General features: G+C 56.2%; 3 protein-coding genes and 1 long non-coding RNA gene across 5 annotated transcripts; all 4 read left to right on the top strand.

Moving 5' to 3' along the window:
* Window positions 1–22,409: 22,409 nt before the first annotated feature.
* Window positions 22,410–47,283, top strand: Man2b2 (mannosidase alpha class 2B member 2). The gene is made up of 19 exons (XM_042670311.1): window positions 22,410–22,603; window positions 24,656–24,802; window positions 26,302–26,407; window positions 30,146–30,318; window positions 30,740–30,855; window positions 31,441–31,618; window positions 32,567–32,765; window positions 33,809–33,999; window positions 34,851–35,022; window positions 36,436–36,569; window positions 37,785–38,059; window positions 39,081–39,272; window positions 39,854–40,106; window positions 40,687–40,797; window positions 40,895–41,108; window positions 44,077–44,214; window positions 45,412–45,524; window positions 46,295–46,412; window positions 46,980–47,283. The coding sequence occupies exons 1-19, from the start codon at window positions 22,475–22,477 to the stop codon at window positions 47,078–47,080; spliced, it is 3,060 nt and encodes a 1,019-aa protein (XP_042526245.1). The 5' UTR covers window positions 22,410–22,474; the 3' UTR covers window positions 47,081–47,283.
* A 5,670-nt stretch (window positions 47,284–52,953) lies between these two features.
* On the top strand, window positions 52,954–55,160 carry Mrfap1 (Morf4 family associated protein 1). Of its 2 annotated transcripts, none has more exons than XM_042670293.1 (2): window positions 52,954–53,552; window positions 54,966–55,160. In XM_042670293.1, the coding sequence occupies exon 1, from the start codon at window positions 53,170–53,172 to the stop codon at window positions 53,536–53,538; it is 369 nt and encodes a 122-aa protein (XP_042526227.1). In that variant the 5' UTR covers window positions 52,954–53,169; the 3' UTR covers window positions 53,539–53,552; window positions 54,966–55,160. The 2 variants fall into 2 exon arrangements, with proteins under 2 accessions (XP_042526227.1, XP_042526226.1); XM_042670292.1 differs by having other exon boundaries at window positions 52,956–53,561.
* A 4,671-nt stretch (window positions 55,161–59,831) lies between these two features.
* LOC122099747 lies at window positions 59,832–66,958 on the top strand. The gene is made up of 4 exons (XR_006145998.1): window positions 59,832–59,992; window positions 63,082–63,159; window positions 65,773–65,904; window positions 66,570–66,958. It is a non-coding gene; the product is annotated as an uncharacterized LOC122099747 (long non-coding RNA).
* Window positions 60,144–61,120, top strand: Bloc1s4 (biogenesis of lysosomal organelles complex 1 subunit 4). Its single transcript, XM_042670278.1, has one exon. The coding sequence runs from the start codon at window positions 60,157–60,159 to the stop codon at window positions 60,790–60,792; it is 636 nt and encodes a 211-aa protein (XP_042526212.1). The 5' UTR covers window positions 60,144–60,156; the 3' UTR covers window positions 60,793–61,120.
* Window positions 66,959–68,616: the final 1,658 nt, after the last annotated feature.

Here is a 68,616-nt window from a genome sequence, read left to right as displayed (position 1 = left end):
AGGGAAGATGGGCTCCGTCCTACTCACCTCTCTCCAGGCTTGGTTGCCATCCTTCCAGACAAAGGTGCTCTTGGAATTCTGAGACAGGCCAAGACTCGGTGAACAGAGATGGCATCTGCCCATAGGGGTCCTGAGTCACCATCCAGCTCGGTGCCCACGAGGTGAGGGAGATCCTCCCACTGCACAGGTAACACCCCCTGCTACTAGGACACTGGCAGAGAAAGGAACATTTCGGAAGATGGTTCTGGATCCAGACATAGTTTATACCAATGCATTGAGTGTCGTTCCAGGGCTCTCCAGGGTCGAATGTCTACTTTGGGGTTTTTCTTGTTGTATTTTTCATTGTTTTGGTTTTGTGTTAATGATGTATTCAAACAAATGGAGGTATGCATGATTGCAATCCTGATCTTCTGAATATTGACCGAAGAATGAGTCTTGGCATCCTGACATATCCGCTTCAGCTCTTTTCATTTATGAAATAAAGTGAGAGAGAGTGGGAGAGAGAGGGAGGGAGGAAGGACCTCCTACCCTGTGCATACTCTTCCCTTTCTCTTTCTCAAAACAGACATTGTCCCCAGACCCATCTTTTCTCCTACTCACATTCTATTCTGTTCTATTCTTTAACACATACACATACATTATATCATTTTGTATAATTTTAAAATGTATGTAAACATTGTTGCATTGATTGCTCCTTGTTACAAATTGCCCTTTTTTCCCTCCCCTGAGCAGTGTTTCTTTCCAGCTCTACATAGTTTCCTCATTGATTTCGAATGCTGGCAGAACACAATCAATGCCCTGCTGGGGCTGGCTCAGAGAATCTTCTCTCCAGAGCTGATTGTGTGCATCTTTCCCCAACTCTGCACTCAGTGATGTCATTGGGGTGGCAAGAAATCAGCTAGGGTGGAGAATTTATATCCCAGAAATTGCCAAGTGGCTGGGTGCCGGTGGCTCACATCCATAATCCTAGCTACTCGGGAGGCTGAGATCTGAGGATCAAGGTCCAAGGCCAGCCTGGGCAAGAAAGTGTGTAAGACTCTCCTCTCCAATCAAACACCAGAAAATTGGGTGTGGCATCGTGGCTCAAAGTGGTAGAGTGTTAGGCTTGAGAGAAAAGCTCAGGGACAGAGCCCAGGCCCTGAGTTCAAGCCCCATGATCACCACCAGCAACAACAAAAAGAAATTGGCAAGAGCTGCAAATTTAGGCTCCCTTTCCCTTCCACCAGAAAGCAGGTTGTTAAACATCTCCCAGCTTTCTGGTGACTGGTGATTGATCATCTATCTCCCTCTTCCCAACTTTCCTACACCTTGATGGGTGTTCAGGAGGTTACTAACCTTTCTGAGTTTCAAACCACACCACAGTGACATCTTTTACCCACCTTTCCAAAACCCAAAGGCAAGGGCTTCATGGAGAATGGAGAGGGGAGCACGGGATGGCACTAGTGTCACGTTCAAGGACCGTGCATCCGGTGAATGTGTGCATGTAACCTCCACTTACACCCCCACAGCAGGGCACTGCACCCTGGGTGACACTGGCAGTGTGGCAGTTCACGTGATGTTGAAGGTGAGCTGATTGGTGATGATTGTCTGGTTTGCATTTCCAGATGAGGAGCGTGGCTGGGAATCTTCTCCAGTACTTCCTCTCCCCTGAGCTGCCAGTTCTCAACTTCTGCCCATTGTGTGGACTGAGGACTGGCTTCTTCCTGGCTTCCTGGAGCGTCTCCTGCAGTGGATCTCCCCATGTGCAGTCTGCTCACGTGCATTGAATTCCCTTCTGATCAGTGGCTTGGCTTTTAATGATGCATGCAGGGCTTCTGTCCTACAGAAGTGGCTCAGGTTAATGCGAGGAAATGGGTCGATGTCGTCTTGTAAACACGTTGTCATTCTGTGTCCTGTTTGAAGAATGCTTCCCTTCCTCTGGGTTCTCTGGCACATGCTGCCCTCACATTTCCACGTGGAGTTGTTTCTCTGGGGAATCAGCCCCTCAAGAGCCTGTTGTTGACAGGGGAAAAAAGTATCTCATGATGTCCTCTTTCCTTATGAAGAACCTAATATCCAGCCATTCATCGAACAGCCCATCCTTCCCCTGCGTTGTATAAAGCACCTGTCTTCTGCCCAGCTCCTGCCTGGTGTAAGTGTGGGGTACTGTTCTGTCTCATTCATCCATTTGTCTGGCTTCTGTGACAGCATTGCCCTGTCTTAGATAGAATAGTTTTATAGCAAGTCAATATCAAGTAGATCAGATGGCATTGTCTTGGCTTGTCATCAAAATGTTCTTGGCTATTCTTGGACTTTTGCTCTTCTGTACAAATTTGCAGGCTATCAAATCCCATTAAAATACTGTTGGTAGAAAGAAAAAAGAAAATATTATTGGGATTTTCATTAAAATTACAATGAATTTATAATCAACCAGGAGAAAAGAAACACCTTCTATTAAAGGATTACCCCATCCATGAACATGGTCTACTTCTACATTCATTCAGCCCTTCTTACCTTTGCTCCAATTACATCTCGTGATTTTCTTCATAACAATGACCATTTCTACAGAATTTTATGTGCCAGCACCTGTCTTAAATACTTTGCAGTATTTTCAATTCATTATCCCAATTCACTGAGAGGTAGTTATTATACTCTCTCATTTACAAATAAGGAAACTGAGGCATAGAATGGCTTAATAGTACATGCAGTCCAGTAGAGCTGTGACCTGAATCTAGACATCTAGGTTGGTAAGCTCTGTTCTGAACCACTTAACCACTGTCCTGCACTGCTTTCTGCAAAGGCCTCGTTCAAACCTTGTTAAATTTCATCCTAAGTCCCTTACAGACTTACCACCACTGTACAAGGAATGTACCCCATCTTACAAGTTACCTGTGCTGCCCTGGTCGGGAGGAGTGCTGTTGATTGTACTACCTTGTATACAAAATAATTTTGTGGCTCGTGCCGGTGGCTCATGCCTATAATCCTAGCTGCTGAGGAGGCTGAGATCTGAGGATCACAGTTCAAAGCCAGGCTGGGAAGGAAAGTCCATGAGACTCTTATCTCCAATTAACCACCAGAAAACCAGAAGTGGTGCTGTGGCTCAAAGTGGTAGAGAGCTAGTCTTGAGTAATACAAAGCTCAGGGCAGCGCCCAGGCCGAGTTCAAGCCCCACGACCAACAAAACAACAACTTTGTAGAGAGCACAGTCTACTGGATCTTTCTATGTAGACAATCCCATTATCCTCAAGACAAATTCAACATTTCCCCACCATTCTTCAACAGTTGGCTGTCCTGTCCAATTGGCTCCACAAGTTAGTATTGAATAGTGGTGGTCAGAAGGCATCTTTGTCTTAGGTACAGAAATGCTTTCAACGTTTCACCATGAAGATGCTGTTGGCTGTTGGGTTCTGACCACTTCCTTCCTCAGGTAAGGAATTCCCTCCCTCGTTTTCTGTTGGCCAAGAACAGGTATTACATATTATACCTACAGTAAGTGCTTTTGTTTGGTGGGTTGCCTTCTTGCTGAATCCATCTATGTGATCCTGTGACTCTTTGTCTTTAGTCTATAAACAGAATATGTCAAATAAGCAGCCTTTAGCCATCCTTGCATTCCTAAGGTAGAGGTTATGTGGTCAAGACACAGATATATGTATGTCTGAAATTGTTTTGCTAATATTCTAATTGGGCTTTTTGCATCTATGTTTATAAATAGCTTGGCTAGTGATATGCCTAGCAGGTCCATACTAACACCATGAAATGAATAACAGAACTTTGTTTTCATCTGTCTTCTCATGTGATGCAAGGTATGGATGGATGGTCTCTTTTCTTTGCATATATATAATTGTTTTAGCAACCATTTTTTAGATAGTCTCCATAGAGTAACTCGTATTTGTTTCCTGAAAATGAGTTGAATGTGCTTCAGTAAATGCATGAGTCTATTTCTGGACTCCATATTCCTTTCCATTGATCTACTTCATATCAATTATTAAGTCCTCGTAATAAATTTTAAAATCAGGGTTCTTCTACTCCAAAGTTGTCTAGGCTGCCCTATGTCTTTCCATTTGCATTTCAATTCTAGAATCAGTTTGCCAACTTCTAAACAAATAAGTAAAGCCTGCTCAAATTTCATTTGGATCGTGTTAACAATACAGATGGTTTGGGCCAAAAGACATCTTATATTCAGTCTGCCATCCACTTGCACAGTATGTCACCTTACTGGGATCCTGTTCAACTTAATTCCTATCAGCAATGTCATGTGGTTCCAGGTGCACAGGTCCCTTGTGCATTGTTGGACTTGCTCCCCCACGCCTCAGTTTGTGATTTCTATGAGTATAATCATGTATTTTGTGAACAGAGACAGTTTCACATCTCCCTTTCTAATACAAGCATCTTTTATTAGCGCTCTGGCTATGACTTCTAGAATAGGATGAATGCCCAGGTGCAGTGGCTCAAGCCTGTAGTTCTAGTGACTTGGAAGGTAGAGATTGAGGGACTACAATTGGAGGCCACCCTGGGAAGAAAGTTCATGAGACCCTACCTCAGTCAATGGCTGGTACAATGGCACTTACCTGCCATCCCTAGTAACATGAGAATATACAAGTAGGAGAATCACAGCCCAGACAAGAAAGTAAGACCCTATCTCAAAAATAACCAACATAAAAACCATCTGGAGATGCGGCTAAAGTGTTAGAGCAAGAATAAGGCCTTGAGTTTAATCCCTAGCACTCTACACACACACACACACACACACACACACACACACACACACAATGGTGTAAGTAGACATTCTTGCTTTGTCCCTGATCTTAGAAAGTATTCAGGCTTTCACTACTAAGTGATGATTGTATGCAAATGCTTAGAGTGTTGTTTAGTTAATCATGTTCAAGTATAGTTAATTGTCTTTCATTATCATTGGATTAATTTGTAGATTTATAGACAAATTCTAATTCTTACAAATGAAGAAACCATGCAGTCTATGCTTCTTTGGGTCTGGCTTGCTTTGCTTAATATAATTTTTTTCCATTTCCTTACGAACAGTACAATATCATTCTTTCCATTGTGTATATATACCCATTTCTTGATCCACTCATCTACTGAGGGGCATCTGGGTTAGTTCTCTCTCTTAGCTATGGTAAAAATGCTGCAGTGAACATGGTTGTGCTGGTAGCTTTAGTACAGCCTTGTTTGTGGTCATTTGGGTAACTGCTCAGGAGTGGGATTGCTGGGTCATAGGGGAGTTCTATGTGTAGTCTTTTGAGGAACCTCCATACTGCATTCCCGAGTGGTTTAACAAGTTTACACTCCCACCAACAATGCAGTAGTGTTCCCTTTAGCCACATCCCCACCAGCATCTGTTATTATTTGTTTTCTTGATAATGGCCATTCTAACTGGGGTGAGGTAGAATCTCAATGTGGTTTTGATTTGCATTTCTTTTATGACCAGAGAAGTTGAGCATTTCTTCAATGTGTCTATTGGCCATTCTTAGTTCTTCTTCGGAGAAGCTTCTAAGTTTCTAGCCCACTTATTAATGGGGTTGTTGTTTCTTTGAGGATTTGTTTTTGTAGGGTTTAATTTTTTTGAACTCTACATATATTTTAGATATGAGGCCCTTGTCTCTTGCATAACTAGTAAAGATCTTTTCCCATTCTGTGGGCTTTCTATTGCTCTTACTAGCTATGTGCTTTGCCATGCAGAAACTCTTCATTTGATGCAATTACATTTATCCAGCCTTTCTTTGATTCGTTGTGTTTCTGGATCTTTACTTAGGAAATCTCAACCTGTGCCAAGGAGCCCTTAGTTCTAGTTTCTTGAGAGATTTGATCAAGAAGGAAGTTGGCTTTTGTCAATGTTTTTATCGAGATGACTGTATAACTTTTCTCTTTGAGTGACAGATATATATCAGTCTGCTTTTGGTACTAAAACAATATACCTGAAGCTGTGAGTTTTATTTTTAAAAAAAGTTTATTTAGCTCAGAGTTCTAAAGCATGAGCACCAGCAGCTATGGTGAGAATCCCACATTGAGCAACACCAGTGTGTGTGATAGGGAGAGAGCATGTGGCTAGCCAGGAAGCCAGAGAGGAGGAACGGGCAGGGGCCAGGGACAGGCTCTTTAACAACGCAATGCCATGAGAACTAGCTCAGAACCCCACAAAAAACTGAATCCCTTGCACAGGCTGAGTCCCAGTGGTCTAGCGACCTGCCACAAGGTCTCGCTTCTTTATGATCTCACTTGTTACCCTGCCACACCGATGACCAAACCTGTGTGGGCTCTGTACAGGGTTCCTGCCACCCCTGCCCATGGCGGTCAGTACCTGGCTGGGACCTCAGCTGTCTCCAGGTCTCGCGCCCTGCAGCTACCTCAGCCTGGCCCCCAGTCAGCTCCACTCCAGGGCTGCTGCCATGACCGCAGATGCAGGCAGTGCTGAGCAAGAAGCCGGTAGAGCTATCCATGGTCACTGCCCTTGGTGGCCTGGAGACCTCCGGCCTGAGCACCTTGTCTCCTGCTTCTCCCGAGTGTGCTTGGACTGGTCTCAGGATGCTCGGCAAGTCCTCTCCCTGCCATTCCCTGTCATGGCTGGAAGCCCAGCAGCTCCATTTTAAGCTGAGTTCTCCTTCCATGCTGGGACCTGGGAGAGGACAGGCCTCCTTTTCTGCCCCTTCACGGAAGGGTTTTCCCTGGGCCCCTCCAGGGAGGACTCGCCGCCACCTCCTGTTGCCCCACCCCACACTTTCCTGAGTCTGACAGCTGTCTCCAGAAATCAGTGTTTCACTTTAGTGTGCTGGTCACTTGACACACGTGTCTCCTTGAGAATTAAAGGAGATGAAGAGCTGGTGGCTCACGCCTGTAGTCCTAGCTACTCAGGAGGATGGCAGTTAGAAGCCTGTCCAGGCGGAAAAGTCCATGAAACTCTCCGCTTCAGTTAGTCAACAAAATTCTGGAAGTGAAGATATGGTTCAAATAGTAGAGTGCCAACCTCGAGTGAAAAAGCCAAGAGAGAGTTGGGCGCCGGCGGCTCACGCCTGTCATCCTACTACTCAGGAGGCTGAGATCGGAGGATCACGGTTCTAAGCCAGCCCGGGTAGGAAAGTCCGTGAGACTCTTATCTCCAATTAGCCATCAGAAAACCAGAAGTGGAGCTGTGGCTCAAAAGTGGTAGAGTGTGTTCACCTTGAGCAAAAGAAGCTCAGGGACGGTGCCCAGGCCCTGAGTTCAAGCCCCAGGATAGGAAGCAAAACAACCAAAAAAGGGAAGAAAACTAAGCACATACATTGATACGTAATGAATGGATGGGACAGTGCACCTAGACCCCCCCCCCTCAGCACATACATTGATACATAATGAATGGGTGGGGCAGTGCACCTCGCACCTGCGGCTCGGGGAGTGTGCGCTGCCCCCATTTCTTCAGGCCCCGCCCGCTCCGTGGAGCCTGGAAGACAGGAGGCAGCAGTCCCCCGCTTCTGCACCTGACTTAATCCGGGAACTCCTTGCTTTGGTCCCCTACATGGATTCAAGTGGAAATAAATGGGTCCAGAGCTAATCCCTCCTGGAGGCCAGCCCTGGGGAGATTCGGTAAACATGCAATTAAGTGTGATCGAGCCATTTGGCCCGGGAGGGATGTGACCTGGCCTACATGCTACACGCTGCTCTCTGGTGATCAATAATTCACAGCAGCGGCCAGGCGAGCACGCAGCCCGGCCCAGCGAGGAGCAGGGCCGTCCGGTGCCCATCCCCGCCTGGCCACGTCAGGGGCACAGAGCTGGCAGTCTGGAGGGCAGCCTCCCTGGAGACCAGGCCTCCACCCAGGTCACTCACATCACTACGTCCTGAGCAGCGTCCAGGGTCAGGCTCAGTGTCCCCGGGTTGGGGGGGGAGGAGCGGTGGCCAGAGTGGGGTGAGGAGACCTGGAGAATTGCTGCTGGCCACTTCTCTTCCAGAGGTCAGTTCTAGAACCTTCTGGGAGCTTCTTGGGGGGCCTGGAGCCTCCATTCCTCAATCAGAGACCCCATCTCACATAAACCACCGGCAACCAGAGGCTGGTCTCAGACTCTGTGCTCAGAACCCAAACTGAGATACACCCTGGAGCAGCCCCTTTGGGTGTGGAGAGCTGGCAGCGGGGACACGGAACTGGCCACTCTGAAAGAAGCCAGCTGCCTGCCCGCAAGAAGGGTGTCCCTCGCCTGAGACCAGCCTCCGATGTGGACTGGACTTGAGGGCGAGATATTTGGCCTGTTATGGTGGACAGTGTCCTCATGAGGACCCCAAAGGGTCTCAAGTCTTCCATAGCTCCCCTCCCCCCACTCCAGCCCAGCCACAGAGCCCTTTCTGTAGCTCCCCCAAGGCAATATGTATACCCCAGGGCATTTGCACCTGCCACCCCCCTTCCCCAAAGAATTGTTCTTCCACAGGTGCCTGCAGGCTCTGTCTCTCCCTCCCTTCCAGACTTGGCTCAAAGGCTCCAGATGTGGCTTGTGTGGACTTTTGTTCAGATGTCACCTTCCTAATGAGGCTGACCAGGTTCTGCTTCTTACAAGTACAAAGAGTCCCTGCCGCCACCACCACCCCCCCCACACACACTTGCACATGGACACACACTCGTACCCATGATCCTCTCTGCTTGTCTTTGCTCTTTACTCTCTCCATACCTTTCTTTGTGCTTGTTATCACAGCTGCTCTAACTGCCAGTGCCCGTCATCCCAGCTACTCAGGAGGCTGAGATCTGAGGATTGTGGTTTAAAGCCAGCCCCGGCAGGAAAGTCCGTGAGACTCATCTCCAATGAACCACCAGAAAGCCAGAAGGGGAGCCAGGGCTCAAAGTGGTAGCGCACTAGCGTTGAGCAAAAGAGCTCAGGGACAGAGCTCAGGCCCTGAGTTCAAGCCCCGCAAAACGAAAAGGAGGAGGAGGAGGAGGAGGAGGAGGAGGTCCTGCTCTGTGTTGGGGAGGGGCATGTTTCTTCCACTCTTGGTCTCTAAGCGGGTCACTCGGTAGGTGGCCGCCCGCATGTGTAGCTGGAGAATGGGGTTGTGAGGCTGGAGCTGTGAGTGAGGTAAAAATAGACAGCATGCATCCTGTGTGCTAGCAGCTACGTTACGCAAGATGGACTCCCTGCAGCACCGAAGACGCGTCCAGGCTGGCGTGTCGGGAGGCGCAGCCTGCTGGGTGAACTGGCCCTTGAAGGACTGAAGCCGGAGGGGTGGAGGAACACTGCCTCGCGCCCTGCTCTGCTCTGCTCTGCTCTGCTGGCTTCTAACTCTCCAGCCTGGGCTGCGCCCTCGCCCTCCCCCACCCAGCCCCCGCCCCAGTTCACAGGTTTCTCTTTGGGCCGCAGCCATGTCTTTATAGCCACACCTGCTTGCATGCCCTCCACTGCCTAGAAACGGCCATGAATCAACAGACCATGCTGGAATGTGCTGGAGAGCCTCCCTGGACCGTAGGTGGTGAAGTGTGTTTGCATCCAAGCACATGATTCGCCTGGTGCCTTGGCTTCCCACCCCCAGCCCACAGGGGCAGGGAGGTTTCCAGATCACCCTGCAGTCCCTTGAGTTCCAGGGAGAGTCTTGGAGCTCCTTGGCGCTGGCCGGCTCCCAGGGAAGGGACCAGGCAGCACCATCTTGCACAGAGGGCCAGCTCTGTCCATTCAGCCTAAAGGCTGCAGTTCAGTCCCGTAACCAAGGGCCCAGGAGAGCCCACAGCTTGTCCGAGCGCACAAAGGACTTCCGCTCCTTGACACGATTCCCCCCGCGCCCCGTCGGCAGGGGACTGGGGTGCATCCCTGTGCACGGCCGGCCTGTACTCGTTTACCAACTCATTCACTCCACGGATCGAATAGTCATTCAACAAACAACCCTGGCTTCTGCCTTTCTCCAAGGCCTCTGCCACTTCTGCCCCGGCCGTGGTCACTCCTGCCACCACTGCTGCTCGGCCGTGGGCAGCAGACAGGCCGTCGCGTCTGCTGGTTTCGCCGTCAGGGCCGGCACTGGGCGGCTGCAGCGGCTCAGCTACTGTGGGGGGAAGCTGCTGTCTCCGCTGTGTGGCCCAGGAAGGGAGGGGCGTCTGAGCTGAGTCCCCAGCGTGGCAGCCCCCCCCCATTGCCACACCCCCCCAGTGACCAGCAGCTCAAGAGTCCAGCTGGGGGACACCCACCCAGGCACCCCAGGGTGAACCGATCAAAAACCCTCACACCGGGGGTCACTTGAAATCCAGGGGGCCTGGGGTGCTGGGTGCCAGCAGCAGGATGGCACGGCCCTCACTGGCCACAGCTGGAGCGAAGCGGGACTGGTCCGTGCGAGCCTCTCAAGGAATAATTCACCACACGCGACTCAGGGAGCCACAGTGCTGCTTTCTGACCACCGTCCACCTGGACACGGGACTCCGATTGCCACGTGGCTCACGCAGCCACTGCTGGGAAATGTCCCGGGCCCCGAGGATCAGAGCCAGTGGTTGAGCAGCCAGCGGGGCCTGGGAGCAGCCCCAGAATGGGGCCCCCACAGCCCCATCTCTACCAGGAGCTGGCAGGTTGCAAAACCACCACCTGGCAGCTGCCCAGCCCTCGCCTCAGCAGACGCACACGTGGCAAAGATAAGGCCAGGGCAGCCCGGAGAGCAGACGTCACTCATGACCCTGCCCTGCTGGGCCGGAGCTCCCTGTGCTCCCTGGAGCACGGGCTGTCATCCCCGCCAGGAATGGCGTAGCTCAGGTAGCTCTTGGCACCAAGCCATGACGCTCAGCTCCCTGAGGAGAGGGGCTCCAGGTGTGCCGACGTGTGCAGGTGTGTGCAGGAGTCTGCAATAGCTGGGCGCCGGTGGGACTGGGGGTGCGGGGTAGGGGGCAGCTGCAGGGCAGGGCCCTGGCCCCAGCGGTGGGACCGCCCTGGGCCGCAGGGTCCTGGGTGGGCTGCAGCGTGGTGTCCAGGCCACGCGGCCATCGGACACTGCGCACGTCTCTTCCATGGAAGAATGCACATTGCAGCCACCAGAGCTGCTCCGGGCAGGAACGGCCAACGTGGGCCTTGGGAGGCTGGGCCATCTTGGCCGTCGGACACCAGCGAGCTCAAATCTGAAGCTGGAAGTCACATGGACAATCCCCCCTTTCTCTGTCTGCTTCCTCCCATCCTTCGTCCCACCCTCATCCCACCCCATAATACTCATGAAGCCCTTGCACCTGCCAGAACCTGTGCCAGGCCCGGGGGACAGGTCCTGGCTTCCAGAGAGTACAGAGACAATAAACAGAGACAATCCCTTCAGACCCTGGAGGGATCTTGGCTGGGGAACAGGAGAGGGTAACACCCCTCCCCCTCCCATTACAGTCCATTCTCCTTTCCCACTGCCATTGTTCCATAATTCCAAGCACTTGGGCCAAAACATATTGGGGTCATCCAAGACCTACATCCCATCTATCAGAGAAAGTCCTTCCGGCTCTGCCTCTCGCTGTACCCCAGACCTGGTCCCTGTGGCCCCCCAGGCTGCGAGTCTAGGAGGACCCCCCCCCAGCCCTGCACCTCAGTCCTTACAGCTTCCAGATGCAAACCCTCCAGATGCAAACCCTTCCATGCGCAAGCCCTCCTGGCTTCCTGGGCTGCCCCGAGCCACGCACCCACCTGCGATCTGCCTGGGCTGCCTGCACCTCATGTCCCCCCCAGCCTTGGCTCCCTCTGGCCTTCGGGGATGAGTGCCCTTTGCCCCGAGCTGCCCCTCCTCCAAGATGCACACCTGCACGCAGTCACCAGCGCTGAGTCCCGGCCCTGTTCCTTACCCACGGCTCCCGCCAGCCCCATCTGCAGCGGTTGCCCAGAGGCACCTCTCCCACCCCCTCACCTCTGTTTTCCTCCTTTTTCTCCAGATTATTTGACATCGGCTAAGATGCTGCAGAATATCATGGCACCCATTCTTCCCCACGACTGCATCCCAATGCCCAGAACAGGCCAGGTGCATACAAGAATCAGCAACAGCTGGGTGCTGGTCACTCAGGAGGCTGAGATCTGAGGATCACAAGCAGCAAAGTCTGAGCCTCATCTCCAATTAACCACCAAAAAAAAAAGCCAGAAGTGGAGCTGTGGTACAAGTGTAGAGCTCTAGCCTTGAGGGGAAAAAAAGCTCAAAGACAGCACCCAGGCCCTGAGTTCAAGTCCCAAGACTGGCACACAGAGAGAGAGAAATCTACACTAAAGGATCCAGCAATTTCCTGTAGTGAAGCATGCATCAATCCCATGTCCCTGGCATTCCAGCTCCCGCTATTCAAACATGAGAAAAACATGTGTCCACACCAAAGACAAGTATATGAATGCATGCAGCAGCATTCATCCTAACAGCCAAAACCATGAGTGCCACACGTCCACCAACGGAAGAACAGATATACTCGCTGCAGAAGCAGACGTACAGCGGGATAGTACCTGGAACTGAGCCCTGTGAATTACGGTTCCATTAGCCCAAACCAGCTACTCCTGCAGACTGTAACCACACACTAGATAAAAGAGAAAAAGCAGCTACCACATCGCTCTTTGCTATAGTTTGGACCTGGGATGCCTCCCAGAGCCTCTTGTGTTAAGGTCTTGATCCAACTTGCCACCTGTGGGAGATGGAAGAAAGACTCTAAAAGGAACGGCTGTGTGGCAGGTTCATCAGAGAAGACATAGCCTTTATTTTGTGGGAGCCGGCTCTCTGTCTGTCTGACTCTGTCTCCCTCTTTCTCTCTGTCTCTGTCTCTCTCCCCCACTCCCCACTTCCTGGCCACCATGAGGTACTGCCTTGCCAAAATCCACAGGACCAAGCAGCCAGATTTTGAGACCCTCAAATCTACGGGCCACCACGATAAACCTTTTCTCTTTATAAGTTGACTACCTCAGGTACTTTATCACAGTAGTGGAAAGATAAATAACAGGCCAGAAAGCACCCAAGAGGCAACCAGGAAGCAGACACATACTGGAAGGGATCGACTCTGGTAAGACGTGAAAGACGAGGATGAATTTTATTGTGTTTTTGGCACTTGTTCTGAGGGGAGCTCTCCTGCTCGCCCTCCCTGCCTGGGGGGTCCTGTCGCCAGTTTTGCCTTCTTCACCACAGTTTACAAACTAGAAGATGCCCCCATTCTTTATTTGTTTGCTTTTTTATGATTGTGTGTAATAAAAACCACTCGTGTGCCAGGAGGTGCCCGTGGCTCACACCGTCGTCAATTCTAGCTGCTCAGGAGGCTGATCTCATCTCCAATAAACTAAGAAAAAGCCAGAAGTGGCGCTGTGGCTCAAGTGGTAGAGCTCTTGCCTTGAGCTGAAGAGCTCAGGGACAGCGCCCAGCCCAGAGTTCAAGCCCCACAGCCGACAAAACAAAACAAAAAGAAAAAGAAAAGCAAATGGGTAACTCACGATTACAAGTCACTAGTTCAGTCCAATAAAAGCACACACTTAAACACTAATTGAACAGCATTAGTGGATGCACATATCAGAATTAGAGGGAAAGTTTCCCTTTATTGCATCTTGGGGAATCTTATTTAATAACCTCGTTAATTTTGCTCTGAGGCTGAGGCTTTAAGGAGATTTGCTGCAGCTGGGGTAACTTGCTTACCTCGAGCAATTAGAAATCTTACAAACAGACCACAGTACCTGATTCATCCACTCACTGGCAAACTCGACAAGTACACGCATGGCATCTGGACCTGTGGTTTTCATGAGCGTATACATGAGCAAGCCACAGCCCTGGCTCTGGCATTCAGCAGAAAAAACCGGCGCTGGGGTCCGGCTGGGAGAGTTGGCAGGTTGGAAAAGCCAGGCACGTGCCCCGGGGCTGAGGCGGGGAGGGGCTCTGGCATGGGAGGGGCTGGAAGTGAGCCAAGGAGAGGCTTCTGGGAGAAGCAGAACGGGACAGGTGGGATGGAGGGTGGACTGGGCACTCGCCAAGAACAAGCAAACAGAGGGAGTATAAGGCCCTGAGTCCAAACCCTGGTACTGGTAGGGGGTAGGGAAGGAAAGGAAGATAGTGGAGGATTTAATTTCATTGATTCAAAGATCTAACTGGGAAGTCTACTACTTTGGTTGGAAAAGTGTTTCTTACAGGGCTCTGCTGGCTCACGCCTGTCATCAAGAGGCTGAGATCTGAGGATTGTGGTTCGAAGCCAGCCCGGGTAGGAAAGTCCATGAGGCTCTTATCTCCAATGAACCACCAAACTGCTGTAAGTGGAGCTGTAGCTCGATTGGTAGAGTGCTAGCCTTGAGCAAAAAAAAAAGAAAACAAAGCTCAGAGACAGCGCCCAGACCCTGAGTTAAAGCCCCGGTACTAGCAAAATGCATACCAAAAAAAAAAAAATGTCTGATCTCAAGTGGTCTCCTCTTGTCTTGGTCACATGACCCCGACATGCCTTAGGGGAGCAAGGCCCCTGGAGCACTTCTCCTTCAGCAGTGGGGGAGGGAGGCCTCCATGCTGAGCCTTGCACCCTGAGTGTTTTGTGCTGTGTGGTGATGTGAGCAGTCTTGTTTTTAATGTCCTCGCTGGGCAGTGCGGTCAGCAGGAGGACGGTGCCCTCGGGGGTCTGTGAAGCTGTCACGGGCTTGCACACCTTCCCTGGCTGACCCCATGTCTTTTCCACTGAAATCCTTCAGCAGTGCTCAGAGCCCCGAGGCAGTGCCACTGTGCCAACCCAAGTGTCAGAGCACCTGGGTGTGGTTGTTTACTATTTATTCATTTATTTATTTTGATGGTGGGGCCTGAACTCTGGGCCTGGGCGCTGTCCCTCAGCTCTTCAGCTTCAGGCGAGCGCTCTACCACTTGAGCCACAGCGCCACTTCGGGTTTTCTAGTGGTTCATTGGAGATAAGAGTCTCACGGACTTTCCTTTCCCAGGCTGGCGTTGAACCTCGATCCTCAGATCTCAGCCTCCTGAGTAGCTAGGATGACAGCTGTGAGCCACCCGCGCCCAGCTTAGGCTGAGTTATCTTTAGAAAGCTCTGCCACAGTGCCCCCCCAGCTCCCCACACCCCCAGAAATAACTCCCATGGCTTTCCCTGGGCACGCCAGGAACCAGGGAGACCCTGATGTAGAGGGCACGCTTCCCAGAGCCCGGAAGGTGGCACTCTGTAGACGTGGGCTGGGCCTCCGTGTCAGGTGCAGACAGTAACCTCCCTGCCCCCCACAAGCTGGTGGGTACCATGGCCACCAGGAAGCCAAGATTCTGTCCATGACCAGATGCCCCCACTCCCAGGAACTGGCTGCTTGGGAATCTCCCTGGAGAGACGCCAGGCCCCAGGGCCTCCTCTGAGAAGTGGCGCCTGCTCTCAGCTCAGGGCACGCGTGAAGGGTTTGGACGGGAAGGGAGGAAAGGCCCTCCCCTGCCTTGGGGTTCCATGCCCACACACACACACACACACACACACACACACACACACACACACACTGCCCCCGTGCCCCTGCCCCGGCTGTGTAGGCCCAGTGTCTTCCTCACATTGTGCAGCTGTCACAAAATGCCCGAGGCTGGCAGATGATAAGGAACAGAGATCTATGTCTCTCTGTTGGAGAGGAGACAGGTCCAGGCTGGCAGCACTGAGGTCTGGCGTCTGGGGACGCCGCATCCAGCCCTCTGCTTTCAAGATGGCGCCATGCCGCTGCCCCCGCCGAAGGGGGGTGCACTCTCCCGCTTGGGCCACCGCTCCACTTCTGCCTTTTTGGTGATTAATTGGAGATACAAGTCTTACAGGGACTTTTCTTCTCCAGGCTGGCTTTGAACCCCAATCCTCAGATTTCAGCTCCTGAGTGGCTAGGATTATTGAGTCACCAGCGCCTGAACCTCAAGGTGATGGTGGTGGGGGGGTCTTTTGGAAACGTTCAGGTCTCGTGGTTGGACGTCAGCCAGGCGGCTCCTGAAATGCGGCCTGAGCCATAGGCAGAGGGGACTAGATTTAGAAATGGGGTGGTCAGAGGCCTGCTGTGGAGGACCTTCAGGTGTGGCTGTTTAGGGAGGGAGGGATCTGAGACATGGGCCAGGCCACTGGAGGAGAGGCGCGACCTCCGGTGCACACAGGAGCCAGAACCCCAGGCCTGTCCTCCCCCAATCCCCTCTCCCCGAGCTCTGATGTTGGAGGCCGCCTGCCTGTGGTGCTTGGTTACGTGGACCCAGGGCTAACGCCACCCATGCCGGGTGCCCACCCCTCCTCTCCATCCCCGCAGGCCCCTGCAGAGGAGGCCTGGTGTCCATTCCAAGGTCACCTGGCCACAAGCCGCCCAGTGGACTGCTGTGGAATCCGACCTCGGTGGAACTGTTCTGCATTCCTCCCGGGGGGCGGGGGGGTTGAGGTGAGGCTCCCGGCTCCCTCTGTCCCCGTCAGGAATCGCCGATGCTTTCAGAGGGGGGCCCTGTGGACACGTGAGGTCCGTGCGCGCAAGGCTTGGCCGGGCCGCCTCGGCAGCCCACCCTCCAACAGCGGCGGCCGCCGTCTCCGTCTGTGGCTCTGTCCCTCCTGGCGCTGTGCCCACGTTTCCTCTTCCACGGAGTCTCTTGGGCACAGCCTTAAGTAGAGCAAAGTCCTGTCAATACGGTCAGGGTGACAAATGGCCCGTGTCACACGCAAGCATGGAGCTACCGAAAGTGATCGTGACAGGCCGTCCCCGGGGCGTCCCACACAGCCAAGCACATACAACAAGAAACCGGCCATGCTGCCGGCTCAAGTGGGAGCGGCCTGCCGCCCTCCTGCAGCGGCCGGGGAGGCGCCGAAGGACGCTGTGCCGGGCTGTGCCGGGCCTGGGCCTCAGCGGACAGCATCATTGTGCAGCCCACACACAGCGTGCCCTGCGAGCTCAGAACCCCCCCCCCCGCCCTCCAGGTGTGCAATTACCCGTGTTTGCACACACAGACTGAAGCATGAGAGGACAAGTTGTTTTCTTACTGACCCGTGGCAGGGGAGGAGAGAAGGGGCGTGAGATCAAGGCACCCGCCACACTGCTCGCTCAGTTCATAACTGTGGCCCCCGCAATCCTCAGTTTGCTCAGCTTTGGGAAAGAGATTGGACCCCGAGACCCCACCCCTGCGAGGAGCGGGGGTGGGAAGAAGATGCCCTGGTATCCGCATGGAGGCGCACGCTGAAGGTTCAAGGGACAACCCCCTCCCCTCAACACGGGCGCGTGCAAGATGCTGGGCACGTGACCAACCCTCCCTGAGCCTCCGTTTCCTTATCTGGAAACTGCGCCATCTGCTTCCCCAGCCACCCACACCGCCTGCTGAGCTCTGCTCCCCCAAAAGGCAGCGGGGCCCTGAGCCAGGGCTGCTGAGCCAGAGGAGGACCTGTTGCTCCTACACCACGGGAGGCCGCCCTGCGCCTCCTTCCCACCCACCCGTAGCTCCCCGCACCAGGCCGTCCGGGCTGGGCTGGGCCAGGGCCCCCCTGAACAATGCCCAGAGGACGCAGCTGCTGCTCTGCCTCATGCTTTCCTGAGACCCCCTCTGCATGGAAGCCGCCAGGGAAGCCGGCCACACCAGCTGTCATTGTCCCAGCGAATGGAACCCCAGCCACGCCTGGAACGGCTCACCGCCCTTGAGAGAAATGGGGGGAGAGGAGGCCCCGCAGCCAGGGCTTGCGGGGGTCACAAATGCACCGGGGTCTGAAGGCCCAAGCTCTACGCCTTTCCCCCATCTGCCTCCAGAGCTCCTCCAGGAGTTTCCTCCCCACGTCCCCTCTGCTCCAGTTCTGGAATGGACAGTGGTATTGTCAAAGGCGTGGCGGCTCACTCCTGGAACCCTAGCCATGTTGGAGGTTCAGATCTGGAGGACCAAGGTTTAAGGCCAGCCCAGGCTGAAAAGGTCACGAGAGCCCTTCTCAACCAAGAAGCTGGGTACAGCGGCACATGCTTGTCATCTTAACTTTCAGGAGGCCAAGATCAGGATCGGGGATGGAGCCAGTCCAGCCTAGGCAGAAAAGTCTGGAAGACTGCATCTTCACTGAAGAACTGGGGTGTGATGGCACACACCTGTGACCCAGCGATGACAAAAAACTTAAAGCAGAGGAGTCATGACTCACGTATAAGGAGGTGAGACTCTATTCTAAAAATTACCAGTGGGGGCTGGGAAGTTGGCTCAGTGGTAGAGCGCTTGCCTTGCATGCCTGAGGCCCTGGGTTCGATTCCTCAGCACCACATAAGCAAAAAGAAAAAAGCCGGAAGTGGCGTTGTGGCTCAAGTGGTAGAGCGCTAGCCTTGAGCTGAAGAGCCGAGGGACAGTGCCCAAGCCCAGAGTTCAGGCCCCACAACTGGACCCAAAAATAAATAAATAAATAAAAATTACCAGTGAAAAATAGAGCTGGTGGTCTGGCTCAGCAGTTTAGGACCAGCTGAGCAAGCACAAGATCCTGAGTTCAAACTCCAGTAAATACAACCTTCCAGCACACTCCTCGAGGCACAAAAACCCTTCCACACAATGACACCAGAGGTAGTCATGACGGCTCCAAAGTACCTGAGCATCCATCAATGAATGGAGTGACAGAACGTGTCCCAGCCACCTGGTGGAATATTATTCAGCCATGAAAAGGAGCAAGGGACTGACACACACCGCAGCACAGATGAACCTTGAAAACATGATACAAAGCTAGGGAAGCCAGGCACGAAAGGCCTTGCTCAGACAGTGTGATTTCATTGGCATGAACTTTCTAGAACCAGCAAAGCCGTAGAAGACAGAAGCAGGTCTGTGGTAGCCAGGGCTCGGGGAAGGGGTGCAGAATTTCTTTTTGGGGTGGGAGAAATGCTGTGGGGTTGGTGGCGACGGCTTTATAGTATGTGATGTACTCAATGCCACTCAATGTGCGGCCTAAGGTGTTAGAATGGTGAGTTTTCCTGTTGTGTGACTTTTGCCTCAGCTAAGAAAAAGGAGAAGCAGGTGGCTGTCACCTCCTTCCCGGGCCGGGTAATGAAGAAGACTTCCCTCCTGGCCACTACATGAGCTGGAGCTAGACAGGGGCCATCCTCTGGCTCAGGAAGAGGCCGAGAAGGTGCCAGGATTCACCTTGATTTTGCATAAATGAATATGCATTAGGGATACCTCCCACTGCGCAGGAAATGCAAAGTCCCCCCCACACACACCAGCCTGATTAAGTGCAATCAGGCCTGGCTTCCTAGGAGCTGGCCACCAGCAGGGGAGGGCGGGGCTCCAGCACACTGCTGGCGGGCTTGCACCTGCTTACAGTCAGGCCTGGGAGGCAGCATGCAGGCCTCAGCCGGAGGTCAGAGGCCCCGCCCCAGGCCAGAGCCTGCATTTTCCCCTCAGCCCCCTCCCTCACTAGCGGTCTTGTGGAAACGTGTGTGCGGACTTCCAAATCATGGGGCTTGGCCCCAGCCCCGTGCTCCCAGGACTCCCTGTGGCAGGCTCTGTGCGTCCCGTAACGTGAGTCACGAGGAAGTGAGCAGGATGGCGTGGCTCTGAGAGCCTCGGCTTAGCTGTCACTCTGGGAGGGACCAGCCCCCAGCGAGCAGGGGAGGGGGAGGCGGCCCCTCCAGACTCTGCCCACGCCCTCAGCTGTTATCAGCTACCGGCCTTATTTCACCGTCTGTGCACTCACTTCTGCGTACCAACCACATATAATTACGGTGCCCTTGGGGTTGGTTTTGGTAACGTGTCAATACTGGGGCTTGAACTCAGCACCTGGGCTCTGTCCCTGAGCTTTTTCCACTCACAGCTGGCACTCCACCAATTGAGCCACAGCTCCATTTCCAGCTCTTTGCTAGTTCATTGGAGAGAAGAGTGCCCAGGCTGGCTTTGAACTGCCATCCTCAGATCAGGCTCCCCAGTAGTTAGGATTACCGGTGTGAGCCATCTCTACCCAACTCTACATATGTGTGTTTTCAACGCGAAAGAAGACTGGACTGGAGCCCCAATAGCTAGGAACCCTCCAGGCACGTGTCCAATTTCAGCACCAAGAACAGTGGCCACTGACATCATGGCGCCCTCTGGTGGACCCTCTGAGGAGGAGTAGGCTGTGAAGTGGGGTGGGCTGGGCCCCTTTAGGCTGCCCGCCCCCCTTTAGGGGGGAAAGGGTGAGGAGAGGAGAGGAACGGAGCAAGAGCAAAAGCCAGAGTCCACCCTGCGCATGTCACCTGTCAGACACACTGGATGATTGCCCTAGCGTTGAACATCTCCAATGCCAGTAGTGACCTTTGGTGGTACTAGGGTTTGAACTCAGGCCTTGAGCTTGTTTAGGCAGAAGCTCTACATTTAAGCTATGCGCTAACCCTTTTTGCTTTCATAATTTTTCACACAGAATCTCATCTTTTTATGCCTCTTAGCAGTCTAGACAAGGATTCTCCCAGGTAGCAAGGATGACCCATATTGTCACATCCAGCTTTTATTGGTTGAGATGGAATGGGCCTATGCTGACTTTAAATCACAATCCTCAAGTCTCAGTCTCCTGAGTAGCTAAGATTACAGGTGTGAGCCATGGGCACCCAGATTCTTCTGTGGCTTTTCTTTTTCCATGAAGCTTGAACTCAGGGCCTGGGTGCTGTCCCTGAGCTGTTGTGCTCAAGGCAAGTGCTCTACCATTGAGCCACAGTGACCACTTCCTGTTTTCTAATAGTTGACTGGAGATAAGAGTCTCAGAGACTTTCCAGGCCAGCTGGCTTTGAACTGTGATCCGAAGATCTCAGCCTCCTGAGTAACTAGGTCTACAGACGTGAGTCACAAGAGCCCAGTGTTGCTGTGACTTTTTAAAGTCAACTGAAAGCCAGTGAAACTTGAGGGTGTAGTTAGATTTCTCTCCATGAACACCAACAAATAGATGGTAGGACAAGTGGTGCTCTGCTTCCTGTCTTCGGCCAATCTAACCAGGACTCGAGGCCAGAGACTCAATCTCAGAGCACCAACAGGTCAGGTCAAGCCACTGGCCCCAATGAAAGCAAACCAAAGACATAGTTAAAAAAAAAAAAAAATGGGGAGGGGCTGGGAAGGTGGCTCAGTGGTAGAACGCTTGCCTTGCATGCATGAGGCCCTGGGTTCGATTCCTCAGCACCACATAAGCAAAAAGAAAAAAGCCGGAAGTGGCGCTGTGGCTCAAGTGGTAGAGCGCTAGCCTTGAGCTGAAGAGCTGAGGGACAGCGCCCAGGCCCAGAGTTCAAGCCCCACGATCGGACCCAAAAAAAGAAAAAAAATGGGGAAAGATTTCTATCAACATAGACACATGACAATGAAGAATGAGAATTAAGCATCTCAGTCCATCTCTGGGGCAACTGACAAGAGCTCTAGGTTTAAATAGAAGAAGAATTGGGGGAGGGGGTGATTAATAAGGGCATAATTAAACAGCCTGGTCAAACTAAAGTCTGCCTGAACACTATCTCAGTTCTGTTTCTGCAAAGTGGCCTGAAGATATCCTTGCTGCTCTAGGAACAATCTGCTTCCTTTACAGTGATTGGTCCTGTTTGTGGGGTGGGGCTGAAATCTCATCCTGGGGTGATGGGTCTTGATTCAAGGCTGCTGGGGCAGGACAATGGCTGGAGCCTCTCGGGTGTCTTTTTGAGGGGCCCGAGCAGGAGGTGGTAAGAGCTGACCATTAAGATGCCCCGGCTAATCTTACCTGTAGGCCCTCACCTTGAAGGGGCTGAGACCTTAGGGCTCTCTGATGATGGACGCGACGCCTAGTGCGGAGAGAAGCAGGACTCTGACCCAAAGTTTTAAGACAAAGGAGGCGGATGCAAAATGAAGCCAGAGACACCCGGTGTTTGCCTGGCAATGAATTAACTCGTGGTCCCCAGTGAGGAATCCATGCTTTTCACAAGAGCAGTGCCTACGTACACATTGTACAAACCTAAAACTGTGACGGTCACCCTCCTCCCTCAGCCGGTCCCAGAGCATCAGCGTGGAGAAAGCTCCTCCATCCCCACCGTACCGTCTCACGCGGACCTTGGTGACCCCAGGCCCAGAGTCCGGCAGTCCCAACCCTAGGTCCAGCCACTGGCCCTCGGGTGAGAAATAGCTGTGGTGGAGGGCCGAAAGGAGGCTGTTGATTACCGGCCAGCCCGGGGACATCGTCCGGGGCGCAGACTCTGCTCCCAGGAAGGGAAAGGTCTGCAGAGCGGGGACAGAGCTCTGGGCCCCGGGCCCAGCGTCAGAGGGCACAGCAGGGTCCCGAGCTTCACTGATTCACAGGTGCAGCAAAAGCAGCTTCCGGTTGCCTCCCGCGCCGGGCGCCTGCTCGCAGGGCCCTGGCCGCCCCAGGACCCCGGAGAACCCGCACCCGGCCGTGGGGGAGGGCGGGCGGCGGCCGCGCCCTGCCACATCCCATTCGCCAACGCTCCCCCACGTGTCCGTGGTGGAAAGCAGAGGATCTTGGGAAATGTAGTCCAGAGGCGAGTCCAGACGTCACCTGGCGTTCGGAGGGACGCTGAGGGGCAGGGAAATATCCGACCGGGCGGCTCCGCCCCGCGCTCCTCACCCGCCCCGGGGCGGGCGCTGGGCCGACCCGGAAGTCGCCGCCCGCCAAGCCTCTCAGACCTCGGACCCCGGACCTCCGACCTCCTGGACCAGGACTCCGCGGGCCGGGATGGGGCGGCTGCTCGTGCTGCTGCTGCTGCTGCTGCTGCGGCCGCCGGGGTCCCGGCCCTCGGGCCCGCTCCGGGCCTGGGTGGTGCCGCACAGCCACATGGACGTGGGCTGGGTCTACACGGTGCAGGTGGGGGACCCCCCGCGCGCGCCCCCGTGCGCCCCGCCCCCCGCGCGCCCCCGCGTGCCCGCGCGCGCCCCGCCCCCCCGCGCCCGCCCGCGCGCGCCCCGCCCCCCGTGCGCCCCGCCCCCCCCCCCGCGCGCCCCCGTGCGCCCCGCCCCCCGCGCGCCCCCCGCGTGCCCGCGCGCGCCCCGCCCCCCCGCGCCCGCCCGCGCGCGCCCCGCCCCCCGTGCGCCCCGCCCCCCCCGCGCCCGCCCGCACGCGCCCCGCCCCCCGTGCGCCCCGCCCCGCGCGCCCCCCGCGTGCCCGCGCGCGCCCCGCCCCCCGCGCGCCCCGCCCCCACGCGCCCGCCCGCGCGCGCCCCGCCCCCCGTGCGCCCCGCCCCCACGCGCGCCCCGCCCCCACGCGTGCCCGTGCCCCGCCCCCCGTGCGCCCCGCCCCCCGTGCGCCCCGCCCCGCGCGCCCCCGCGTGCCCGCGCGCCCCGCCCCCCGTGCGCCCCGCCCCGCGCGCGCCCCGCCCCCCCGCGCGCCCCCCGCCCCCACGCGCCCCCCCGCGTGCCCGCGCGCCCCGCCCCCACGCGCCCCGCCTCCACGCGCCCCCCCCCCCGCGTGCCCGCGCGCCCCGCCCCCCCCGCGCCCCGCCCCCCCCCGCGCGCCCCGTCCCCCCGCCTCTCTTCCCCCCCCTCCCCCCTCCGCGCCTGCCCCGGGCTGTGACAGCGCAGAAGGACGCCCTGGTGGGGCACTTCCGGTCCCTGAACCCCTCGCTGGCGCTGGGTGGGTCCCCGCAGCGGGGGGGCGGGGGGGGGTCACCCCCGGGGGGGTCACCCCCGCGGGGATGTCCTGCCGGACAAGCCCCTCCGCCCCTTCTCCCCCAGGACATGCCTGGGGTCAGGCTCAGTGCAGGACTGTGGGCAAGGGGCTTTGCTGCTCGGCCTCAGTTTCTCCATCTGTGCAGTGGCAGCACTCGTCCTGCTCAGGGTGATGGGCCAGACCTCGGGACAGCCCTGGAGGCCTGGAAGGAAAGGCGACCAGAGCAGCCCGCATCAACCCCCCCCATTGAGGCTCGCAGTGGTCAGCTGGCCTCTGAACTCTGAAGGAGCCTGTTCATCCCACACACACACTGGCCTCCCTCCTCCAATCCTTAAAACACTGACCGTTGCTTCTATCTCAACCGCTTTCCTCCCTCGAACACAGGACTCAGCCCCTCCTTTTGCTCTGAGGTTATTCACAAGTCACTCTCCGGCCAAGCATGGTGGCTCAAGCCTGTAATCTTAGCTACGCAGATTTTAAAGAGAGGCAGGGAGATTTGATATAGGGTGTTAAGTCTGGTCCTGGGTTGGTCTGGTGACCTTGGGGTGTGTGTGAGGGGAGTGATCAGCAGATGAGACAACTTAGGGGTGGACTCAACCAGCTGTTCTTAGTTTTCAGAAGAGGAAACTGAGGCCCAGAGAAGATGAATGCATTTCCCAGGGCCAGTGATCTCATCGTGGCTCCCTGCTCTGTGCTCAGGCCGTTTGTCAATGAGCGCCATGGGCAGCAGCCCTGGGACGGTGGCCAGCTGCTGCCTACTCTCTCCCCAGAGGCACCCAGCCAGGGGCCGGTCAGGCCCTCAGGGAAAACTGGGAGTACGTTCTCTTATAGGAGACCCCTGGCACCTGCGTCCCTCCTTATCTCAGCCTAGGCAGACTCCTTCGGGGTGCTGTGGCCACACCTCACTCACCTGGGATTTGGCTGTGCTGCCAGCCCAGATCCTCAGAGCCTACCTGGCCCTCGTCCCCTGCCCGCACAGCATGTCCTGCTTCCTGTCCTGAGGCATGATCCTGTCAAAGGCAGGGAGCCTGCGCCTGCTGAGTTCCCACCTCATCACACGCTGCTGGAGCCGCACAGGGGTTGCACTGTGGGGACCAGAGGGGAGGAGCTCCAGGGGTGTGTTCCTTCAGCAGTCCAGCTGTGGTTATTTGGTCTTGTCAGATTTTTCCCTTTGCTACTTTGGGCCAGTCCTCCCCTCCCCACCCCCCCCCCAGCCCCAGGAACAGTGGTGTGACAGTGCCCCCTCCCCAGGAAAGCATGCGGGCATATGCGGCCAACGTCTACACCTCCGTGGTAGCCGAGCTGGTCCGCGGGCAGCAGCGCCGCTTCATCGCCGTGGAGCAGGAGTTCTTTCGGCTGTGGTGGGACGGCGTGGCCTCGGAGCAGCAGAAGCGCCAGGTGACGCATTGCCTGGCCACACAGGTGGCCGCAGGGCCTGGGAGGACCTGGCTGGGAAAGGCCCTGGCCGCCGCCGCCAGGGCTGGGGCAGGATCCACAAGCTTAGGTCAGAACCACAGCCCAGGGACGAGCCACCCGTCCTGGCTGACTGTTGATGCAAACGTAGCCAACTCTGATGAGCTGGCCATGCCCTCCTGAGAGGCGACAGTGGCACTGGCCAAGGTGCCCTGGTGCCTCCACCTCTCCTGATTTGTGATGTCTGTCTGCCCTGGCACAGGAGCTGTGGCCCAGGGTCTCTGTGGTTCGAGGGCAGGCAAGTGATTGCTTCCAACCAAGGAGGCAGCCTGGCACTTGTCCTGAGGGTGTTACCACAGACTGTGGCTGGCCTCTGTGACCACATCAGTTCCATTTCTAGAAAAGAGAGGTGGCAGTTTAATGCACCCCATATTTCTAGGCTGACTCTTGCATCAGGAGAAGGAAACTCGTGGCACAATTGGAAATTTGCATAAGGATTGTGCTTTATAGTTAATGTTTCCTGTTTGTGTTAAATTTCCTGATTTTGATCTTAATGTTACAGTGCTAATCATCCTTGTTCATCTAAGCAAAAGGCAGGCTGTTGCTGACTTACTTTAAGTAGTTTGAAAAAAGGCTAAGTGTAGAGATTGGAAAAAAAAAAAATGGTCAGCAATGTTTATGAAAGCCAGGTGCAGGTGGCTCAGGCCTGTAATTCTAGCTACTCAGGAAGCTGAGATCTGAGGATCACCGTTCAAAGCCACCCCGGGCAGGAAAGTCCGTGAGACTCTTTATCTCCAATAAACCACTAGAAAACCGGAAGTGGCACTGTGGCTCAAATGGTTGAGCACTTGCCTTGAGCTGAAGACCTGAGGGACAGCACCCAGGCCCAGAGTTCAAGCCCCACAACCAACAAAAAGAAAAAAGAAAGAAATGTTTATAAACAAATGGATGCATAGGAGCTCTTGGTACTGTTCGTGCAGCTTTTTCATAAATTTGAAATAATTTTAAAATGAAAAATTATTTATAGGCCAGGCACTGGTGACTCACACCTATAATCCTAGCTAATCAGGAGGCTGAGATCTGAGGATTATAGCTTGAAGACAGCTAGAGCAGGAAAGTTCGTGAGATTCTTATTTCCTGTGAACTACTCAGAAAAAACCAGAAGTGTAGCTGTTGGCTTAAATAGTAGAACACTAGCCTTGAGCAAAAGAAGTTTAGGGACAACACCTAGGCCCTGAGTGCAAGCTCTAGGACTCACACACACAAATTATTTATAGATTATTGACATAGAGGTAGGTTCCTAATAAGAGCCATGGAGCAGTTGTTTTTTGGGTGGTGGCTCATAGATGTTCAGGTCAATGTTCTGCTTTTGTGGTAGGAATTTCATAGAGTCTCTGAGGCCACAGCAGGCTGAGCTCTGCGGGTCGCAGGCCCAGCTCAAGATTCATGACCTGGCTGTCTTCTCTTTGCCCATCTGTGCCCAGGTCCACCAGCTCCTGAAAGAAGGTCGCCTGGAGTTTGTTCTTGGAGGCCAGGTCATGCATGACGAGGCTGTGACCCATCTTGACGACCAAATCCTACAGCTCACAGGTCTGACTACCATGCTAGTTGCTTTTGTCATAGCTGTGGCCAAATCCCAGAGAAAACCAGCTTAAGGGAGAAAGGTTTAGTTTGGCTTATGGTTTCAGAAGTTTCAATCCCTAGTCCTTGGCTCCATTGGTCTGGGCCCTCAGTGAAGGGGAACAATGTGGTAATGGGAGTATGTAGACACTGCTCTTCTCATGGTAGACAGGAAATGGGGTTCAGACGGAGAGGAAGGGGCTGGGGATGAGATGCCCCAAGGACCCGTCTTTTATGACCTGTCTTCCAACTCTGGTCTACCTCCTAAAATTTCCAGAACCTTCCAAAATACTACCATCGGCAAGGTCCACATACTCACTCATCATATGAGCTTATTGGGACATTTCATATTTAATCCACATTCCGCTGTAACATTGTCCCCAAGGCTCATGTCCATCCCATAATGCAAAATCCATCCAGACCACCCCCAGGAGTCCCCGAAGTCTTGATGGTCCAGCATTGCTCAAAAGTGCAAATGCAAAGTCTCCTCTGGACGGAAGGCCATCTTAGCTGTGGCCCTGTATAAATGAAGAACAGGTTACGTACTTCTACTGTCAATGGCCCGGTGTAAGCATTCCCGCTCCAAAGGGTTGACTGGGGCCTAGAAAGGAGAGCTGGAAGCAGAGCAAGACCCAAACCCAGCAGGGAAACGTCACCTCCCGCAGCTCCGTGGCCAGCACCCCACTGCACAATGTCACGAGGTCAGATTGGGAGTGGCCCCGTCCCTATGGCCACTGATACAGACATTGCTACCCCCAGCATCGCCAACTCTTCACCATCGCCAGTCAGCCACCATCACCACCATCAGCCCTAACCCCTCCACCGTCTCCACCACTGCGTCCACACCCCCAGGTCGCCATGCAAAGCCGCGGGGGCACCTCCATGACGAATCCGGGCTCATGCCTGAAGCTTGTAGGCCCACATCCTCTCTGCTCCGCAGGCCTCAGTTTCCCTTTCTGTGAAACGACGAGATGGTGTTGGCACCTTGCCCTTGGCCCTCTCCCGTAGTCCATCTGGAGTCTCTTCCTCGCAGCCTTATTTGGGGATGTCCTGCTTCCCTGGATTTTGCTCCATCTCAAAGGTGGCATTGGACACATGGCCCTTCTTCTTGACCCCTCACACCTCTTGAGCTCCTCCCGCAGTCTCTCCCTCCCCACAAGGCCTTGGGGTGGCCCTGCTGCTCAGGTGGTGATTGGTGGTGGTGGTGGTGACAGACAGGCCAGGCTGGAGTGAGCCTCAGCTCTCTGCCTTCAGATTCCAAGCTCCTACCATCATCCTCTCCTAACACAGAGCCGTGTGTTCTGGGGACCGCGTGCGCCATCTGCCTGCTTCCTACAAGAGAGATGATTCGTTGTGTTTACGCAGAAGATTCTGCCGTGCACAGCATGCGGGCAGGGCCCAGGCTCTCCCTCCTCTGGGCTTCCCGGCCCTCCTGGCACAGCGCCAGCAGCCTGCCCTCTGAGTTGCCATTCCACAGGGAGGAGAAAGGGAAAGGTGGAGAGAGGCCGGCCTTGGGACGCAGGACTGGGCTTCATCCCTGCAGCCACGTTCCCATCGCCCGGAGCTAACTCACATGGCCTCCCACAGCAGCAAGCGTGGCTGGGAGCGTAGTCTGTCATCTTTGCTGAAGTCAGTTCCATCTCTACCGACTGCAGAGGGGGATGGAGAACACGTCCATCCTTTCTAATCCTCTCAAAGCACCCAGAAGTTAGCTCCGTGGCCATCCTCTGCCGAGGAGGAAGTTGGGGTCTGTTGTCCACTATTTTTTGCATAGTCCATTGACCACAATGGAGTTGTGTGACGCCCACCTGCTGCAGGGGAGGCTGGGAAGTGTAGTCTTTGACTGGGATTCCGTGAGCCTCGCTCCAGCCAAGAGAGCCCCTGGGCAGAGGATCTTGGTGGTTTTCATGGGCTCCATTCACACTTCCTGGGCTGTTTGCAGTGAGCTGGGCACAGACACTCAAGGCTGTACCAGTGTCTCCGCCCCATGGCTTCCCAGTGCGTTATCCAAAGTGCCTGGTGCCTGCTGCTGGCTCCAAGCAGGCAGAGTACAAATGTAGGATGCACTGAGCATGCCCAGTGCAGACCACTGCGCCTCCTCACTGGTGTAGGCTGACACGTGCATCTGAACAAAGTGTGGACTCTGGGAGCCCAGGGAAGCCACTCAGTGATGGCCCTGGGACCTACACCTCCCCCAGCTACCCCATCTGGTGAGAGGTAGAGCCTGCCTGCAACCCCAGTGTGCTGCTGCTGACCTTGCCTCCACCCCACCCACCCCCAGAGCTCCCCCAACCTCCTTTGCCATCTCCTCAGCTTCCTGCATGCTCGGCCAGCCCTGGCTGGAGTCCCTGAGGGCCCAAACCCCACTCCCTGGCAGGTCCTTGATCACTCCTTATGGGCTGACTTGCTGCTCTGTTTCCCCCCCCCCCCCACCCCCAATCCCATCACCCCTGCTCTCAGCCAGTGTTCAGTAAAATGAGCTGGACACAGGAAGCATCCTGCAGGGCTCCACTTACAGGAGGTCTCCAGAGGAACCACAACCACAGAGATGGACCCCGGGGTAGCAGGTGCTAGGACATGGGGAGCTGGTATTGAAGGTTAGAGTTTCAGTTTTGCAGAGTAGAAAGACTTCTGGGATGGATGGATAGGTAATGAGTGGATGGATGGATGGGTGGATGGATGGGTGGATGGATGGATGAGGGGTAAATGGGTGAATGAATGAATGGGGTAGATGAATGGGTGGATGGAAGGACAGATGAGGGGCAGATGGATGATGGGTGGAGAAATGGATGAATGAGGGTGGATAGATGGATGGTAAGTGGGTGGGTAGATGGATGGACTGTGGATGAGTGGTTGGTGGATGGATGGATGAGTGGGTGGGTGGATGGGTGGGTATTGGATGGATGAGTGGGTGGGTGGATGGGTGGGTATTGGATGGATGAGTGGGTGGGTGGATGGGTGGGTATTGGATGGATGAGTGGGTGGGTGGATGGGTGGGTATTGGATGGATGAGTGGGTGGGTGGATGGGTGGGTATTGGATGGATGAGTGGGTGGGTGGATGGGTGGGTATTGGATGGATGGGGACAGGTGGGTGGGTGGTTGTTGATAGGTGGGTATTGGATGGATGGGTGGGTAGATGGATGTGGATGGATGGATGGATGGGTGGGTGGGTGGGGTGGGTGGGTGGATGGGTGGGTATTGGATGGATGGGGATGGGTGGATGATGGATGGATGGATGGATGGGTGGGTGGGTGGGTGGGTGGGTATTGGATGGATGAGTGGGTGGGTGGATGGGTGGGTATTAGATGGATGGATGGGTGGGTGGTTGTTGATAGGTGTGTATTGGATGGATGGGTGGGTAGGTGGATGTGGATGGATGGATGGATGGATGGATGATCGGTGGGTGGGTGGATGGATGGATGGATGGATGGGTGGATGGGTGTGTATTAATGGATGGATGGACGGATGGGATCGTTATATAACACAAATACATTTAATGCCTCTGAACTGTGCGCTTAGACATTGATGGTGAGTCGTGTGCAGTCCTTGTGTTTAAGAGTTAAAGCTCAGAGCCTTCACCTCTGTAGACTCACAGGTGCTGCTGGGCCTGGCAGCTGCAGCCTGGCGGGTGGACAGGTGCCCGGGGTGAGCCGGGGCGAGGGGGACCTGCTCGCGCTCACAGCCCCGTCTCTGTGCTCTCTCTGCAGAAGGACACGGGTTTCTCTACCAGACCTTCGGGATGCGGCCACAGTTCTCCTGGCACGTCGACCCTTTTGGTGCCTCTGCCACAACCCCCACCCTGTTTGCCCTGGCAGGCTTCAACGCGCACCTCATCTCCAGAATCGACTACAACATGAAGGATGCCATGCAGAAGGCCCAGGTAGGCGGTGAGCCACCCCTGCTGACCCCCTCCCTCCCTCCCTGCCTCCCTCATTCACGGCTTCTGTAGAGGGCCACTGAATGTGCCTGGCCATGGTGGACTGCCAGTCCTGCCGCTTCCCCCAGGGAGGCCTCCCCCTTGCAGGCCTGACCTGTCGCTCCCACAGCCACAGGCCCAGCTTGGCCACCTCGGGCTTCAAGGCGCCCCCTGTTCGACAGGGCTCCTTGGGCTGTCCCTCCGGGGAGCTGGCGCCATGGGCTCTGAAATGAGCAGCCGCATGGCAAATTAGCAACTTCTGGAAAGCCTTGTCCAAGCCTGGAGGACGCAGCGGAGCTCAGTGAAGCGAGCGGGCCCTGAGGTCTGAGGGCAGCAAGGCCAGCCGGGCCTCGGGCCTCGGGCCTCAACCCCTCTGGCGTTTCAGGGACTCCAGTTTGTATGGCGAGGGTCCCGTTCCCTGGGCGCCCAGCAGGAGATCTTCACTCACGTCATGGACCAGTACAGCTACTGCACCCCATCCGCCATCCCCTTCTCTAACAGGTGCGTGCAGCCTTCGCGGGCCGCCCAGCCGGGGCCCTGGGGCCATTTCTCAATTCGAAGCTTCCATAGCAGAGTGGGTGTTGTTACTGGGACTCGGAGAGGGTTACTGACCAGCTCAGGCCACGCAGCTGGCCACCGGGACGCAGGATTGAAGTCTAGCTCAGAGTGACCCCAGGGCTTCTGCTGTGGGTCCCCGTCCCAGTGTGGGATCGTTCAATGCCAGCACCCCGGGAGCCCCCACCCCTGCCAGGTCCCCGCCCTCCCTGGGCTCCGCAAGCCGGGATCTCCAGGAGTCTCCTGACCTACGACCCCTCCTTCCCATGCCTGCCCCACACCCCAGCACCCCAGTGTCACCCGAGAGGCCCCGCCTCTGCCCATGAGGCTCCGACAGGGCGCCGGGTTCTGGGCAGGCCCCGGTGTGGGTGTGGGGTGCTGTGGAGAGGAAGCAGCGTTGGGTGAGGTGTGGGGAGGTGGACAGCGGGGCCGTGTGGAGCTGGGGTAACGTACCCACGTGCCCCTGGCAGACCTCACGGCTGGTGGAGCTGGCACCCAGCCTCCCCTCCCCGCGCGTCTGCTCTTGCTCAGGACCGGCTTTTACTGGAATGGTGTGGCCTTCTTCCCAGAGCCACCCCCGGACGGGGTGTACCCCAACATGAGCCAGCCCGTCACGCCAGACAACATCCATCTCTACGCCGAGGTCCTGGTGGCCAACGTGAAGCAGCGGGCCGCGTGGTTCCGAACACCCCACGTGCTCTGGCCCTGGGTACGGCGCGTGCGGGGGCCGGGGGGTTCCCCGCCCCAGGACCACCTGCATGGCCAGTGCCTGTCCAGCTAGGCCCCCGGCCTCTCCCTCTCCCAGCCGCTCCCCTGCTGGGAGCTAGCCACCGCCCTCAGTGTCAGACCATCCCCAGCCTCATGGGTCCTCACCTGCACCCCAGCCTTGGCCTCTCCAGCCCCGAGACCAAGACCTGGGGGAGCTCAGATTCACAGCAGTTCCTGCCCCATCTGCTGGCTGTGGGGCTTGTGAGGGAGGCACCGTGGGGGGCAGCGCCAGACCCTCTTCTATAGGCTCTGTTTGCCTCGCCCATCAGCTGGCCCTGCTGGGCTTGGGAGGCGGGCCTTGCTGCTCAGAGGCTGAGACACACAGCAGTTTAAGAGAGAGGCCAGGTAGGACTTCATATTCAGTCCTGGTCAGGGAGCCTGAAGCCTGCCTTCCCAGCCTAGGACCGCTATTGCAGTACGTCAGTGAGTGAGAACTGTGATCACTGCTGATAAATGCCTTGGGCTGGATACCATGGCTCATGCTTATAATCCTATCTACTCAGAGGCTAAGATCTGAGGATCACAGTTCAAGGCCAGCCTGGGCAAGAAAGTGGGTAAGACTTGAGCACCAAATAAAGCCGGAAGTGGAGGTGTGGCTCAAGCGGTAGAGCTATAGCTTTCAGCAAAAAATCACTCAGGGTCAGGACCCAAGCTTTGAGTTCAAGCCCCAGAACCTGCACTAAAACAGAGCCCATAGTCTACCCATATGTAGCAGTTCTGACAATTGTGTGAGATACTCAGCAGTGACAACCACAGGAGCCATTCTGGGGCTCTGGTTGGCACCAAAGAGGGTGGGTGGCTGACTGGCAGGAGCTCTGCTGAGCCCGCCTACCCGGCCCAGGGCCCAGCCCCCAGGAGTACCAGCTGCGGCTCTGTGTCTGGCCCGCAGGGCTGTGACAAGCAGTTCTTCAACGCCTCGGTGCAATTTGCCAACATGGACCCCCTGCTGGACCACATCAACAGCCACACAGCGGAGCTCGGAGTCTCCGTGCAATACGCCACGCTGGGCGAGTTCTTCCACACGCTACACACACTCAACGCCACCTGGAGCGTCCGCGACCACCACGATTTCCTGCCCTATTCCTCAGGTACGCAGAGCTGCTGTGGGGGGCAGCCAGCTCCCAGTTCAGTGTGGGCTTGGCACTGGGGCGTCAGGTAGGAGGCCAGGGAAGGTAGCTAGCAAGGGACCCCCGCCACGTACCATGGGCACGGTCTGCCGGCAGCTCACGCAGGCCAGTCTCCTCTCAAGTGGTCCAATGCCTGCCTAGCAAGCAAAAGGTAAGTTCGGCTCTAGTTCTGGACCCTTCACCCCACCAAGAAAGGTAGGTGAGACAAACTAGGCCAATGAGCATCAACACAGAAGGGTAATTCTTGGCTGAAGTGAGCTGAAGCCGGGCAGTGGCAGATCGCGCCCGTGATCTTGCCTGCTCAGGAAGCAGAGAGCCAGAAGGTTGCCGTTCAAAGCCATCAGGTAGAAAAGTATACAAGAGTCTTCATAATGACCAGAAAAAGAAAACGGCTGCAAGCGTGTCTGAGCTGGCACAGGACCAGCCAAGCAAGCACAGGCTGAGTTCAAAGCCCCAGTGCTAGCATGAAGAAGTGAGCCGAGGCCCGCAATGGTGGCACACACCTGTAACTCCAGCTACCTGTAACTCCAGTTGAAGGCAGGAGGATCATGAATTTGAGGCCAGCCTGGGCAAAGGTAGTACAATAAGATCTTATCTCAAAAATAACAAAACGTTTTTATATCTTTAGGAAGAGGCTGTGGTCCAATTGTTTGCACCAATCACAGCATAGCCCTTCATGCAAATGAAGGACTCTGTTTGCACCAATCACAGCATAGCCCCTCATGCAAACGAAGGACTGTGTTTATGCCAATCACAGCACAGCCTCTCATGCAAATGAAGGACTGTGTTTATGCCAATTACAGCACAGCACCTCATGCAAATGAAGGACTGTGTTTGCACCAAACACAGGCATTCCATGGAGCTACCATGTGAAGTGCTCCCCCTCTGGCCTAGACATAAATGGCTATAGGATCATCTAGAGTCTTTGGCTCTTCTAGGATGGGGGCTTACTAGGCCCCATGGTTCAAGGAACCTGGGGCTCATGGTCTGCCCTTGTTCTCCAGAACTGTGGCAGGCCTGGACAGGCTTCTTCACATCGCGCAGCACGCTCAAGGGCCTGGCGCGGAGAGCCAGCGCCCTGTTGTACGCCGGGGAGTCCATGTTCACGCGCTACCTGTGGCCAGCCCCCCACGGGGCCCTGGACCCCACCTGGGCCCTGCAGCAGCTCCAGCAGCTCCGCTGGGCTGTCTCTGAGGTAATGCCCACTCCTCAGCCTTGGAGCAGCACTGGGCCTCCTGTGGCCTGCGCTTCCCACCCTTATGCCTCCCCGTCCTAGCGCTTCCTCCCATAGAGACCCGTCTGTACAGGTCCCCTCTAAGGACAAGGTCAGCGCATGGCAAAGCTGGCCCAAGTTCCCACGGCACCCAGCGGTGGCTTCCTTGAAGTCTCACTTGGTCGGTCCTTCCTGGACACAGCCTTCCTCTCCTGTGTGACCTCAGGCATGTGGCCTACCCTCTCTGAACCTTAGTTTCCTCCCGCCTTGTACATGCCCAAGAGGATTGTGGGATGCTGGAACGTGGTAATATCCATGACCCGAATTGTTTATAATGTCCATCTTTCCACTCATCCCCCACCCCACACACATGTAACACAGTGGGGAGATGGGGCCTTGTTACGTGTCACCCATCCAGAAAGTGGGGAGATCAGCAGTTACCTGAAGGGAATGACGGGCAGGACTTGGGGTGCTGGGAAGAAAGTCCATCAGAACAGCCGGCCACAGTGGCTTCACCTGTAATGCCTCAGTTTCCCCTCTGGGAAGATGAGGAAACTCACCCCTGCCCTGGCACTGAGGCGTGAGCCCAGTAGGGAGCAGCCACGCGCATGGGAGGAGGGAGAGGAGCCCGGGGTCTCTCCGGAGCCTGTTGCAATAGAGATGAGGCTCCGGCAGGCGCCACCTGGACCAGGAGACGCGGGGCAAGCTCTGCAGCTGTCTGCGTCCGTTTCCTCCTCCAAAGTGGAGGGAGGAGCCCCTCCACTGGTGCAGACGCCACTGCCTGGCCAGTGCCTCTGGGCCTCTCTGACCCCCTTCCTCCTTGGCTGTGGCAGGTCCAGCACCACGATGCCGTCACCGGTACCGAGTCCCCCAAGGTGCGCGACATGTACAGCGAGCACTTGGCCACGGGGATGCTGGGCGTGCGCAAGCTCATGGCCTCCCTCGCCTTGGAGGGGCGGGGCTCCTCCGCAGCGGAGCAGCACGCAGCTCTGCAGGCCCCCCCAGGTAAGCTGGGGCCCTGGGGGGCTGCGGCTCAGTTCTGAGAGGAGAGCCGGGGGCCTGGCCAGCAGGTGGCTGGCACTCATACTCAACAGCCGTGACGTGACCCTGGCAGTGAGCGCAGTGCTCTGGCCCTGCATCTTCACCCAGGAAATGAAGAGGGGCGAGGATTTGACCCCCTTCTGTGCTTCCCTGCATTGGGGGAGGGGCGGGGCTGGCTCCACCATGCCTTCCTGAGCTCAGCCCGGCCGGGGGTAACTGACAGCATGTCTGAGACTCCACAGGGGCGGAGGGACAGAGGGTGCCCACTGGGGCTAGAGGGGGCAGGTTCATCTCCAACATACGCACCCAGCTTCCTGTACAAGCCCCTCCCCAGCCGTCCTCTCCGCCCGGCCACCTTGAACTTGCTGTCCCTCCTCGCTCTGGCCTTCCCGTTCTCCACACAGTGTCCCGTTGTGGTGTCCACATGACCTGTGCCCTTCTGCCTCGTCTGTGTTGACCCCATCCTACCTGCAGATTCTGGAAGACTCTGAAGGCCCAGGGTTAGAACAGACAGGGACCCACCCTTGGGCCACCAGCCTGGGAGACAGTGCAGAAAGAGAGCTGTCACCTGGGCTGTGACATCACTGCTGGACGGGCAGTTCCCACGGTGCCCGCCAATCCCACCAGCACATGGGGAGCTTCCCTGGGCGGAGGAGGTAGAGGAGACCCGACAGAGGTTATCCTGGCACAGGAGGGAGGCTGGGGAGCAAGAGATGTCAGGACTGCACAGCGGCAGGGGACAGACAGAGGCCGCAGAGCCGGGCGCGGGGCTCGCGCCTGTCATCCCAGCTACTCAGGAGGCTGAGATCTGAGGATCGCGGTTCAGTGCCAGGCCAGGCAGGAAAGTCCCTGAGACTCTTATCTCCAATTAACTACTAGAAAACCGGAAATGGTGCTGTGGTGCTGTGTAGAGTACCAGCCTTGAGTGAAAAACCTCAGAGACAGCACCCAGGCCCTGAGTTCAAGCCCCATGACCAACAGAAAAAGGAAAGAAAGGGACCACAGGGCCACATCACTCAAACCCGACCCTCAAGGCCCCAGAGAATTCAGTTGCTCACAGGCCCAACAGCAAAAGCTTCCGCTGCCGGCCTGCGAGCCTGGGCTGCTTGGCCGGTGGTTGGGCCTCCCTGCGCCTGTTTCCTTCGCTGAAGTGGGCCAGCAGGCAGAAAGGTGTCTGGGTAGACAGGACCTGGGCTGTTCGGTGAACACGACGTGCTCCGTCCCACCTCCCCGCTCGGGACCGGCAGGTGTGAGCCCCTCCTGTGGCTGGCCCTCCCCCAGCCCCGGAGAGCTGGGTCTTGCCTGCCTCAGTTTCCCTCATCCTTGGGGGAGCCCAGAGGTCTCAGTGGCAGCAAGCGAAGCCTGTTCTCTGAGCAGGCACAAAGCCGGCGGGATACTCTGCCTCAGTCTACAACCCACTGGCCTGGACAGTCACCACCCTCGTCACCCTGACCGTTGGCTTCGCCCGAGTCCGCGTCACGGACGAGCTGGGCCACCCTGTGCCCGCGCAGGTACGGACGTGAACTCTGCCGGGCGGACTTGCCGCCGACCGTCTAAGCTCCGCGTGCACATGCGCAGACGCCACGGAGGTGCTTAACAGCATGCAGGGGCTTGGGTGATATTCAGGCTGTGCACCCCCACCCTGGCCTGCTGTCCGGTCCCTTCCTCCGCTGCTGCCCGGAGCCGGCCATGGTCCCAAAGGCTACACTCGGGCCTGTTGGCATCCTGGCCCTGGCTCCTGGTCCCCAGGCTGGGTGCCTCACCCCAAGTAGACGTTTTAGGACAGAGAGATGACTCCGGAGCTGGAGGTTCCCTTAGCTGAGCCTGAGAAAGGCCGGGGGCCGGGGGGGGGGGGGGGGGTTGGGAGCAGATGGGAGCGAGCCCACCCCTAAGGCCCTACACACACACACACACACACACACACACAGGGGAAGTTCACAGATTTATCTCCACGTCCCCCACCCCTCTCCCGCGAGCAGGTGGCATTGCTGGGGTTGAGGCTAACACAGGACCGGGGAGACAGGCGAGAAAGAGCGTCCAAACAGGTGACAGCACGGGCAGGACGCGTCCAGACAGAGGGGCCGGGTTGCAGCGTGCGGGACCAGCAGCAGGAACATACGTGTCCCATCCCGGCTTGCTAATAGGGCCCCTCCCCCCCTCCCATACGGGCTAGGAATGCATGCTGCAGCTAGTGTTAGCAAACCCAGGTTCATTTACTCCACACTCAAACACAGGCCCAAGGCCAGGACAGGTGCCTGGGACAAAGGAAAGAGAGAGCGAGGGCTGGGCTGCAGCTCAGTGCAGAGCGCGGGCCTAGCACGAGCGCAGTGTCCTGAGTTCCATCCCAGTCACAAAAAAGAAAGGACAAACCAAGAAAAGGACTCATAATGCCGCAAAGCAAGAAGAGGGCAGGCAGTGCCCTGCAGAAAACCACTTCCCTCAGCCTAAGCTCCAGGCTCCTTTGTCCTTGGGATGGAAAGGGTCTGTGACTAGAAATGTTTAGGCAACGTGTGTGTGTGTGCCCAAGGGACCCAGCAGCCAGCTATCTTTGGGCTGTGAAGGGTCCCTGGGGCTGATATAAGGGATGGGGGTCACAGGCTCAGTCTGGAGATGGAAGGACACCCTGCCTGGCTGGGAGGGAGAGCGGGGCTGCTCAGGTGACTGATGGGTCTGTTCCCCACCCCCCACTCCACACACACACACACACATTCTCGGTGGCCTTGCAGATTCAGAGCTCCAGCAGGCAGCCCTCTGCGTATGAGCTGCTCATCCTGACCACCATCCCAGGCCTCAGTTACCGGCACTACCAGCTCTGGCCCACCACAGAGCCCCACGCAGGCCCCTGGGAGCCCGCTGCCGCCGGGGCCCATGTCCTCAGGTATGGCCGCAGAACAAGGAGGCAGGCCCGCCAGGGCGGCAGGAAGCTGGTGCCCGTGAGGAACGACTGTTACACCGTGCTGCTGGACCGGGACACCAACCTGATGGACAGCATCTGGGAGAGGTGAGGCGCAGCCCGGGCGGGCGCGGGGGCGGGAGCCCGGGGTCGGGCCACGCCAGCTGCCTCCCAGCGCCGCCTTCGCTTCCCCGACTGGAGGAAGGACCAGACGGCACAACAGCCCTCCTTGTGACTTTCTCATTTTTATTTTTATTTTTTGTCAATTGTGGAGCTTGAACTCTGGGCCTGGGCGCTGTTCCTCAGCTCTTCAGCTCAAGGCAAGCACTCTACCACTTGAGCCACAGCGCCACTTCTGTTTTTCGGGTGGTTTATTGGAGATAAGAGTCTCATGACCTTTCCTGCCAGGGCTGGCTTTGAACTGCGATCCTCAGATCTCAGCTTCCTGAGTAGCTAGGATTACAGGCATGAGCCACCGGTGCCTGGCTTTTCTGATGTTTTTTAAATTTTTTATTTTATTTTTTTGTCGGTCATGGGGTTTGAACTGTGGGCCTGGGCGCTGTCCCTGAGCTCTTCAGCTCAAGGTGCGCTCTCTACCACTTGAGCCACAGCGCCACTGCTGGTTTTCTGGTGGCTAATTGGAGATAGGAGTCTCATGGACTCAGGACCCTGACACAGCTGCTGTGTCACTGGCTAGTCCATGACCAGCACATTTGTCCTGAGCCCCACTTTCCTCGGCCAGAACACCCCTTACTGTGACCTCTGGAATAACGTGGCCACAGAAAGGGCACTTCTGTCACCTTGGGCAGGCTTGGTAGTAAAATCAGTTAGTGTCCTATGTCTCCTGGGGGTCGGGAGAAGTTAACGAAGTGACGGGTGTCAGGACCCTGGCATGGGACACGAGGTGAGTTAGTGTCCCACCAGACAGTGCAGATCAGCATGACCAAAATCCATCTTGTGGTCGTGTTGCTCAGGGTCCAGCGTTGGCCGCCAGGACGGCCAGCCGCCTTGGTGAGCAGCGCCCTCTGCTGGCTGCCAGAACAGCAGGTGGAATCTGATGGAGACTGCGGCCGTCCATCCGGGAGACCTGGTCCAGAGTGACAGGGACGCTCTTCTCTTGTTGCCGCAGCCAGAGTAACCGCACGGTGCGCGTGGCCCAGGAGTTCCTCGAGTACCACGTCAACGGAGATGTGAAACAGGGCCCCATCTCTGACAACTACCTGTTCACACCCAAGGAGCCCGCAGAGCCGGCATGGGAGGCCGTGGAGATGGAGATTGTGGCAGGGAAACTGGCCACGGAGATCCGGCAGTTCTTCTACAGGTGCTGGGGGGGGGGGGGCGGCGGGCAGGGGGCGGGCAGGGGGCGGGCAGGGGGCGGGCAGGGGGCGGTGCCTCTCGGGGCAGCACCTGGCCTGCTTGATGAAACTTGAAAAGAATGACTAGCCGGCGCCGTGGCTCACGCCTGCCATCCCAGCTGCTCAGGAGGCTGAGCTCTGAGGATCTCGGTCAAAGCCAGCCTGGGCAGGAAAGTCTGTGAGACCCTTATCTCCACTTAACCACCAAAAACCTGGAAGTGTAGCTGTGGCTCAAGTGGTAGAGTGCTAACCTGGAGCAGAAAAGCTTAGGGACAGCGCCCAGGCCCAGAGTTCAAGCCCCAGGACTAGCCAAAAAAAGAGGAAGAATGGCTGTAACCTTTGCTTTGCATGCGCACAGGAGCCTGAGCAGCTTTGTCTGAATGCGGGGCACACTGGGGGGCTCTTGTTCACCCACTAGTGGTCAAGGCCTAGCACAGCAGCTCCATCATATCAGATGCGAGCTCCTCCAGAGCCCTGCTGGGTCTGCGGCACAGGGGCAGGAAGGAAGGCCTGCCCAGGGGTGTCCATGGCTGGCTTTCTTCTCCAGACGCGCCTCGGCCCAGGCTTACAGCTATGCCATCTACTCCCGCCTGGCCCACGTGCCTCGGGAGGCCGACGGGCAGCTGCTGTGCCATCGGATAGAGCAGAGGTACAGCGCAGGCCCCCTGGAGCTGAACCGCGAAGCCATCCTGAGAACCAGCACAGATTTGAACAGCCACCAGGTCCTCTACTCGGACAACAACGGCTACCAGATGCAGCGGAGGCCCTACCAGAGGTTCAGGGACAACGCCATCGCCCGGGTACGCAGACCGCCACACCCCGGGGGCTTCTCCTGCTCCCTGGCGTCACCTCCTACCAGTACGGCCTCCGGGAAGTTGGGTTTTGCTTGTTCTCATTTTGTTTTTTTGTCCCTGTATTAGGGTTTGGACTCAGGGCCTGACCACTGACGCTAAGCTTTTCCACTCAAGGCTAGTGCTCTACCATGTGAGCCTCAGCTCTACTTCTGACTTTTTGGTGGTTAACTGGAGATAAGAGTCTCCTGGACTTTTCTGCCTGGACTGGCTCTCAGTCACGATCCTCAGATCTCAGCCTCCTGAGCCTTAGGATCACAGGCGTGAGCTGCTGATGCCTGGCTCACTTTTCATTGTGCTGTCCAAGGGTCACTCTGCGGATATGACGCGTGTTGAACTCCTAGCCGGGTGTGGAGTGGGTCCCCTGCGTCCCGTGGCTACGGAGTAGCAGAGAAGGAGGCTGAGCCCCTGCGTGTGGGTCGCCAAGGCCAGGGCCCTGCTCCACAGGCCACTTGAGTCTAGGGAGGGATAGTGGGGGGCTGCCTCACCCGGTAGCATGCCAGCCCCTGGGTGACGTTTGCATCTGCAGAATTACTACCCCATGGTGCAGTCGGCCTTCATCGAGGATGGCAGAAGCAGGCTCGTGCTGCTGTCGGAGCGGGCGCACGGCGTCTCCAGCCAAGAGAACGGGCAGGTGGAGGTAGGCGTGGCGCGGGGGGGTCCACCCCCGTCCTGGCATCTGCTCGTAAGCCTGGCCAGAGGTGAGCAGGAGCCCCTGGAAGCACGCTTTCCCGCAGGTGATGCTCCATCGGCGGCTGTGGAACAACCTGGCCTGGGACCTCAACTACAACCTCACGCTGAACGACACCTCCGTCGTCCACCCGACGCTCTGGCTGCTGCTGGGGCCCCCAGCGCTCACCACAGCCCTGCGCCCAAGGAGCGGGGTGGAGCTGCAGCACAGGCCTGTCGTGCTGCTGCGAGAGCTGGCCCGCACAGGCCCGCCGGCTCAGGGTGCGTATCCCCGTATCCCTGCCGCCCAGGACACGGCCATGGGCCCGAGAGGCGCCCAGCTGTGCTTCCCCACCGCCAGGCTCTGGGCAGCCTTGGAGAGGGAAGGGCAAACGGCTACGCCATGCCAATGTGAGACTCACACCTGTTCTGCTCCATGTCTCTGCTCCGAGTCCTCCATTTCCTTCCCTGCTGTACCTTTTCCTTTCTTTTTTATTCATTTCATTTCATTTATTATTTTATTTTTATTGGTACCAGAGTTGGAAGTCAGGCTGTTTACTGGGCTGGTGATTGGCCACTTGCACCACAACTCCAGCCCTCCTTTCTGCTTGTTCATGAGAGCAGGAGGATGATCTGCTTCTGGATCTCAGCCTCCTGAGTAGCCAGGATTACAGGCGTGAGCCACCAGGGCCCCACAAGTGCTTGTTTTCATTGTTTTTTCTTTCTCTTTCTCTCTCTCTCTCTGTCTCTCTGTCTCTGTCTCTGTCTCTCTCTCTCTTTGTTTTGTTTCTTGGCCAGTCCTGGGGCTTGAACTCAGGACTTGGAGCTTTTTCTGTTTATGTGGTACTAAGGAATCGAACCCAGGGCTTCATGTAAGCACTCTACCACTAAGCCACCTTCCCAGCCCTCTCTCTTTCTTCCTCCCTCCCTTCCTTCCTCGCTCCCTCCCTTCCTTCCTCCCTTCCTTCCTTCCTTCCTTCCTTCCTTCCTTCCTTCCTCCTTCTCTCCCTCCCTTCCTTTTTCCTCTTTCTTCTTAACGCTGTCGCTGGGTCTGGCCCAGCATGAAAGGGTAGTTGTGTCTGGATCGGTGTCTGCCATCCCCAGGTGAGCGTGTGTCTAGCTCACAGTCTGTCTGTCACAGCCCCAAGCTCTGCATCTTGAGGAAAACAGTGGAACACAATCTGGTGCTGGTGGTTCACATCTGCAATCCCACAGACTCGGGAGGCAGAGGCCTGAGTGGTCATGTTTCAAGGTCAGCCTGGCCCGAAAAGCCCTTGAAATGCTATCTCCAAAACAACTAGCAAAAAGCAAGGCTGGGGTGTGGCTCAAGTGGTCAGGTGCCAGCCAGGCAAGCGAGCCAAGTTCAAACCCCAATACTGGCATACACACAGTAGCTGGACACAAGAAGCACTTAAAAATGAGGGGGTGCTTTGCAGCATGAAGCACCTAGATAGAATGTCGGTTGTATTCTCGAGATCATTGAGTTGTATTCTCTTCCTGCCCGTTAAGAGGGTTTGATTCGTTTGGGTGGCGTTTGGCTTTGGCAGTGTTGGAGTTTGAATGCAGGGCCTCGTGCTTGCCCCTTGGCCTGTGTCAGAACCACACCTCCTTTTCTGTGCTGTTACTTTTTAGAAAGGGTCTTGCTTCTTACCGAGCGCTCACCTGGACCACTATCCACCTATTTCGGGGTTCACGTTGTAGCGTGATGGCAAGGCATGGGCCACTCCCACCTCCTTCCCTTCAGATGTAGTCTCTCAGGCTTTTGGCTCAAGGTGGCCTGGAACTGAGATCTTCTTGACCTCCAACTCCCAAGGAGCTAGGGATTACAGGCTGGAGCCACCGGTGTCTACCTAGGATGTGTTGGAGTTTGCTCTGCTTCCGTTATAAAGCCAGGATCTCCCAGGGTGTCAGCAGGGACTACACGCACCAGGTGTATGGGCAAGCCCTCTACCGCTGAGCCACCTTCCCAGCTCGCACCAGGTGTATGGGACACAGCCCGTCCTGCAGTTCTCAGGAAGGCAGGGAGGGGGACAGGCTCCCACAAACACGATTTGCGGGCGGGAGAAGAGTCGGAAGGCCCTGGTGTCTCATAGTGGAAGCAGCATGCGACGCGAACCAGGAGACCAAAAGTCATCTGAAGAGAGTTCAGGAAAGGCTCTCTACACGGAAGCGACACAAACTGGCTGAGCAGAGCCTGGGGAAGCTCCCTAACGAACAGGCGCTAGACACGAAGGCCCGACTGGGCCGGCGTTGGCACCTTGTGAGCCGAGCGGACAAGGCTGTGCGTCCTGGCGCCACTCACCTGTCTGCCTGGCTGCTCCCAGGTGTCCAGGCTGCACCTCTCCAGGGAAGGGCACCTGCCAGTGGCTCCTCCCGGCGGGGTATCTGCCGCTGAGGGAGCGTCAGTGTGTGTGAGCAGCTCATCCCGCCCGCCCCAACTTGGTACAAGGGAGAGGAATGCACCTTGAACTTGCTGAGCCTTGGAATTGTTTATTCTGGGGTCCCCATAATCACAGGAAGAGCAGGGGTATAGCAGGGCCTTCAGGCCTCGATGATCTCTCCCGGCCTCCCCTGTGCAGTGTCTGCAGGTGGCATCCTCTTCCTCCTCTGCTTTATTCTCCTGGCTGGCTGGTGTCTAGTGAGCCCAGACTGCTCTCAGAAAACAGCTCTCCTCATCCGTACCAGCTGGCTTCTGTCACTAACATGTAACGCCCAGAAGGAGCTGAGACTCAAACTTTCAGGTCTCATGGACAATTCTCCCAGGGGAGGATTGAATTGGTCCTGCTCAGGTCAGGTGGTCCATGCCTGGGCCAATCATGTGGTCTGAAGAATTAGGGTGATAGCTTTAGATGTAAGGAGGACTTGGGAGGGGCCGAGGAGGCGGCCCCTTTGAGTGTCTTCTCCTGAAAGATGACAACACAAGGGACCTGGGGTACAAAATCTGGCTCTGTGAATTTGAGCACACCGTGTCCCTCTCTGGACCTTGTTGTCATCTAGAACCCACAATGGCCATTGAGCAGTCTCAAGGTCCCTCCAACTCTTAGGCCGCTCTGTGATCCTAGGAGCGAGAGGTGGAGGGAGGTGGAGGGGGTCTCGCAGAGGTGGAGCCTGGGGACTGGGCGGGGCGTCTTGCGGCTGGCCTGTGGTACACCGCGCACCAGGGTGGAGAGGCGAGAGGAGAGCCCTGGGGCGTTCTCAGCCCCAGGGGTGAGGTTGGCCCCTCTCCTCACAGCGCCCATCTACCCTACAGGAGCTTCCTCAGAGCCCCAGGGACTCCGACGGCAGACAGCGGTGACGCTGCCCCCGAACCTGCACCTGCAGGTCCTGAGCGTCCCCGGCTGGAACTACAGCACCAACCACACAGAGCACCTGCGGCATCTTGAGCAAGGTGGGCGGTGCCCAGGGCGTCCAGACCCTCCTCCCTCCTGCTCAGGGTCCCCAGGCTCCTGGCCCCTCACCAGGCTAAGAGGGTGCCCCGAGACTTTTCACTGCTAGGTGAGGTTGCCTGGCATTGAGGACACCAAGGCCCACGGAGAGCTAGCAAATACCCGCTGGCATGCAGCCAGCGGGGCAGGGGGGCCCAGCCCAAGACCAGCCACACCACACCGACAGGGAACCTTCCCAGTGCCCACCCTGGACAGGGCGTGTGGGGATGGAGTAAGGGAGCCACTGGAGCCGCTGGCCACACACCTGCTGTTGCTGCCCAGGGCAGACTCCTGAGAGGAGGCGGGTGGGAATCCTGCCTGACCTCTGCTCTGGGGACAAGCAGAAGCCATTTGACAAAGCTCACAGCTTTGGCAGGCTTGGGCAGCCATTTCTGCAGGACTGTCAGGAAACAGGCAAGTGCCGTCATAACCCTAGGGTGAGCTTGAGGAAACCACGACCCCCCTCCTTTGATGTCAGCCTCTCCAGGACTGGAGGCCCAGGGCTTTGCTGAGTGTTAACCCATCTCATGTGTAAAGCAGGAGCAGTGTCTATGAGCTTGCTGTGCAGTGCAGTCAGGGGTAGGACCAAGACCAGGTAGATGATGTGGTTACTGAGACCCTTGTATCAGTCAGCACGGCCAGGTGCTGCTGCAGTAACAAAGAGCTTACGACTTCACCATCTTCACATAACACAAATGCATTTTCCCCGGCACGGGGCACGGGTCCAGTCCTTCCCACCATGACCATCAGGTCCCCATGATGGAAGTTGAAATGTAAGACCTGCTTCATCACAGAAGCTACATGCCGTATCAGTGCATTTTACTTTGGCCACACACCAGCCACATGGCCACACCTAATCCCAGAGGGACAGGATAGAGAGGCCAGGGTCATCCAGTCGGGACCCCAGCAGACATGAGGACATTGGCAGAGATCCCAGTGTGTCAGGCCGGAGGCCTAGAGTCAGCCCCACCCAGGCTGGACCTTCCTTTTGCTGCCCCCCAGCCTTGGGTCCCGGGCCTCAGTGCCCTCCGCTATCAAGTGGGGACTGAGGCACCACGGCCGAGGACGGGAGTGGAGTCCACGGGGTAAACCTCGGGCTCAGGCCAGCAGCCTTGAGCCTGGTAGCTGGGTGTCCTCACTGCCACCTTCTGTCCCCAAAGGTCACCACGGGAAGGCCCAGGCAGACCTGCACCGGGTCCTGCTCCGCCTCCACCACCTGTACGAGACGGGTGAGGACCCAGTCCTGTCGCAGCCGGTGACGCTGAACCTCAAGGTAAACTCCCCCCTCCCTGCCCTGAGCCGGGACCCCAGGGGCGCCCCACCCCGGAAGGGAGCCTGAGCCTGAAGACCTGGCTTGTGGGACCACCTCTGCCAGAAGAGCCGGGACGCACTGGCCAGCACAGACGGCAGAAAGAAAACCCATTCTGGGAGACTCTTTCCTTTTCTTTCTGTGCTACTCTGGGAGCCTGGCCTGGGCCTGGGCACTGCTCCCTAGCATTTTCCACTCAATGCTGGTGATCTACCACGTGAGACACCCCTCCACTGCTGACTTTTTGCTGAGTCTCATGAACTTTCCTGCCCAGGCTGACTTCAAACCACAATCCTCAGATCTCAGCCTCCTGAGCCACCAGCACCAGTCTAGAGGCTTCTTTTAAGGGTGCTTTAGAGTCAGACAATCCAAGGTCTGTGTCCATCTCCCCCTCCTCCCCCCACCCCCCTGTGTCTCCGCTCCGTCAGCCTGTGCCCTGCACCGCTGAAGTGGAGGGCTCTGCTCTGAAGGCTGCTGGGCGGCTGCATTGGCCTGTGGTGGTTCCAGCCTCCACCTGTGCCCACGTCTCCCGAAGCTGCCTGGGGAGGCACACCCCAGCCTCGGTTTCCCCATCTGTGGAATGGGCAGATGATAAATAGGGCAGGGGTCCCAAAGCAGGGTCTGGGGTCCAGGACACGGAGTGGGTGCTGTGGCCTCCCCTGCGGCCCGCCCCCCCACCCCCAGGCTCCGCGGGGACACACAGAGCCCGGCAGCAACTCCGCTGCTCCCCGCAGGCCGTGCTGGAGGGGCTGGGGGCCGTGGCCGCCGTGGAGGAGCGCTCGCTCACGGGGACCTGGGACGTGCACGCGCTCCGGCGTTGGACCTGGAGGACAGAGTCTGCCCCCCAAAGAGGTTTGCAAGCCCCGCTGGGTTTCCTGGGTTCAGGACAGCTCTGCCCTTTCGGTTGCGGCTGCGTGACCCTGCTCCTGCTGCCTGCCCCGCCCCGCACTCCAGTGCCCAGTGCCGCACCCTCCAGCTGTGCCAGGCCCTGGCCTGAGTCTCCACCCAGGCAGGGGTCTCCGCTCACTCCCTGCCCCGAGTTTCCTCTTCCTTTTGCCTTCATTTGTCCACTGCACCCGGCAGGGTACCAGGTGGAGCCTGCACTTCCCACTTCAGAGGAGGGAGAAGACAGATGGGGGGGTCCCGTGACCCTCCCAAGGGCCCTGGGCCCTGGGGGGACAGGGCAGTTTCTCACAAGGTCCCCAACTGAAAGCTTAGTGCTGTGTGTCCCCCCATAGCCGATTAGCAGCCCCTCCAGTCCTCTTCACTGGGGGGGGGGGGAGGGGGGAGGGGGGAGGGGGGAGGCACCTGTGGAGCAGGTGTCCAGCAGCCATCGCCACAGCAGATGCTCATAAACAGCTCCCCAACCAGGAGGGGGCAGGCAGGCAGACAGACAGAAGGACCCTCTGTGCTCCCCAGGCTGCCCCAGCTCCCCGCCAAGGCCGCTGCCGGCAGACACCTCCATCACCATGCACCCCAGGGAAATCCGGACGTTCTTCATTCACTTCCAACAGCAGTGAGCGGCCCCCCAGGGCCGAGGGGGGCGGGCAGATTCAGGGGCAAGCTGCCAAGAGGGACCGAGGGTGAGGAGAAAGCCACAAATCCAACAGGCGCAAGGCAAGCACTGGCCACAGAGGAGGGTGGGGCGGTTCTATTTTTTTAATAAAAAATTAAAATCTATGGGGCTGGGAAGGTGGCTCCGTGGTGGAGTGCTCGCCTTGCATGCCTGAGGCCATGGGTTCGATTCCTCAGCACCACATAAGCAAAAAGAAAAAAGCCGGAAGTGGCGCTGTGGCTCAGGTGGTAGAGCGCTAGCCTTGAGCTGAAGAGCTGAGGGACAGTTCAGTCCCCACAACCGGACCCAAAAAACAAAAAAACAAAAAAAATTAAAATCTATAATCTGTGTTCAAACCAGCCCCCTTGTCACCTCTCACATGAATACTTTCCTCTTTTCTTTCTTAAATAAGCTTTAACCTTTTTTGGGTTTTTGGTCGGTTGTGGGGCTTGAACTCCGGGCCTGGGCGCTGTCCCTGCACATTTCAGCTCAAGGCGAGCGCTCTACCGCCTGAGCCACAGTGCCACTTCCGGTTTTCTAGTGATTTATTGGAGATGAGTCTCACGGACTTTCCTGCCCGGGCTGGTTTTGAACCGTAACCCTCAGATCTCAGCCTCCTAAGTAGCGGGGATGACAGGCGGGAGCCACCGGCGCCTGGCCAAGCTTTAACTTTTTGAAAAAAATTATAACAGTGATGTCCAGAGGGGTAAGGCGTGACTTTCCAGGGTTAACATGTGACCCTTGGCACCAGTGGCTCCCACGTGTAATCCCAGCACCTGGGGGGAATGAGGTTGTCTGGGAGGATCCCAGTTCAACACCAGCCCTAGCAGGAAAGTTCACAAGACCCCTTCTCAATGGAGAGCTGGATGCCACCCTGCACACCTGTCCTCCGAGCCACAGGAGGACAGTGTCAGTGGATGGCACCAAGTGTACGTCTACACAGGAAGCAGACTGCCTCAAAACAACCAGTAGTAAAGCCGGGCAGGTGGCTCGCGCCTGTCATCCTAGCTACTCAGGAGGCTGAGATCTCAGGATCACTGTTCAAAGCCAGCCAGGGCAGGAAAGTTTGTGAGACTCTTATCTCCAAGAAACCACTACAAAACCAGAAATGGTGCTGTGCTCAAGTGGTAGAGCGCTTGCCTTGAGCTGAACAGTGCAGGGACAGTGCCCAAGCTGGCCCAGAGTTCAAGCCCCAGACCAACCAATAAACAAAACAACAGTAAACTGGCTTGAAGGCATGGCTCGGAGGGAAACCCACTTGCCTAGCAAGAGTGAGGACCAGTGTTCAAATAGAGAAGAAAGCAAAGTGAACATGTCCTTTCATAGGAAAGTAGAAAACACTGAGAGCAGCATCCAGCCGGGCGTGGCTTCAGCTCCAAGGTTCCCCAGATGTGTATGGCCTCACAAGCAACCGTGCTTACCATGCAAACCCCGAAGCCTGGCCAGGGCCCGGTGGCTCATGCCTGTCATCCTCGCTACTCAGGAAGCTGAGATCTGAGGATCACATTTGGAAGCCAGCTCAGAAGTAAAGTCCTGAGACTCTTATCTCCAATTAACCACCCCTCCCCAAAAAAAAAAGTGAAGTAGAGCTGTGGCTCAAAGTGGTAGAGCACTATCCTTGTGTGGAAAAAACTGGGGAACAGCGCCCAGGGCCTAAATTCAAACCCCACAACTGACAAAAACAAATAAAAACCAAAGCCATGTGAGCAGCTTGAATACTAAGCATTTCTGGCCATCATTAACCAATCTGTGAGACAAGATAGAGCCTTTGCGTAGCTCACCCCATGCCTTGGCTTGAAGGAGAGGGAAAAGGACACTTCTAGATGCTTAAATAGATGAATTATGGCCAAGTACATGAGGCTCATGCTACTCAGGAGGCTGAGATCTGAGGATTGCAGTTTGAAGCCAGCCTGGGCAGAAACATATGAGACTTTTATTAACTAACAAAAAGTCAAATGTGGAATTGTTGTCAAGTGATATAGCGCCCCGGCCTTGAACAATAAAGCCAAGCAAGAGTGAAGGCCCTTGGTTCAAACTCAGCACGCACACACACACACACACACACACACACACACACCCCTCTGTTGATCATAATGAGAGCTGGGCATTGTGGTATACAGTTGTAATCCCGATATTCAGGAGACTGAGATAGGACATTTAAGACCAGCCTGGAATACATAACTTATGTGTCCATATCAAAACCTACACACAGATGTTTTCACCAGCTTTATTCACAATTGCCAAACGCAGAAGCCAATGCCCTTCAGTGGATGAGTGGATAAACCATGGCCCATACAGACAATGGAGTGCTAAAAAAGAAATAAGCCTCCATGTAGTCTCTGGCTACCCAATGACTCCAACTCTATGATCTGAGCAATGCAAAACTGTGAGGATGGGAAGATTTGTGACCTGGCAAGGACAGAAAGATGAGTAGGCAAAGCATGGGGCTTTCAGAGCAAAGAAATGGTCACTGGTGTCTGGTGAGATCTGTGAAGATCCCCTTCAAGAGATAGGGACCAGGGCTCAGCATTTTGCCCCAGGTCTTTGACCTAAGATCTTGGAATAAGAATTCCTTCACAAAAGTAAGAATTTGGCAGTGTTTAAGCAAGAAGAAGCCAAAGGCAGCTCTAAGGGGCAGAGCGAGGGTGCTCTGAGAAAGATGCTGTTGTTGATCAGGAGGATGTAGGGTGAAAAAGTGGGCTGGGAGTTGGCCCTAATCTGTCCTGGGTAAGTGTTCCCCTCTGTTCCCGATACCTGGTACTTTCTTGCTGGAACACTGTGATCTACTGGGCCCATGGATTTCAAAGTTGGTCTGCTGATTAAATCTGGGTCATTGTGACATAACTGTCCAAAATTCCTTTTGAACAAAGGAAGGGTTCTGCCAGATGGATGTCCTTAAGATGGATGTCCAACCTTGAGATAGCTATTATTTTTCTTTGCCAACACATTTGTGATCAGACAAGTCCTTTTCCCACGTGGCATTTTAAAATCTTTAAGGCTAAATGTTTCTTTTAGCTATTCATGTTCTGTTCCCAGAATGCAGTGATTACTTGGGCCAGCAGGCTGAGTCAGGGAGATGGAAGGTGTGTGTGTGTGTGTGTGTGTGTGTGTGTGTGTGTGTGTGTGTGTGTGTGTGTGTGTGTGTGTGTGTGTGTGTGTTAAGTAAATGTTGCAGCTGAGTAGGGAGTATAAGACTTAAAGGAAAGGCGGCACTGTCTGTGTGCCTCCCAGCTCGCTAGACGATGATAAGGTGCTTATCTCTGAATTCGGGCTGCTGTTTCCCACGCCTCACTCTCTGGGATCTACCCCTTCTCAAACCCAGCCAGATGGATGCATGTCATAAACCCCAGAGTGGACACCCCAAGAGTGAGCGGCTAGAGCAGACGTTGGTACTTTCTGCTCAGCTGGGGGTGGGCGGGGGAGGGAATGAAATGTGCCCTACCAAGTGAATGAAAAGTAGCACCTCTTCCCTAGGATAAGATGAAATGGGGTCCCACGCAGCCTGCTGTCTTGGGACAGGGCATTAATAGGTGTCCCATCCTCACTGGTGCCCGATTGCTGGACTTGCTGTTTTCTGTTCTCATCTCTGTTGTGTCCTCCTTCCTGTCCTCTGCAGCTCATTCTATTTAACTGACTTGAAACAACTCATGAATGCTTTCGTTTCTAATAAAGCATTTAAATTCTTAAGTCCCCATTCTAAGACTTGATTGGCACCACAAAACTTTTGAGATATATTTTTGGTCATGGGGCTTGAACTCTGGGCCTGGGTGCTATCCCTCAGCTCTTCAGCTCAAGGCTAGCGCTCTACCATGTGAGCCACAGTGCCAGTTCCAGCCTTTTCTGCTTATGTGGTGCTGAGGAATCGAACCCAGGGCCTCATGCACGCAAGGCAAGTGCTCTACCACTGACCCACCTTCCCAGCCCCAACTTTTGATATTTTGCTTGCATTGTTACTTAGTTCTAAGTGTACTGTGTGTGTGGTGTGAGTGTGTGTGTGTGGTGTGTGTGTGTGGTGTGTGTGTGTGGTGTGGTGTGTGTGTGTGGTGTGTGTGGTGTGAGTGTATTGTGTGTGTGTGGCGTGTGTGGTGTGAGTGTGTGGTGTGTGTGTGGTGTGTGTGTGGCATGTGTGGCGTGTGTGGTGTGTGTGGCGTGTGTGGTGTGTGAGTGTGTGGTGTGTGTGGTGTGTGTGTGGTGTGTGTTGAGTGTGTGGTGTGCGTGTGTGGTGTGAGTGGTGTGTGTAGTGTGTGTGGTGTGTATTGTGTGGTGTGTGTGGTGTGTGTGGTATATGTGTGGTGTGTGTGTGGTGTGTGTTTGAGTGTATTGTGTGTGTGAGGTATGTGTGTGGTGTGTGTATTGTGTGTGTGTGGTGTGTGAGTGTATTGTGTGTGTGGTGTGTGTGTGATATATATGTGGTGTATGTGGTGTGTGTATTGTGTGAGTGTGAGGTGTGTGGTGTGTGAGTGTATTGTGTGTGTTGTGTGTGTATATTCTGTGAGTGTGAGTGGTGTGAGTGGATTGTGTGTGTGAAGTGTGTGGTGTGTGTGTGAGTGTACTGTGAGTGTGTGGTGTGAGGTGTGTGTGTGAGGTGTGTATTGTGGTGTGTGTGGTGTGTGTATTGTGTGTGTGGTGTGTGTGAGATGTGTGGTGTGTGTGTATTGTGTGTGTGTGGTGTGTAGTGTGTGTGTGGTGTGTGTATTGTGAGGTGTGTGTGGTGTGTGTGGTGTGTGTGTGTGATGTCTAGTGTGTATTGTGTGTGTGAGGTGTGTGTGAGGTGTGTGTGGTGTATGTATTGTGTGTGTGGTGTGTATGAGATGTGTGGTGTATTGTGTGTGTGTGGTGTGTAGTGTGTATTGTGTATGATGTGTGGTGTGTATTGTGAGTGTGTGAGGTGTGTGTGTGTGTGTGAGGTGTGTGATGTGTGGTGTGTATTGTGTGTGATGTGTGTAGTGTGTGAGTGTGAGGTGTGTGGTGTGTAGTGTGTGTGTGGTGTGAGGTGTGTGTGTGGTGTGTGTGTGATGTGTGCGTGTGGTGTGTATTGTGAGTGTGATGTGTGGTGTGTATTGAGTGTGATGTGTGGTGTGTGTGATGTGTGGTGTGTGTGAGGTGTGTATTGTGTGTGTGAGGTGTGTGTATATTGAGTGTGTGTGTGTGTGAGAGGTGTGTGTGTGAGAGGTGTGTGTGTGTGGTGTGTATTGTGTGGTGTGTGTGTGTATTGAGTGTGTGTGTGTGTGAGAGGTGTGTGTGTGTGGTGTGTATTGTGTGGTGTGTGTGTGTATTGAGTGTGTGTGTGTGTGAGAGGTGTGTGTGTGAGAGGTGTGTGTGTGAGAGGTGTGTGTGTGTGGTGTGTATTGTGTGGTGTGTGTGTGTGTGAGAGAGGTGTGTGTGTGCGCACGCGCACACTGGTCCTGCGGCCCCACGCAGGGCCCGAGCTCTGTCCTTGAGCTTCTTGCACCACAGCTCCCGTCGCTCTTCTGGTGGTTCTTTGGAGGTAAGAGTCTCCCGGACTTTCCGGCCCGGCTGGCCTTGAACCCGGAGCTCCGGTCTCAGGCTGCGTGTGCGCCTTTTGTCTGCAGGGCTGTGTCTGCAAGGCAGGGGTGCGCCACTTAGACCACGGCCCCGTCCCGGCTTTGCGTCGCTCGGACAGCCGGGACTCGCCGGGTGCTGCCGGCCGACCCCATCCGGGTAACTGGCGGGGGGAGGGGGAGAGGGGGGGAGGGTCGCGCGCGCCCGCGGCGGCACCGCCCCGCCCCTCCGCGGGCGGGCGCGCGCACGCATTTCGCAGCTTGACCGTAAAGCGAGGCGCGGGCGTGTCGTGAAAGGGGCCGCAACGCGCAGAGTCCGGTTGACGACCACCGTTTTGGTTGACGGCCGGGACTCCATTTTGTCCGGGGCTGCTCTGCTCGCAAGTCGCTGCTCTCCGCGTCTTCTCTCGGGGGGAAAAGTTTCCGAGGGGGAAAAGTTTCCGGGGAGACCCCGGAGCAGAGGCCGAGCGCCGCGCGCGCCCCGCCTTGCGCCCCGCAGACGCCGCCCGCGCGGACCCGAAGCGGCGAGGAGATGCGGCCCCTGGACGTGGCGGAGCCGGCCGAGCCCGGGGAGGTGGAGGTGCTGGAGCCCGAGGAGGACTTCGAGCAGTTCCTGCTGCCCGTCATCCGCGAGATGCGCGAGGACGTGGCGGCGCGGGCGCGCGCGCGGGCGCGGCCCCGCGGCAAGCTGTGGGGGGCGGGGCGCGCGCTCGTGCCCGCGCGGACGCAGGTGGAGGCCGCGGAGGAGAGCGCCCTGAACCGCCTGCAGCAGGGCGCGGGCGCCGCCGACAAGGCCGCCCGCAGCGACAAGGCCGACGAGAAGGCGCAGGAGATGGCGAAGATGGCCGAGATGCTGGTGGCGCTGGTGCGGCGGATAGAGAAGAGCGCGTCGTCGTCGTGAGCCGGGCGGGCGCGGTGAGCGCGGCGGGGCGTGGACGTCCGGGGGGGCGGGGGGGAGCGGGAGCGGGGGCCCGGGGAGCGCAGTGGGGGGGAGCCCCGGGAGCGGGGGGCCCACGGGGAAGCGCAGTGGGGGGGAGCCCCGGGAGCGGGGGCCCCCCGGGGAGCGCAGTGGGGGGGAGCGGGAGCGGGGGCCCGGGGAGCGCAGTGGGGGGGAGCCCCCGGGAGCGGGGGGCCCCGGGGAGCGCTGGGAGCGCAGTGGGGGGGAGCCCCCGGGGAGCGCAGTGGGGGGAGCCCCGGGAGCGGGGGCCCGGGGAGCGCAGTGGGGGGGAGCCCCCGGGAGCGGGGGGCCCCGGGGAGCGCTGGGAGCGCAGTGGGGGGGAGCCCCCGGGTGTGGGGGGGCCCACGGGGAGGTGGGGAGCCCCCAGGGAGCGCAGTGGGGGGGAGCCCCGGGAGCGGGGGGACCCCGGGGAGCGCTGGGAGCGCAGTGGGGTGGGGAGCCCCCGGGGAGCGCAGTGGGGGGAGCCCCCGGGGAGCGCAGTGGGGGGGGAGCCCCCGGGGAGCGCAGTGGGGGGGAGCCCCCGGGAGCGGGGGGCCCCGGGGAGCGCTGGGAGCGCAGTGGGGGGGAGCCCCCGGGTGTGGGGGGGCCCACGGGGAGGTGGGGAGCCCCCAGGGAGCGCAGTGGGGGGGAGCCCCGGGAGCGGGGGGACCCCGGGGAGCGCTGGGAGCGCAGTGGGGTGGGGAGCCCCCGGGGAGCGCAGTGGGGGGAGCCCCCGGGGAGCGCAGTGGGGGGGGAGCCCCCGGGAGTGGGGGGCCCCCCGGGAGCGCAGTGGGGGGGAGCCCCCGGGTGTGGGGGGGCCCCAGGGAGCGCAGTGGGGGGGAGCCCCGGGAGCGGGGGGACCCCGGGGAGCGCTGGGAGCGCAGTGGGGTGGGGAGCCCCCGGGGAGCGCAGTGGGGGGAGCCCCCGGGGAGCGCAGTGAGGGGGGAGCCCCCGAGAGTGGGGGCCCCCGGGGGGCGCAGTGGGATGGGGAGCCTCGGGAGCGGGGGCCCCGGGGAGCGCAGTGGGGTGGGGACCCGCCGGGAGCGGGGTTACCCCCCCAAGAGCGCGATGGCGGCGCACGCCCGTGCTCGCTGCTCTCTTGGGCGCACTCCACAGGGGACAGGCAAAGCCGGGGTCGTTTTCCTGTCCCCACACGGGGTGCGCCCTCACCCGGGGTGCAGTCCCTTAGAGAGATCGTACAACTCTCAGCCCCAAAGTCGGGCGAACGCGGCCCACCCTGCGGCGCCGCGCAGAGCCAGCCCCCAGAGCTTTCCAGATTTTGCTAGAAGACCGAGGGGCATCACTACACCCCTTCCCGCGGGGCCCCAGCGGGGGGACGTCACCGCGCCAGGATTAACCCCTTGTTGACCGAGTCTCTCTATCTGCCGTAGGTTTCCAGCCAGTGGATTCTGGTCGCGTGATGGAGGAGCTGGAACCAGAGAGCCTTTTGTTTTTTTCCCTTTTTTCTCTGTCTGCACTCTGTTCTCACTTACACTGCGTTTCTGCGATGGTCTGTGGTTGATGACCTCAATAGGCGTTCTGATGGTTGGATGTTTTGTTTGGGGAAATAACGTGTATTTGGAAAACGCTCCCATGCGCACGATTAGGGCCCGGATTGTGAGCTCTCGCGAAGTCACGCGTGTTCTGGGCTTTGGTGGTGGTTTGTAAATTCTGAGGTGCTTTGATCTTTCCCGTGTGACCTGATCGCCCCCTGGAACTTTGCGTCTGTGTGCGTGCATGAGCTCTGGAGGTGCTGAAGGGGCTGCGTTATAGAAGACTCCGGGAAGCGCTGCTGAAGAAGGGGCCAGACTCGAGCTGGGAACGTGGGTGGGCCCGACCTGGCTGGGACTGATGAGCGCGAGAAGGGGGGAGGTGGATTGTTTGCATTTGGGGACTTTAATTCCTGTGTGAGACCAAAGGAGGAGAGATGTATTTTGTTCAAATTTTAAATTTTATGTGACACACTGTCTGATGTAACCCATTTGGTGAATTTGTTTAGACAACCTAACTCGGCTCTATCTGACCTGGAACCTAGATGAGACCCTGACACTCCATACAAGCTGATGTCATACCCTCCTGCATTTTCGGGGTGTCTAGGCATAAAGTTAAAGGTTTGCGAAGAAACATGGAAGTATCTGCAGTGGACGCTCAGTGGGCAGAGAGGAGGCATCTGGGAGGTCCGTCTGTTGTCCAGCTCCGTTCATTTCAGTAGCAGACCTGACAAGTGTTTGAGGTCAAAACCCTACCGTGTTTGAAAAACAAAAAGTAACCTTACCATGTTAATAAAGTATTCACTTGCTTGAAAAGACAAAAAATTAAGAATTTTTGTTTAAGGATGAAGTCTTCTTGAATATTCTTGCTTCCGAAACTCTGGGCCTCTGACAGAGGGTGGGGGGGTTGGCTCTGCTGGAATCCCAGTAAAGAATGTTCTTGGTGCCTGGCTGGTGGCTCTCGCCTGTAATCCTAGCGACTCAAGAAGCTGAGATCTGAGGATCTTGGTTCAGAGCCAACTGGGGCAGGAAAGTCTGTGAGACTCATCTCCAATAAACCACCAGAAAACCAGGAGTGGTGCTGTAGCTCAAAGAGTACCTTGCCTTGAGCTGAAGAGCCCAGCGACAGTACCCAGGCCCAGAGTTCAAGCCCCATGACCAAAGTATGTGTGTGGTGAGAGGTGGGGTGGGAATATACTTGGTTTTCAGTTTGGGAATGAACTTGACGGAACCCTATAGTTTAGGCCTGCCTTACCTTCTCACAGCCAAGCTATCTCCAGTGTTTCAATTTAGGACTATCTTAGCATCTTCACTAGGCATGTGGATTGCCATACAAAGATCAAGTGCAGAATGGAAGGGTAGGTACAATGATGCACAGCCCCTTCCTAAGGGAGAGCTGTATCCCCAAGCTGCAGAAGGTGGGGTCAGCCACACCCCTTTCCAGGGAGGCCTATATCCTGAAGGCCCTGCCTCATTACAGCCTGGGGTAGTGTGTCCTTCCCTTACACAGAAGTTGGGTCCTGAAGAACTCAGCTTTGTTCTAGTTTTCACTTTATGAGAGTGCTTCCTGGGGGAGCTAGCTGGTAGGATATGAAATGAAGTCCTGCTCAGGAGTTCTAATGTAGAAATGCTCAGGGGAGCTCACTGGAAGCTCACTTGGAATTCTAGTTACTAAGGAGGCTGGGATCTGAGGATGACAGTTCAAAGCCAGCCCAGGCAGGAAAGTGTGAGACTCTTACCTCCCAATTTAACACCAAAAAGCCAGAAGTAGACCTTTGGTTCCAGTGATGAAGAGCTAACCTTGAGACCCATTCAGGGTCTGAGTTCAAGCTCCAGGACTTAACTTGGGAGGCCCAGGACAGCTTCCTAGAGAAACAATTTGGAAGAGCTGCTGGGAATTTCAATCTAGAATGTTGGGAAAGGACAGGGATCCTGGAATCCACCTTGAGAACCAGTCTAAGACAGGGATTCTCCACCTGGGAGAACTTGGGAAAGCAGAAGGCTAGGCCCTTCAACAGGCCTGCTCTGGACACTGTCCTGGGGGCCCGGGGGGGGGGGGGGGGGGGGAGCAGCCTTCCAGTGGCCTGACAGCTACAGCCTCATAAACAGTAGGTGACTGTTCACTGTAAACCCACAATCACTTTAATGTCCACCGTTGCCTTTGCAGCCTTCCCTGCCTCGCCTGCTGTATTACAAATTTGTATTACACAATGCACCTTAGGGCATGTGACTGCTGTGTGATGACTCAGGATAATGATCTCTGGAGATGGTGGCTACCATGGAGACACAGGGTCCAGGCCTCACTGAGCCGCCAGCACCCCCTACTGTTGATGCTCAGACTGCATTTGGATTCTATTTGGTCCTTTGGTAAGGATGCTGCTTTCTAGGTCACATACACAGGCCTTCCGACTCTCTAAGAGATCCTCCAAGCAGACCTGGGACCTAGGGCCCTGCAGGATTCCTTGAGCAGCGCGGGAAGGCGGGGCCTTGTGTTCCCTTCACACCTGTGTCTTAACCCTTCTCCAGATGAGAGCTAGAATGGGCCTAGTCTCCATCTGAGGCTCCATTCTTACCCAGTGGTTGTGTGGAGTGCAGATTTGTGGAAACCAGATAGTTTAGAGCTGCATGAGAAGGGACACCTACAAAGTAAGCAGGGCACAAAGATCAAAGCGTAACTGGACACGTGTCCCCTGTGTACTTGCCATTCCAAGGCACTCTGTCAGTCCAAAGACATTACCCTTCCAAAACTGAAACTGTCTCCTGCATAATATAATGCAATCCAAACTGGGCCTAAAACATTGCGGGCTAAGTTAGGCGCCGGTAGCTCATGCCTGTAACCAACCCTTGCTACTCAGGAGGCTGAGATCTGAGGATCCCAGTTCGAAGCGAGCCCATGCAGGAAAGTCTGTGGGACTCTTATTTCCAATTAACACCAAAAAGCCAGCAGTGGGGCTATGGCTCAAGTGGTAGAGCAATAGCCTTAAGCAAAAAAGCTCAGGGACAGAGCCCAGGCCCTGAGTTCAAGTCAAAGGACCAACACATACAAATGTTAAACAGGCTAATTCCTGTAATGTCACATGAACTAGGGTAGCTCAAGGCCTCTAAAGCCCATAGGGCCTTTGTAGGAAGTCAGCTAGACCGGCACTGAGCCCTGTGAAATACAGAAGCCATGCAAATGCCGCCTGCTCCCAGGGAAGGCCAGTCAGGGTGAGACCTTAATTAACCACGCCTGTGACATGAATTCGGCATCTCCCTAGAGCTGAAGGGACAACAAACTGCTCAAGGATCTGGATACTTAACACAGGTGCCCTGGTGGTGTTTGTGACTGCCCTGCCCTGCTCGTCCTATTACTTTGCCAAAGCAGAACTCAACCAACGCTCTGGAGGTGGATCCCTGGCAGAAGCCAGGGCGGACCCCGGAGCAGTTCCCAGCCTCCAGAAAGCCTTTGCTGGAAGTTCTTCCTTGGACTGAGTTTGCTGGTGTCCCTATGGATAATAAATACTTGTGAAATGACTCTGGTTGCAGACCAACTAGCTATTTCCTTCAAACCTCAGTGTCTTCTCTCCACACAACTCACTGGATGGACTCAGCTTGGTAAAACTACAGGTGACCCTGGCATACCACAAACCCTGTTGAACAAAGCTAAAGACAAATGAGCCTTGTGTGTCAGCCACCAGCACTCCAGTGTTTTCCCACCGTCCCCTCCCTCCCTTTTCTTCTTTCTGTGCCAGTATTGAGAGTTGAACTTAAGGTCTACACACTGTTCCTTAGGTTTTTCACCCTAGGCTAGTACTACTAGCCTTTTACTGGTTAGTTGCCTTCTTACTAGCTAGGATTACAGGCAAGAGCCACCAGTGCCCAGCACTGGGGCCATTTTCTAACTAGCACTGGAGATGTTAATAGTTTCTGAGAAAGGTCAGGGCATTCTAGATGGATGGCCACAGCCCCCCTTTAACAAGCTGAGCACGAAAGCACTTCCTCCTGCCATCCCCCCCCTCTGCTGCCACCCACCTCACATTTCTGTCTGTAGGTCCCCAGCAAATCATCGCTGTGCAAACCTGGATCCACCTCGCCCTTGCTTTGACCATTTCACCCCTTCCTCCCCACTCTGGCAGCTGGTTCTCATAGCTGGGACCAGGCTTTTCTGCAACATTCAGTAATTAGACGGGTCGTGTTATTACTCATTGACTGACTGGTAGAGAGAAGGGAGATGAAAAAGACACAGGTCAGTGGATCAGCCCGGAGGTCATCCCGCAGTGGGCCCAAGGAGGTTGGGGACGTGCGTGCTCCTGTCCCCTCAGTCCCGGTACCTCAGCCACTGAGCTCGGGGCCCCCATCTTTCTGAGTGTGTTTAATGAGCTCCATCTGTGGAGAGCAGCCTGGAGGAGAGGCCGGCCAGGAGATCGGGGCCTGGGGCCCCGAGAGGGCCCCCGGGGCCGTGTCAGCGGCCCGCAGCCGGCTGGGTGGGGGGAGAGCAGCGAGGCGCGCGCCCGGCGGCCAGATCCGCTTCCACGACGGCGCTGACGGGAAGCGCCCCGGGCCGGCTCTGCGTGCCTCGCTCCCCTCGGCCCGGCCCGAGCCGCGACGGCAGCCTTCGAAGGCAGCCGGGGCGCCTGGGGACGCGCGCGGGGACACACGCGGGGCAGGGCTCGTCCGGCGGGCGGGCCTCCCGGCGGGCCCTGCGCGAGGCCGCAGACCCGGCCCCAGACCAAGGCGCGCCTCCGCCGGAGCCCGGATGTGAGGGCGTGCACGTGCTGGGCGCCCGGGCCGTCCCCGGGACGCTGACATCCCTTCCACCGTACTTTCCAGAAGAACCGCCTCGGCGCCGACGGGTCCGGACCCCCCTTTCGTGCCACACGACCTTTGCCCCCGAGGACCTCACAGGGGACTCCCCCCACACTCCCTTCGGGAGATCGCTACACGAACAGGTGGGTGGGCGTGCGCGTTCCGGCGCACACGTGCGCGCGCAGGGCGGTGAGAAGGGGGCGGGCGGGCGCGCGCCAACGAGGGCGCGCGGGCGGGCGGTGGCACAGTGACGTATATTGCGGGCGCCGGAAGCGGGGGCGGGCGCCGGAAGCGGTCGCGGCGGGCCATGGCGGGCAGCCCCGCAGGTGCCGAGCTGCCGCGCGAGGCGCCGGCCGAGGAGGCCGAGCCGCCGGGCGCCGCGTGGAGCGGGGACAGCGGCACGGTGTCCCAGAGCCACAGCAGCGCCTCGGGGCCGTGGGAGGACGAGGCTGGCGAGGACCTGCCGCTGCTGCGGCGCGCCGCGGCGAGCTGCGCCGCCTGCCTGCTGCCCGGCGCCGGGACGCGGCCCGAGGTGGAGGCCCTGGACGCCGGCCTCGAAGACCTGCTCTCCAGGGTGGACGAGTTCGCGGGCATGCTGGACATGATCCGCGGCGACTCGTCGCACGTGGTGAGCGAGGGCGTGCCGCGCATCCACGCCAGGGCCGCGGAGATGCGGCGCGTCTACGGCAGGATCGACAAACTCGAGGCCTTCGTGAGGATGGTGGGCCGCAGCGTGGCCCGGATGGAGGAGCACGTGGCCAAGGCGGAGGCCGACCTGGGCGCCTTCCCCAAGGCCTTCACGAAGCTCCTGCACGCCATGCACGTGCCCGCCCTCTTTAACCGGGCGTCCCCCGCCCGGCCTCAGCACGCGGCCTTTGAGCCACCCGCCCTGTTTCGGACCGAAGACCACTTCCCGTGTTGCAACGACAGACCCCAACTCTGAGTCAAACTGCACGAGAACCCCAAAGAAGAGCCTGAAGCATTAGCTGAAGATCGTATTACTTCCTATATGATGTTGCGGAATGGAATTTTAAAGTTCATTTTCTGCAGACCATTTCGCTTCCTTGATCCTGATACAAAGTGCGGTCTTCCAATTCTAACTTGAAGGCTGCTGGGTGGGGGATGGGAAGCCACATGAATGAACTTGTCCTCTACAATAGCGCTGTTCTTTGTGGATTTTCCTACTCAACTAACAGTGTTATCTTTTCAAGATTTATATATTTATTACTGTGAGAAAAATTACCAAGCCATTAAAGCCTTATTAATCATAATTGTGATTCTGTCTTCTATAGCCTACTTTTACAGTAGAGGGTTTATTATGTAGCATTCTTTTTAACTTTCCATAGCATGGGTTGTAAATGAAAGAAAATTAGACGAATTCCAAGGAAACGTTGATTTTTTTTTGTTTGTTTGTTTACAATGAATTATGAAGTTGTATTTGGCAATATAACCCTGTAGTTTTGGTTTATCCATAGGGAGCAAGTCTGTATGGTTATCCTTGCTGGGTCTGTAACTGAAGTACTAGGTAAAGTTTTTAGTTTTACTGGAAAAACTTTCCTGAGAAATATTTCACTTATGTCCCAATTTGCTTTAAAATAGGCATGCTGTTCATGATCTTGGGAGTGAGATAAAGCCAGCTTGGAAGTACCATCTGTGCCTGATATGAAAAACTAACCTCAGCTACTGTAACATCAATGTATCAGTTGAGAAGCCATTTGAGTGAAAGAATGTTGTTAGGATTTTGTTCTTTCACCCTGTCCACAAGTCTCTTGCATATACAAACTGACATGAATTTTAGATAGTAACATTGAAGAAGCACTAAGTTTATGTAGTTATTTTGTGTCTGGACACATCTTTGAGGTTCTTAGAAAAGGTGTTGTAATCTGTTTACCTAGCAATGAAGGAGTTGGGGTGATGGTATTCACACCAATCACAGGCCTTCATACAAATGAAAGTGCACCAATCACAGGCCTTCTACTGACCACCAGGGGAAGTAGTCCCCCTTCAATAAGATCATCTAGAATTCACTGGGCCTTATGAGAAGTCCTGTGCAAGCTGTTTGAAAGCAGTGGTTACATTGTCAATTCCTCAAAGTAAGAATTCCTTAGAAGAAGAATATAGCAGGGCGCTGGTGGCCCACGCCTGTAATCCTAGCTACTAGGAGGCTGAGATCTGAGAATCACCGTTCAAAGCCAGCCTGAGCAGGAAAGACCATGAGACTCCTATCTCGAAGTGGCGCTGTAACTCAAGTGGTAGAGCACTCGCCTTGAGCTGAAGAGCTGAGGGACAGCGCCCAGGCCCAGAGTTCAAGCCCCATGACTGACAAAAAAAAAAGAATATAAATGGGGCTATAGGAAACAGGTGTGGTTGAACACAGCTGTAATCTTACCACTCAAAAGGTTAAGTCAGGAAGAGCTGACTACTATGCCACTTCATAGAGGTCAAATTGAGATTAGAATGAGACTATCTTAAGAGAATGACCAGGCTCTGGTTGTTCACACCTCTCAAGAGTCTAGATCTGAGGATCTTGGTTTGAAGCTATCCTTGGGCAGGAAAGCCCATGAGATTCTAATCTCCAATAAACTACCAAAAAGATGGGTGAAAGTAGAACTGTGTTTCAAGTGGTAGAATACATAAAGAAGCTCAGGGACAGTGCCCAAGGTCCTGAGTTCAAGCCCTAGGACCGGTACCATTAAAAAATGGCAGCATATAATACGTATACTCCTCTTTTTTCCTTTGTTATTTTCTTTCTTCCTTTCCCTCCTTCCTTCCTCTCTTTTCTTCCCCTCTCCCTCTTTTCTGTACTGGGGCTTGACCTTTAAGCTACCCCTCCAGCCTCTTTTTGCATTGGTTGTTTTCAAGGTAGAGTCTTGCTTTATGCCTAGGCCAGACTGGGCTGCAATCTTCCTATTTGCACTTTCCTGTGTTGCTGGAGATGACAGGCAGGCATCACCATGCCCCAGCCACAAGCTGAGATGAAGTCTCATTTACTTTTTGTCTAGAATGGTCTCGAACCACAATCCCCCCCCCCCTCCACCATCCAAATCGTGAGGGTTGCAGGCTTGAAGAACCCTACCCAGCTAAAATGCACACCCTTGAGCGTGGCACCCTTGAGAGCCATCCATCTAACCACACATGTAAAGAGCACATTCCTTTTGTTCTTGCTATGCTCACATGGCCAATGAGGCCTTTTCTGAGGAAGAGACTTTGACCTCTCTTTTTTTCTTCCTAGGTCCTTGGCTCCATGGAGGCTGGAAACCCTGTTCTGGGAGCCTCAACTCTGGCTCTAACCCTCAGGACCCTGCCAGAGGTACTCTCATCCCCATGCTCCTGGGCCACAGCCAACATGCCCTGAACTGGTGATTCCTGAGACCAGTCCCACATCCTCCAGCTCAGCCATATGTGAGCATACAGAGGAGACAGTGTCATTTGCTTGTCACCTAGCCAGAGGTTCCCTGCATGCCTTGAAGGCCACTCTAGCACATAGCTACCAACCACTACACCATCGCACCTCCTCTCTTAGCTGACAGCTTTACCTAAGATGGTCTAGGGTGGAGAGCCTCTGGCAGGTGGCATCATCTGTGCTAAGAGCAGAAAAAGGATAAGGGGGCAGAGCAGCATGTGCAAAGACCCCTTTAGTTATTCATCTTAGGCATTTGGTCATGAAAATATAAATGCAAGAAACATCGGTATGTAGGATTTCCTTTCTTGATTTTTAGTTTAGTTCTATTTTGAACTGAGAACAGACATGGTATTTTTCGTTGTTGTTATTGGTCATGGGGCTTGAACTCTGGGCCTGGGTGCTATCCCTGAGCTATTCAGCTCCAGGTGAGCACTGTACCCCTTGAGCCACAGTGCCACTTCCAGTTTTCTGGTGGTTATTTGGAAATAAGAATCTCACATGCTTTCTTGCCTGGGCTGGCTTTGAACTGCGATCCTCAGATCTCAGCCTCCTGATTAGCTAGGATGACAGGCGTGAGCCACAGGTGTCTGGCTATGTTATGGTTTTTACTTTAATTTTAAGATACATTTTACAGCCCAGAGTGTGGTAACACGCAGTCTTTCCATGATGTTTATGAGTAGAGAGAGAAGAGTCCATGGCACCAGGCACACAGTGGTCTGTGTGGGGACTGTGCTTCTTGGCTACTCATCCTGCTGGGCAGGGGACAAGTCTAGGGTGGTGGCAGTGGTGCTCACTCAGGACCTTCACATTGAAAGAGGTTGGAAAACCACACCCTTGCAGAGGGAAGGTGTGGATGCACGTGTGTGCAGAAGGCATTGTCACCAACTTCTAACAGCATGGGATGATGTTCTTCACAGGGGGCTGTGCCTTCCTAGCAAGGGAGAGAGAAAGAGCAGTGTGTCGGAATGCCGCTAGACACCCACTCCCAGGGCCAGATCACATGTGTTCACGCTCCCTCTGCCCTCTTAAGCTCCCTTACTCTTGGAGCCATGTTTATGTGAGCTGTTCCTCACTTTTCCTGCCCTAAAGTGGGTTTTTAGAGCAGAACCTAACTCCTCTTTAGCTCTCCAGAAAGACAGTACCTGAAATGACCAGCAGGGGGTGTTTGAGCTGGGGACCCTTAGAAGGAAGGGGGTGGGGAAACTTCCTGGAGGACCTGGTCTGGACAGAAACCTGTGACACTGGATGCGAGGGAGGCGGGGCTGATGCACCGGCACCAGCGCTGGCAGTAGCTGTAGGTGACATTCATGACATCTAGACTCGATCCTGGGCTCCCTGGCAGCTTGGCAATGGGAAAGAGCAGGGGCTTGAGCATCTGATACACCTGCCTCTTTCCTGCTGTATCCTAGCTGGGGAACCTCAGACAGGCCACTGCCCTCTTTGAGCCTCTGTTTTCTCATTTGTGAAGTGGGAACGAGAGTGCCCCTGCCTGTAGTTGCACCAAGGCTTATTGGGTCTGATAACCTGACCAGCCCTCAACAGCAGTGGGCCCAATCCTGTAGTGGAAGCAGCCTGGGGTTGAATCTGCAGCGGATTGCTGTGGAGGAGCACAGCTAGCAAGAAGTGAGAGAGGTGACCCTGGTTTACGAGCATGGAGGCTGGGAGACCAGGCAGGCAAGAGGTAAGGGATGGAGAGAAATCAGAAAGAAGATACCAGACTCATGGACTAGCTGCACGTGGGGCAGGGAAGGGGGCAAGGAAGGCCAGCCCAGACCTTCAGTGTAGGCACTGGGAGAATGGAGGTGCCCATCACAGAGGCTGGTGGCTTGGTTTAGGGGAGGCTGGCAAGGAATTCTGAAGGGTGCCACATGGAAGCTTCCAGGCCTTTAGAAATCGTGATTTTCATCTTTTCTCTGAGTCCTTCTGAGCTACCTGCAGAGCTGGGCCAGGCCAGTGCTCAGCTCCCATCCACCATGGGCTTCTGCTGTCATAAAACAGCACCAGAAAATTCTAGGAAACAGAAATGAAAAACTAAAGGTAGACAGAAAAGCCCCAAACATGTCTTCACCAATGAGGTGAGACTATCCCAGAGAATACAGACGGCCCACGCGCTCTCTGTACTGCTTCACTGACTTCTTATCCTCATGCCTGGCCAGTTCCCCTCTCCACCGGCTCACTTCCTGCCACAGGTGGGAAAACAGAGGCCAGACAAAGGAGCAGAGGCTCCAGGGCATCCTGAAGTCAACCCCAGTGCAACAATCCCTGGTGTTTTAGCTTCTGATAGTTCTTCCAAGTGTAAAGTCAGCTGGAGACACAATTACTGCTTGATGGAAATGGACGGACAGCAGCCTGCATGCTCCTCTAGGGCCAGAGAAGTTAAGTCAACTGCCTGTGATCACACAGCCTGCAGGGAGCAGAAGCAGAGTGGAGCCCAGCAGGCTGGCTCCTGTCTTTGCGTTTAGCTCGCCTGAACAGCTTCATTCATATGCACATTGTTCCTTCTTGTCTTCTTTTTTTTAGGCCTAAGACCAGAACTCAAACTCAATACCCGATGCTTTCATTCATTGCCTAGTACTCTACCAACTGAGCCACGGCCTCCAACACTCCCTGGACCACTCCAGGGAGAGGGACCAACATACAAAACACACGGAGGTCAGTGAAGCAAACCAAATTTTAAACTTTTTAAACAAAACTAAAGTCTGATTATAGGAGATGGACGTGATAGCCTGGGTCTGATGGTTGACTTGGGGAAGGGAGAGCCCTGAGCCACTTCTTCCCAGTTCAAAGGGAGCTATGGACCCTTCAGTGACTCTGCTTCAGTGTCTTTGCCCTGGGGAATCCCAGGAGTCATTGGAGGCTTTCCTGGGTGGTCCACTAAGTGGTCACCCACAGGGCTGCACATCAGGCTCCATCCACCCTGGCACTGCTGACAATAGCAACACTCAGTATTTGTAAGCTCTCTGGACATGCTGCCTGTGGTCACTAGAGGGCAGTGTGATGCCGCTGGCATCCCTGTGATACACACTGCGCGTAAGCTAGTTATTGTCACTGAGGACAAGGAGCTAGCTCAGTGTGAAACGCCCCCTCCCTTCCTGCTTTGGAGACCCAGTCCTCAGAAGTTTCCCCTTGCTCCAGCCAGCCTTATCTCTTGGGGATTAGCTGTCCACTGAGCCTGGCTGCTATACACTGAGTATACACTAAAGGTCGCTAGGAATGTGCCCCAGTACTGGCGGTGGGAGGTCATTCCTGGAAGGGTTCTGGACAGAAATGCTGAGCACAACAAAACCAGGAACTTTGTCACTTAATATCTTCTTTAGATCCCGGGCTGCCACTCCGCAGGACTGCAAGAATGAGAGAAGACATCCACAGCCCTCCCTTTAGAAGAGCCCAGAAACACTGGACCACTGCGACCACCTACCTTCCCTGGGGGGGCGGGGGGGAATCACACAGAAGCTTCTCCCTTGGGCAGAAGAAGTTGGTTAGAAGGCGAAGAACCTCATCTGCCGCCGCGCAGGCTGGTGGTTAGGAAGGCTCTTTCTCTCCTGTCCCTCTGCCTCCAGACCCGATGGTTCCCTCGGCAGCAGTGATTCAAACAGGAGCAGTTCAAGGCCCCAAGGCCCTGCACTGGCTCTGCAATGTGCTGCACAGATCTCATCCTCATCTGCCTGCTGTTCCGCCTGCCCCTGGGGTCTCCCTGTCAGCCCCATGTTTGGTGAGGCTTATTCTGGGAGAGCCCCATGATGAGGCACCCGTGTTGGTCAGAGGGCTGGGGGCAGGGTCCCGGGAGACAGCCAGCGTCTCTGCCGGAGCCCCAAGCACACAGAGGACGGGCAGGGGCAGGGGCAGGGAGTCCACGGCTGACAGCGAGCCCCTCTCAACAGCCCACCCTTGTGGCCTTGCAGGGGGTTCTGTGCCAGCCGGGCAGCCTGCCTACACGCCACACACGACCCTTCTCACCCCATACTGTAGCACATGCACGCCCCACCCCCGTGGTGAGCTCCACCCCCACAGGGGTCAGAGGTCAGGGCTGGGGGGGGCCCTGGGTCCTCCCTGGCAGCAGCGTTCTCTGTTCTGCTTCTCATGCTCACCCTGCGGTCCCTGCAGGCCCTCACTTTCTGGAGGTGTTGGGGAACATGCGCACAGAGCTTCCCCTACCTATGGGTTGGAAATTTAAAGTTGTGGTTTGTGTCCTGAGGGAGCAGGGAGGAGGAGGGGGGGGAGGAGAGGGGCAGGAAGAGGAGGCAGAGGAGGCAGCAGGCGTGGCCCTCTCCCCGTGCTGGAGGGGTCCCCAAGGCCTCCAGATTTGCACTGAACTACCTGTGCCCAGGCCGTGGCCGGGGAGGAGGCAGATGGGCCTCGTGCGTGTTGGCTCTGTCTCAGGCCATGCTGTCCTCCCTTCATAATGATCTTCTTCTTCCTGGCCGCTCTCTTGGCCCCCAGACCACGGGCTCAGTGAGCTATTCTGGGCGCCTTGCCTGCCCACCCTGGACACACTCAGGCCTTCTGTCTGCCCACGCCGACCTGTGGAACTTTCATAATGCAGCCTTGTTCCCCCCACTGGACAGGCACCCACGTCTGTTCCTGGGGGCCACGAGAGGAGGGGGCAGTGCCAGCTGGGGGGGGGGGGTCTGCACTTGGCCAGTTTCTAGGAAGACATGGGCTATGTGTGGCCAGCACGGGGGCCACCTCTTTGTCGGCAGCCCCTCCAGCTTCTGTAAGAGCAGAAGGCCGCTGCCCAGCTCCCCTGAGAGAGGCTTCCTGCTGAGGCCACAGGGGCGCAGAGCCTCGGCACAGGCTGTGCAGCTGAGCCTCCTGCCGCTGCCTCCTTTCTCCTCCTTCAAGGCTGAGCGTAGGTTTTCCTCTTTCTTGTTTCAACAGGGTTCCAGAGCTGAGGACTTCTTTGTCTCATCCCCCTGTTTGGATTTCACCACGGATAATCCAAAAGGGTCCCCTGACCCCTCTGTCTCCTCTGTACACTGAAACGCTTCAGGGGTCCAGGAAAACTGCACCTGGCTCAGCCATGCTCCCTGGAGCCTAACCCAGCACCTGCCTCAGTCACAGCAAGGCTCACTGGTGAACGCATGAGCCACCCAGTCAAGATCAGCAATCAACCTGTGCATCCGTGAAGCGGTAATTCAGTGCATTCATTCACTAACGAGACCAGGAGACACAGGCAGAAGACAGATTTTTCTCTCTAGCAGGAATCCTTGTCTAAGACATATTTTTATTCATTTGCTCTTTCTCCCTCACCTTTAATCCCTTCCTGGGCAGAAGCAGGACAGGTTCCCATAACCCACAACGAGTCCCAGGCAGGGGACACCAGGCCTGGCACACACAAGGCACAAGGAATGCTAATTGAGTAGC

Source organism: Dipodomys spectabilis, unplaced genomic scaffold (assembly GCF_019054845.1).
Source record: "Dipodomys spectabilis isolate Male_0828 unplaced genomic scaffold, ASM1905484v1 ptg000532l, whole genome shotgun sequence".
Taxonomy (NCBI): Eukaryota; Metazoa; Chordata; class Mammalia; order Rodentia; family Heteromyidae; genus Dipodomys; species Dipodomys spectabilis.
Note: the sequence above shows the minus strand (reverse complement) of the source record. Positions and strands in the feature narration are given on the sequence as shown.

What these genes read in the sequence shown, in the direction of transcription:
- Man2b2 (XM_042670311.1), top strand. Translation starts at nt 22,475, where the DNA reads ATGGGGCGGCTGCTCGTGCTGCTGCTGCTGCTGCTGCTGCGGCCGCCG. An exon ending in TTTCCTGCCCTATTCCTCAG is followed by an intron (nt 32,766 to 33,808) that starts GTACGCAGAGCT and finishes CTTGTTCTCCAG; the next exon opens with AACTGTGGCAGGCCTGGACA. An exon ending in GGGACAACGCCATCGCCCGG is followed by an intron (nt 40,107 to 40,686) that starts GTACGCAGACCG and finishes TTGCATCTGCAG; the next exon opens with AATTACTACCCCATGGTGCA.
- Mrfap1 (XM_042670293.1), top strand. Translation starts at nt 53,170, where the DNA reads ATGCGGCCCCTGGACGTGGCGGAGCCGGCCGAGCCCGGGGAGGTGGAG.
- Bloc1s4 (XM_042670278.1), top strand. Translation starts at nt 60,157, where the DNA reads ATGGCGGGCAGCCCCGCAGGTGCCGAGCTGCCGCGCGAGGCGCCGGCC.